Here is a 52,582-nt window from a genome sequence, read left to right on the forward strand (position 1 = left end):
GGGAAAAAAATGGAAATTTTGGGGAAAATAACCCAGAAATTTTGGGGGAAAAAGCCAGCAGTTTTGGGGTGAAAAACGGCAGTTTTGGGCAAAAATGGAAATTTGGGGGAACAATGGAAATTTTGGGGCGAAAATTGGAAATTTGGGGGGAAAATGGAAATTTGGGGTAAAAACGGCAGTTTTGGGCAAAAATGGAAATTTGGGGGAAAAAATGGAAATTTTGGCGGCAAAAAATGGAAATTTGGGATAAAATCAGACAGTTTGGGGAACAAAAATGGAAATTTGGGGGCAAAAATGGCAATTTTCGGGCAAAAAATGGGAAATTTTGGGGTGAAAACAGCAGTTTTGGGCAAAAAAATGACCAATTTTGGTGTAAAATCAGACAGTTTGGGGCGAAAAAAACGGCAATTTCGGGCAAAATGGAAATTTGGGGGAACAATGGAAATTTGGGGAAAAAAAATGGAAATTTTGGGGGAAAAATGGAAATTTTGGGGAAAATAAACCCAGAAATTTTGGGGAAAAAAACCAGCAGTTTTGGGGTGAAAAATGGCAGTTTGGGCAAAAATGGAAATTTGGGGGGAACAATGGAAATTTGGGGGAAAAAACCCAGAATTTTGGGGAAAAAAAACGGAAATTTTGGGGGAAAAAAACCCAGAAATTTTGGGGAAAAGACAGCAGTTTTGGGGTGAAAAATGGCAGTTTTGGGAAAGTGGAAATTTGGGGGAAAAATGGAAATTTTGGGGAAAAAAATGGAAATTTTGGGGGGAAAAATGGAAAATTTGGGGGGAAAAATGGAAAATTTGGGGGCAAAAATGGAAATTTGGGGGGGAAAAAGCCAGCGGTTTTGGGGTGAAAAATGGCAGTTTTGGGCAAAAATGGAAATTTCGGGAAAAATTGGAAATTTGGGGGGAAAATGGAAGTTTTGGGGGAAAAAAATGGAAATTTTGGGGAAAAAAAACCGGAAATTTTGGGGAAAACAATGGAAATTTTGGGAAAAAACCCAGAAATTTTGGGGAAAAAAACCAGCGGTTTTGGGGTGAAAAATGGCAGTTTTGGGCAAAAATGGAAATTTGGGGTAAAATCAGACAGTTTGGTGCAAAAACCAGCAATTTTGGGCAAAATGGAAATTTGGGAAAAAATGAAAATTTTGGGGAAAAACGGCAGTTTGGGGCTAAACTCGGCAGTTTGGGGAAAAAAAACCCGGAAATTTGGGGAAAAAATGGGAATTTTAGGCAAAAATGGAAATTTCGGGGAAAAAACTGGAAATTTGGGGGGGAAAATGGAAATTTTGGGGCTAAACACGACAGGTTGGGGCAAAACGCGGCATTTTGGGGCGAAAAACGGCAATTTTGGGTAAAAATGGAAATTTGGGGCGAAAAGTGGCAGTTTTGGGCAAAAAATGGAAAATTTCAGGAAAATTGGAAATTTGGGGGGGAAAATGGAATTTTGGGGAAAAAAACCCAGAATTTTGGGGAAAAAACCAGCAGTTTTGGGGTGAAAAATGGCAGTTTTGGGCAAAAATGGAAATTTGGGGGGAAAAATGGCAGTTTTGGGCAAAACATGGAAATTTGGGGCAAAACCCCCAGAAATTTGGGGGGAAAAAATGGCAATTTTGGGCAAAAATGGAAATTTGGGGAAAAAAACCGGAAATTTCGGGGGAAAAAAATGGAAATTTTGGGGAAAAAAATGGAAATTTCAGGGGGAAAAAAATGGAAATTTTGGCGGCAAAAATGGAAATGTCGGGGAAATTCCGACAGTTTGGGGCTAAACTTGGCAGTTTGGCGGGGAAAACGAAAATTTTGGGGCAAAAAATGGCAATTTTGGGCAAAAACGGAAATTTCGGGGAAAAACTGGAAATTTGGGGGAGAAAATGGAAATTTGGGGTAAGATCAGACAGTTTGGGGCTAAACTTGGCAGTTTGGGGGAAAGAAATGGAAATTTGGGGGGGAAAATGGCAATTTTGGGCAAAAAAGGAAATTGGGGGAAAAAATGGAAATTTGAGGGAAAAAATGGAAATTTTGGCGGCAAAAAATGGAAATTTGGGGGAAAACCAGTTTGGGCTAAACTCAGCAGTTTGGGGGAAAATGCGGCATTTTGGGGGAAAAAATGGCAATTTTGGGCAAAAACAGAATTTTGGGGAAAAAAACCAGAAATTTGGGGGGAAAAATGGAAATTTTGGGGAAAAAAACCGGAAATTTTGGTGGCAAAAATGGAAATTTTGGGGTAAGATCAGACAGTTTGGGTCTAAACTCGGCAGTTTGGGGGAAAAAAAACGGAAATTTTGGGGGAAAAAATGGAAATTTTGGGGAAAATCAGACAGTTTGGGGCTAAACTCGGCAGTTTGGAGAAAAATGGAAATTTGGGGAAAAATGGGGATTTTGGGCAAAAATGGAAATTTGGGGAAAAAATGGAAATTTTGGGGGGAAAAATGGAAATTTGGGGTAAAATCAGAGAGTTTGGGGCTAAAAACGGCAGTTTGGGGAAAAAAAACCCGGAAATTTGGGGGAAAAAAATGGCAATTTCGGGCAAAATTCAGCATTTTGGGGATTTTTTTGGGGGGATTTTGGGGGAATTTTTGGGTGGTTTTGGGGTGGTTTTTGGGGGTAATTTGGGGGTGATTTTGGGTGGTTTTTGAGGGTGATTTTTGGGGGGATTTTTGGGGGGATTTGGGGGATTTTTGGGGGATTTTGGGGTCCCTGATCCCGTTTCCCCTCAGGAATTCAGAGTCCATCACTGCTGGGGGAATTGGGGATTTTTGGGGGGTTTTGGGTGATTTTTGGGGGGATTTTTAGGGCATTTTGAGATTATTTTTGGGGGAGTTTTGGATGATTTTTGGGGTGATTTGGGGGGGATTTTTGGGGGATTTTTGGGCTGATTTTTGAGGTGATTTTTGAGGTGATTTTGGGGGATTTTTAGGGGATTTTGAGATGATTTTGAGGGATTTTTTGGGGAGATTTTGGGATGATTTTTTGGGGTGATTTTTAGATGATTTTTGGGGTGATTTTTGGGGTGGTTTTGGGGTGATTTTTGGGGTGATTTTGGGTGGTTTTGGGGGAATTTTGAGATTATTTTTGGGGTGATTTTGGGGTGATTTTTGTGGTGATTTTTGGGTGATTTTTGGGATGATTTTTTAGGGGATTTTGGGGTGATTTTTGGGGTGGTTTTGGGTGGTTTTGGGGTCCCTGATCCCGTTTTTCCCCTCAGGAAATCGGAGTCCATCACTGCTGGGGGGAATTGGGGATTTTGGGGGCATTTTTGGGGTGATTTTGGGGTGATTTTTGGGGTGATTTTGGGGTCCCTGATCCCCATTTTTTCCCCTCAGGAACTCCAAGTCCGTCACTGCTGGGGGAATTGGGGATTTGGGGGGGATTTTGGAGGATTTTTAGGGGATTTTGGGCTGATTTTTGGGTGATTTTTGGGGTGATTTTTTGGGGTGATTTTGGAGTGATTTTAGGGGATTTTGGGGTGATTTTTGGGGTGGTTTTTTGGGGTGATTTTGGGGTCCCTGATCCCGTTTTCCCTCAGGAACTCCGAGTCCGTCACTGCTGGGGGGAATTGGGGATTTTTGGGATGATTTTTTGGGTGATTTTGGAGTGATTTTAGGGGATTTTGGGGTGATTTTTGTGGTGATTTTTGTGGTGATTTTGGGGTGGTTTTTGGGGTGATTTTGGGTGGTTTTGGGGGGATTTTTGGGGGGGATTTTTAGGGGATTTTGAGATTATTTTGGGGGATTTTTTGGGGATTTTTTGGATGATTTTTGTGGTGATTTTTGGGGTGATTTTGGGTGGTTTTGGGGTCCCTGATCCCCGTTTTTTCCCCTCAGGAACTCCGAGTCCGTCACTGCTGGGGGAATTGGGGATTTTGGGGGTTTTGGATGATTTTTGGGGTGATTTTTGTGGTGATTTTGGGGTGATTTTGGGGGGATTTTTGAGGGGATTTTTGAGGGATTTTTGGGGGGATTTTTGGGGGGATTTTTGGGGGGATTTTGGGGGGATTTTGGGGGGATTTTAGGGGATTTTGAGATAATTTTTGTGGTGATTTTGGGGTGATTTTAGGGGATTTTGGGGGGATTTTTGGGGGCATTTTGGGGGGTGATTTTTGGGTGATTTTTGGGGTGATTTTGGGGTCCCTGATCCCGTTTTCCCCTCAGGAACTCCGAGTCCGTCACTGCTGGGGGGAATTGGGGATTTTGGGGGGGGATTTTTGGGGGCATTTTGGGGTGATTTTAGGGGATTTGGGGGGGATTTTGGGATGATTTTTGGGATGATTTTTGGGGTGTTTTTGGGGTGATTTTTGGGATGATTTTGGGTGGTTTTGGGGTCCCTAATCCCCTTTTTCCCCTCAGGAACTCCGAGTCCGTCACTGCTGGGGGGAATTGGGGATTTTGGGGTGATTTTTGGGGGGATTTTGGGCTGATTTTAGGGGATTTGGGGGGTGATTTTGGATGATTTTGGGATGATTTTTTGGATGATTTTTGGGGTGTTTTTGGGGTGATTTTGGATGATTTTTGGGGTCCCTGATCCCGTTTCCCCTCAGGAACTCAGAGTCCATCACTGCTGGGGGGAATTGGGGATTTTGGGGGGATTTTTTGGGTGATTTTGGGCTGATTTTAGGGGATTTTGGGGGGATTTTTGGGGGGATTTTTAGGGGATTTTGAGATTATTTTGGGGGATTTTTAGGGGATTTTTTGGATGATTTTTGGGGTGATTTTTGGGTGGATTTGGGGATTTTTGGGGGATTTTGGGGTCCCTGATCCCGTTTTCCCCTCAGGAACTCAGAGTCCGTCACTGCTGGGGGAATGGGGATTTTGGGGGGATTTTGGGGAATTTGGGATTTTAGGGATTTTGGGTGATTTTGGGGTAATTTTGGGGTGATTTTTGGATGATTTTTGGGGTGATTTTGGGGGATCTTTGTGGGTCTCTGAAGCCTTTTTGCCCTCAGGAATTCAGAATCTGTCACTGGTTGGGGGAATTTGGGATTTTTGGGGCATTTTTTGGGGGAACTTTTGGGGAATTTGGGATTTTAGGGGGTTTTTGGGTGATTTTGGGGTGATTTTTGGGATGATTTTTTGGGGTGATTTTCGGTGATTTTTGGGGTGATTTTGGGTGATTTTGTGGTGATTTTTGGGGGTGATTTTGAGATGATTTTGTGGTGATTTTAGGGGATTTTGGGGTGATTTTAGGGGATTTTTGGGGTGATTTTGGGGGTGATTTTAGGGGATTTTTGGGGGTGATTTTTGGGGTGATTTTGGGGTCCCTGATCCTTTTTTGCCCTCAGGATCTTGGAATCCATCACTGCCTGGGGGAATTGGGGATTTTGGGGGGATTTTGGGAGATTTGGGGGTGATTTGGGGGTGATTTTTGGGGTGATTTTTAGGGGATTTTGGGTTGATTTTAGGGGATTTTGGGGGGATTTTTGGGGGGATTTTTAGGGGATTTTGAGATTATTTTGGGGGATTTTTGGGGGGAATTTTGGATGATTTTTGGGATGATTTTTGTGGTGATTTTTGGGGGATTTTAGGGGATTTTGAGATGATTTTGGGGTAATTTTGGGGGATTTTTGGGGTGATTTGGGGGTGGTTTTTGAGGGTGATTTTGGGGGGATTTTTGGGTGGATTTGGGGGATTTTTGGGGGATTTTGGGGTCCCTGATCCCTTTTTGCCCTCAGGAACTCGGAATCCGTCACCGCTGGGGGAATTGGGGATTTTGGGGGGTTTTGGATGATTTTTGTGGTGATTTTGGGGTGATTTTGGGTTGATTTTGGGGGGATTTTTGGGGGGATTTTTGGGGGATTTTTAGGGGATTTTGAGATGATTTTGGGGGATTTTTGTGGTGATTTTTGGGGGGATTTTGGGGGGATTTTGGGGGATTTTAGGGGATTTTGCGATAATTTTTGTGGTGATTTTGGGGTGATTTTAGGGGATTTTGGGGGGATTTTTGGGGGCATTTTGGGGGGTGATTTTTGGGCTGATTTTTGGGGTGATTTTGGGGTCCCTGATCCGTTTTCCCCTCAGGAACTCCGAGTCCGTCACTGCCTGGGGGAATTGGGGATTTGGGGGGGGATTTTTGGGGTGATTTTTAGGGGATTTTGAGATTATTTTTGGGGGAGTTTTGGATGATTTTTGTGGTGATTTGGGGGGGATTTTTGGGGATTTTTGGGGGATTTTGGGTGATTTTTAGGGGATTTTTGGGGGATTTTTAGGAGATTTTGAGATGATTTTGGGGTGATTTTTGGGATGATTTTTTGGGGATTTTTTTGGGTGATTTTGGGATGATTTTTGGGGTGATTTTGGGTGGTTTTGGGGTCCCTGATCCCCGTTTTTCCCCTCAGGAACTCGGAGTCCGTCACTGCCTGGGGGGAATTGGGGATTTGGGGGGGATTTTGGGTGATTTGGGGGTGGTTTTTGGGGTGATTTTGGGGGTGATTTTGGGTGATTTTGAGATTATTTTTGGGGTGATTTTTGGGGTGATTTTTGGGGTGATTTTAGGGGATTTGGGGGTGATTTTGGGATGATTTTTGGATGATTTTTGGGTGATTTTTGGGCTGATTTTGGGCTGATTTTGGGGTGATTTTTGGGCTGATTTTGGGCTGATTTTTGGGGTCCCTGATCCCCATTTTTTCCCCTCAGGAACTCCGAGTCCGTCACTGCTGGGGGGAATTGGGGATTTTGGGGGCATTTTGGATGATTTTTGGGGGGATTTTGGGCTGATTTTGGGCTGATTTTTGGGGTGATTTGGGGATGATTTTTGGGGGGATTTTGGGTGATTTTGAGATGATTTTTGGGGTGATTTTGGGGTAATTTTGGGGTAATTTTGGGGGATTTTTGGGGTGTTTTTGGGGTGATTTTTGGGGTGATTTTGGGATGATTTTGGGTGATTTTTGGGGTGGTTTTTGGGGTGATTTTGGGTGATTTTGGGGTCCCTGATCCCCGTTTTTTCCCCTCAGGAACTCAGAGTCCGTCACCTACTTCTGGCAGAACTGGAACATCCCCGTGCACAAATGGTGCCTCAGGTGGGAATTGGGGGAAATTGGGGATTTTGGGGGAATTTGGGGTTTTTGGGTGGAATTTGGGGAAATTTGGGGGGGAATTTGGGGTTTGGGGGGAGGAATTCGGGGGAATTTGGGGGAATTTGGGGGATTTTGGGTGGAATTTGGGGGAATTTTGGGGGGAATTTGGGGGATTTTGGGTGGAATTTGGGGTTTTTGGGGTGGAATTTGGGGAGGAATTTGGGGTTTTTTGGGGTGGAATTAGGGGTTTGGGGGGAGGAATTTGGGGGAATTTTGGGTTTTTGGGGTAGAATTTGGGGGTTTTTGGGGAGGAATTTGGGGGATTTTGGGTGGAATCTGCGGTTTTTGGGGAGGAATTTGGCGTGGAATTTGGGGGAAATTGGGGTTTTGGGGGTGGAATTTGGGGGTTTTGGGGAGGAATTTTGGGGAATTTGGGGAGGAATTTTGGGGAATTTGGGGTGGATTTTGGGGAGGAATTTGGGGTTTTGGGGGAGGAATTTCGGGGTTTTGGGGAGGAATTTGGGGGAAATTGGGGTTTTAGGGAGGAATTTGGGGGTTTTGGGTGGAATTTTGGGGAGGAATTTGGGGGTTTTTGGGTGGAATTTGGGGTTTTTGGGGAGGAATTTGGGGGATTTTGGGTGGAATTGGGGGGAATTTGGGGTTTTTGGGGTGGAATTTCGGGTTTTTTGGGGAGGAATTTGGGGAAATTTGGGGAGGAATTTGGGGAGGAATTTGGGGTTTTTGGGGTGGAATTTGGGGGAATTTGGCGTGGATTTTGGGGGTTTTGGGGTGGAATTTGGGGAGGAATTTGGGGTTTTTTGGGGTGGAATTTGGGGAGGAATTTGGGGTTTTGGGGGTTTTTTGGGGAATTTGGGGTGGATTTTGGGGAGGAATTTGGGGGAATTCGGGGTTTTTTGGGTGGAATTTGGGGGTTTTGGGTGGAGTTGGGGTTTTTTGGGGAGGAATTTGGGGTTTTTAGGGGAGTTTTGGGGAGAATTTGGGGTTTTAATTGGGGATTTTGGGGGGGGGTTGCGGAGGAATTTGGGGAGATTTGGGGTCAGATTTCAGGGAATTTGGGGTTTGGGGGGATTTTTGGCGTTTTGGGGGAATTTGGGGTGTTTTGGGAGGAATTTAGGATTTTTGGGGGGAATTTGGGGTTTTGGGGGGATTTGAGGGGATTTGGGGGGTTTGAGTGGGAATTTGGGGTTTTTGGGGAGGAATTTGGGGGGAATTTGGGGCTTTTGGGTGAATTGAAGGGGGATTTTGGGAGGAATTTGAGGTTTTGGGGAGTTTTTAGGGGGATTTTTGGGTTTGAGGAGAAATTTGGGGAGGATTTTGAGGGGATTTGGGGAGGAATTTGTGCATTTTGAGGGGGATTTTTGGGGGCTGATTTGGGGTTTTTTGGGCAGGAATTTTTGGGGCTAATTTGGGGTTTTTTGGGCAGGGATTTTTGGGGATATTTTGGGTTTTTTGGGCAGGGATTTTTGGGGTTTTTTGGGCAGGGATTTTTGGGGATATTTTGGGTTTTTGGGGCAGGGATTTTTGGGGGATGATTTGGGTTTTTTGGGCAGGGATTTCTGGGGATTTTTGGGTTTTTTGGGGCTAATTTGGGGTTTTTGGGCAGGGATTTTGGGAATGATTTTGGGGTTTTTTGGGCAGGGATTTTGGGGGATAATTTGGGGTTTTTTGGGCAGGGATTTTTGGGGATGTTTGGGGTTTTTTGGGCAGGGATTTTGGGGATAATTTGGGGTTTTTGGGCAGGGATTTTTGGGTTTTTTTTGGGCAGGGATTTTTGGGGATTTTTGGGGTTTTTGGGCAGGGATTTTTGGGGATAATTTGGGTTTTTTGGGCAGGGATTTTTGGGGATAATTTGGGGGTTTTTTTGGCAGGGATTTTTGGGGATAATTTGGGGTTTTTTGGGCAGGGATTTCTGGGGATAATTTGGGTTTTTTTGGGCAGGGATTTTTGGGGTTTTTTGGGCAGGGATTTTTGGGGATAATTTGGGTTTTTTGGGGCTAATTTGGGGTTTTTGGGCAGAGATTTTTGGGGATATTTTGGGTTTTTTGGGGCTAATTTGGGGTTTTTTGGGCAGGGATTTTTGGGGTTTTTTGGGGCTAATTTGGGGTTTTTGGGCAGGGATTTTTGGGGATAATTTGGGTTTTTTGGGCAGGGATTTTTGGGGATAATTTGGGGTTTTTTTGGCAGGGATTTTTGGGGATAATTTGGCATTTTTTGGGCAGGGATTTTTGGGGATAATTTGGGGTTTTTTGGGCAGGGATTTTTGGGGATAATTTGGGGTTTTTTGGGCAGGGATTTCTGGGGATAATTTGGGTTTTTTTGGGCAGGGATTTTTGGGGTTTTTTGGGCAGGGATTTTTGGGGATAATTTGGGTTTTTTGGGGCTAATTTGGGGTTTTTGGGCAGAGATTTTTGGGGATATTTTGGGTTTTTTGGGGCTAATTTGGGGTTTTTTGGGCAGGGATTTTTGGGGTTTTTTGGGCAGGGATTTTCGGGGCTGGGGTGTTTTGGGCAGGGATTTTTGGGGCGAATTTGGGGTTTTTTGGGCAGGGATTTTTGGGGATATTTTGGGTTTTTTGGGGCTAATTTGGGTGTTTTGGGCAGGGATTTTTGGGGATATTTTGGGTTTTTTGGGCAGGGATTTTTGGGGATATTTGGGTTTTTTGGGCAGGGATTTTTGGGGATATTTGGGTTTTTTGGGCAGGGATTTTTGGGGATATTTTGGGTTTTTTGGGGATATTTTGGGTTTTTTGGGCAGGGATTTTTGGGGATTTTTGGGGTTTTTTGGGCAGGGATTTTTGGGGATAGTTTGGGTTTTTTGGGCAGGGTTTTTGGGGCTGGGCTGTTTCGGGGTCCCCCCGTTTTTGGGGCTCCCCGTGCCGATTTTGGGGCTCCCCAGGCATTTCTACAAGCCCATGCTCAGGAGGGGCGTCAGCAAGTGGGCGGCGCAGGCGGCCGTGTTCCTGGCTTCCGCCTTCTTCCACGAGGTCTGAGCCCCAAAAACCCCACGGGGACCCCAAATTCACATCGGGAACCCCAAATTCACATCGGGGACCCTGAAATTGGGGGGGAACCCCGAAATTCCCACTAAAATCCCTCAAATTCTGACTAAAAATCCTCAAAATCCCAAGAAAATCCCTCAAATTCCCACTAAAATCCCCCAAAATTCCCATCAGGAACCCCAAAATCGGGGAGGGAAACCCAAAATCGGGGGGGGGAAACCCCAAAATTTCCACTAAAAACCCTCAAATTCCCAATAAAATCACCCCAAATTCCTGGGAAAATCCCCCAAAATTCCACCAGAAACCCCAAAATTCCCATGGGGAACCCCGAAATATGAGGGGAAACCCCCAAATTTCCATCGGGGAACCCCAAAATCGGGGGGGAACCCCCAAAATTCCCACTGAAACCCCTCAAATTCCCAAGAAAATCCCCCCTAAATTCAACCAGGGACCCCAAAATTTCCAGGGGGGGACCCCAAAATTCTTGCTGGGAACCCCCAAAATCCAACTGGGGACCCCAAAATCCCGGGGGTCCCCCAAATTCCCCCTGGGACACCCCAAAATTCCCACCGGGGCCCCTCGGGAACCCCAAATTCCTGCCAGGAACCCCCAAAATCCCCACTCAAAACCCCCAAAAATCGGGACTGGGAACCCCAAAATTCCATTCAGCCCCCCCAAAATCCCTGCTGGGAACCCCAAAATCTCGGGGATCCCTTAAAAATTCCTGTAGGAACCCCCCAAAATCCTCACTCAGGGACCCCAAAATCCAACTGGGACCCCCCCAAAATCGCATTTGGGAACCCCAAAATCTGAGGGTGCCACAAAGATCCCACTGAGAACCCCAAAATCCCCACTCAGGGACCCCGAAATCCAACTGGGGACCCCAAAATCCCTGCTCAGAACCCCCAAAATTCCTTCTGGGAGACCCCAAAATCCCGGGGGAACCCCAAAATTCCACTCAGACCCCCCAAAATCTCGGGGATCCCTTAAAAATTCCAGTAGGAACCCCCCAAAATCCCCACTCATGAACCCCCAAAATTCCATCTGGGAGACCCCAAAACCCCGGGGCCCCCCAAATTCCCCCTGGGACACCCCAAAATCCCCTCAGAAACCCCAAATTCCTGCCAGGAACCCCCAAAATCCCCACTCAAAACCCCCAAAATCGGGACTGGGAACCCCAAAATTCCTCTCAGCCCCCCCAAAATCCCTGCTGGGAACCCCAAACTCTCGGGGAGCCCCCCAAAACCCCGGGGTCCCCCCCAAATTCTGTCCCTGTCCCCGCAGTACCTGGTGAGCGTCCCCCTGAGGATGTTCCGGCTCTGGGCCTTCATGGGCATGGCCGCACAGGTGAGACACCCCAAAAATGGGAACCCCAAAAATGGGAACCCCAAAAACATGGGGGGAACCCCAAAAATAAACCAGGGCATGGCCGCACAGGTGAGACACCCCAAAAATATGGGGGGACCCCAAAAATAAACCAGGGCATGGCCGCACAGGTGAGACACCCCAAAAATGGGAACCCCAAAAATAAACCAGGGCATGGCCGCACAGGTGAGACACCCCAAAAACCGGGGGGGGACCCCAAAAACCGGGGGGAACCCCAAAAATGGGAACCCCAAAACCAGGGCATGGCCGCACAGGTGAGACACCCCAAAAACCGGGGGAACCCCAAAAATGGGAACCCCAAAAATAAACCAGGGCATGGCCGCACAGGTGAGACACCCCAAAAATGGGAACCCCAAAAATGGGAACCCCAAAAATGGGAACCCCAAAATCAGGGCATGGCCGCACAGGTGAGACACCCCAAAAACAGCGGGGGGACCCCAAAAATAAACCAGGGCATGGCCGCACAGGTGAGACACCCCAAAAACCGGGGGGGGACCCCAAAAATAAACCAGGGCATGGCCGCACAGGTGAGACACCCCAAAAACCGGGGGGGGACCCCAAAAACAGCGGGGGAACCCCAAAAATGGGAACCCCAAAAATAAACCAGGGCATGGCCGCACAGGTGAGACACCCCAAAAACAGGGGGGAACCCCAAAAATGGGAACCCCAAAAACTAGGGCATGGCGGCACAGGTGAGACACCCCAAAAATGGGAACCCCAAAAATAAACCAGGGCATGGCCGCACAGGTGAGACACCCCAAAAATGGGAACCCCAAAAATGGGAACCCCAAAAACCAGGGCATGGCCGCACAGGTGAGACACCCCAAAAACGGGGGGGGAACCCCAAAAATAAACCAGGGCATGGCAGCACAGGTGAGACACCCCAAAAACAGCGGGGGGACCCCAAAAATGGGAACCCCAAAACCAGGGCATGGCCGCACAGGTGAGACACCCCAAAAATGGGAACCCCAAAAACCGAGGGGAACCCCAAAAACCCAGGGAGCCCAAAACCAAGGAAACCCAAAAACGGGAGCCCCAAAAAGCAGGGGAAGTAAAAAAGTGGGAACCCCAAAAACCACAGCACCCTAGAACTGGGGAACCCAAAACCAGGAACCCCAAAACCTGAAAAATCTTAAAAGTGGGGAACCCCGAAAATGGGAGCCCCAAAAACATGGGAATCCTGAAGGTGGGGAACATCAATAATGGGAACCCCAAAAACCAGGGGAACCCCAAAAACAGGGAATCCTCAAAGTGGGGAACCCCAAAAACCAGGGAACCCCAAAAACATGGGAGTCCTAAAAGTGGGGAACCTCAAAAACCAGGGGAAGTCAAAAAATGGGAACCCCAAAAACCACAGCACCCTAAAACTGGGGAACCCCAAAAACTGAAAATCTTAAAAGTGGGGAACCCCAAAAACCAGGACATCCTAAAAGTGGGGAACCTCAAAAACCAGGGGAAGTCAAAAAATGGGAACCCCAAAAACCACAGCACCCTAAAACCGGGGAACCCCAAAAACTGAAAATCTTAAAAGTGGGGAACCCCAAAAACCAGGGGACCCCAAAACCTGAGAATCCTAAAAGTGTGGTACCCCAAAACCAGGGGACCCCAAAACCTGGGCATCCTTAAAAGGGGAAACCCCAAATACCAGAGGAACCCCAAAATCTGAGAATCTTAAAAGTGGGGAACCCCAAAGAACAGGGAACCCTCAAAGTGGGGATCCCAAAAACCAGGGGAACACCAAAAATGGGAGCCCCAAAAACCAGGGGATCCTAAAAGTGGGGAACACCAAAAATGGGAACCCCAAAAACCAGGGGATCCTAAAACTGGGGCACCCCAGAAACGAGGAGAGGGGACAGGGGGGTCTGGGGTACCCAAAAAGGGGGGGGACAGTGTCCCCGTGTCCCTGTGTCCTCCTGTCCTTCTGTCCTTGTCCTGTCCCTGTGTCCCTGTCCTTGTCCTCATCCCTGTCCCTGTGTCCCTGTGTCCCCGTGTCCCTGTGTCCTCCTGTCCTTCTGTCTCTGTCCCCATCCCTGTCCCTCTGTCCCTGTCCCCGTGTCCCCCTGTCCCTGTGTCCCTGTGTCCTCCTGTCCTTCTGTCCGTCCCCATCCCTGTCACTGTCCCTGTCCCCCTGTCCCTGTGTCCCTGTGTCCCCGTGTCCCTGTCTCTGTCCCTGTCCCCGTCCCGGTGTCCCTGTCCTTACCTGTGTCCCCCTGTCCCCGTGTTCCTGTCCCTCTGTCCCTGTCCCTTGCCCCCGTCCCCGTGTCCCCGTGTCCCTGTGTCCTTGTCCCCGTGTCCTCCTGTCCTTCTGTCTCTGTCCCCATCCCTGTCCCTGTCATTGTCCCTGTGTCCCCATGTCCCTGTCCCTCTGTCCCTGTCCTTCTGTCCCTGCCTCTGTCCCCCTGTCCCTCTGTCCCTGTCCCTGTCCCCTGTCCTTGTCCCCGTGTCCTCCTGTCCTTCTGTCTGTCCCCATCCCTGTCCCCCTGTCCTGTGTCCCCGTGTCCCTGTGTTCTTGTCCCTGTCCCTGTCCCTGTGTCCCTGTCCGTGTGTCCCTGTCCCCTGTCCCTGTGTCTCTGTCCCCCTGTCCCCATGTCCTCATCCCTGTCCCTCTGTCCCTGTCCCCTCTGTCCCTGTCCCCGTCATTGTCACTGTCCCTGTCTGTGTCCCCCTGTCCCCCTGTCCCTGTATCCCTGTTTGTGTCCCCGTCCCTGTCCTGTCCCTGTCATTGTCCCTGTCCCTGTCATAGTCCCTGTGTCCCCGTGTCCCTGTCCCTCTGTCCCTGTCCTTGTCCCTGTGTCCCTCTGTCCCTGTGTCCCTGTCTCTGTCCCCCTGTCTCTTGTTCCTGTCCCTGTCCCCTGTCCTTCTGTCCCTGTCCCCATGTCCTCATCCCTGTCCCCTGTCCCTGTGTCTCTGTGTCCCTGTGTCCCTGTCCCTCTGTCCCCATGTCCTCATCCCTGTCCCTCTCTCCTTGTCCCTGTGTCCCTGTCCCTGTGTCCCCATGTCCTCATCCCTGTCCCTCTGTCCCTGTCCCTCTCTCCTTGTCCCCGTGTCCCTGTCCCTGTCCCCATCCTTGCCCCTATTGCCCCATCCCTGTCCCTGTCCCCCTGTCCCTGTGTCCCTGTCACTGTCACTGTCCCCTGTCCCTGTCCCTTTGTCCCCAGATCCCGCTGGCCTGGCTGGTGTCACAGGGCAGGGGGTGACAGGGAATGGCATTGAGGTGACAGGTGACACTCGGTGACACTCAGGTGACACTCGGTGACACTGCTGTCCCTGTCATTGCTGTCCCCAGATCCCGCTGGCCTGGCTGGTGTCGCGGGGCAGGGGGGTGGCAGGTGACACTCAGTGACACTCAGTGACACTCCTGTGACACTCAGGTGACACTCAGTGACACTCAGTGACACTCCTGTGACACTGCTGTCCCCTCCTGTCCCTGTCCCCAGATCCCGCTGGCCTGGCTGGTGTTGCGGGGCAGGGGGTGACAGGTGACACTCAGTGACACTCAGGTGACACTCAGTGACACTGCTGTCATTGCTGTCCCCAGATCCCGCTGGCCTGGCTGGTGTCGCGGGGCAGGGGATGGCAGGGGATGGCAGGGGATGACATTGAGGTGGCAGGTGACACTCAGTGACACTCAGGTGACACTCAGTGACACTGCTGTGACACTGCTGTCATTGTCCCCAGATCCCGCTGGCCTGGCTGGTGTCGCGGGGCAGGGGATGGCAGGGGATGGCAGGGGATGGCAGGGGATGGCAGGTGACACTCGGGTGACACTGCTGTGACACTGCTGTGACACTGCTGTCCCTGTCCCCAGATCCCGCTGGCCTGGCTGGTGTCGCGGGGCAGGGGGGTGGCGGGTGACACTCAGTGACACTCCTGTGACACTCGGTGACACTCAGTGACACTCAGTGACACTCCTGTCATTGTCCCCAGATCCCGCTGGCCTGGCTGGTGTCGCGGGGCAGGGGGTGACAGGGGATGGCAGGGGATGGCGGGTGACACTCAGGTGACACTGAGGTGACACTCAGGTGACACTGAGGTGACACTCAGGTGACACTGCTGTCATTGTCCCCAGATCCCGCTGGCCTGGCTGGTGTCGCGCTTCCTGCGCGGTCACTACGGCAACGCCGCCGTGTGGATGTCGCTGATCCTGGGCCAGCCCATGGCCGTGCTCATGTACGTGCACGACTACTACGTGCTCAACTGCGAGCCCTGACAGCGGGGACAGCGGGGACACACCTGGGGACAGGCGGGGACACGCCCGGGACACGCCCGGGACACGCCCAGATCCCATTGAGACACCCCCGCCGTCCTGGGGTCCCCAAATCCCCCCAAAATTCCCCCAAAATCCCCACCAGAATCCCCTCAGGACACGCCCGGGACACGCCCAGATCCCACCCGGGCATCCCCAGCATCTTGGGGTCCCCAAAATCCCCCCCAGGACACCCCCAAATCCCCCCTGGAATCCCCTCGGGACACGCCCGGACACGCCCAGATCCCATTGAGACACCCCCGGCATCCTGGGGTCCCCAAATCCCCCCAAAATTGTCCCAAAATCCCCCCCCGGGACACCCCCAAATCCCCCCGGAATCCCCTCAGGACACACCCGGGACACACCCAGACACCCCCGCCATCCCGGGGTCCCCAAATCCCCCCAAAATCGCCCCAAAATCCCCCCCAGGAAACCCCCAAATCCCTCCTGGAATCCCCTCAGGACAGACCCGGGATAAACCTGGGACAACCCCAGGCACCCCAAAACACCCCAGGGTCCCCAAATCCCCCCAAAATCCCCCCAGGGCACCCCCAAATCCCCCCTGGAATCCCCTCAGGACACGCCCGGGACAACCCCAGATCCCACCCAGACACCCCCGCCATCCTGGGGGACCCAAATCCTCCCAAAATCCCCCCAAAATCCCCCCGGGGCACCCCCAAATCCCCCCTGGAATCCCCTCAGGACACACCCGGGACAACCCCGGGCACCCCAAAACACCCCAGGATCCCTGGGGTCCCCAAATCTCCCCAAAATTGCCCCAAAATCCCCCCGGGACACCCCCAAATCCCCCCTGGGATCCCCTCAGGACACGCCCGGGACACGCCCAGATCCCACCCAGACACCCCCGCCATCCTGGGGGACCCAAATCTCCCCAAAATCCCCCCAAAATCCCCCCGGGACACCCCCAAATCCCCCCGGAATCCCCTCAGGACAGACCCGGGACACCCCAAAATCTCCTGGATCCCCCCCAGTTTTGGGACCACCCCAAACTCCCCCTGGGGACCCCAAAAATCCTCCCCCCCCCCCAGGATCCCCCAAACCTGCCCGGGACCCCCAAAATCCACCTGGGGACCCCCCCAAATTCCTCTGGGGACCCTTCAAACCCGTCCAATCCCACTGGGGACCCCCAAATCCCCCCCGGGATCCCCCAAACCCCCCTGGGTACCCCCCAGATCCCTCTGGGACCCCCAGATTTCCCCAGGACCCCCCAAAATCTCCCCGGGGACCCCTCGGGGAACACAAATCCCCCCCTGATGACCCCCAAAATTTCCCTGGGACCCCCAAAACCACCCGGGGACCCTCAGATCCCTCTGGGATCCCCTCGGGACCCCCAAACACTCCCCAAAATCTACCTGGGGACCCCCAAACCCCCCAGGGGATCCCCAAGACCCCCCCGGGACCCCCCAGACGCCCCCTGGGCCCCCCAAAACCCCCTGGGATCCCCTCGGGACCCCCAAATCCCTTTGGGGACCCCCCCAAAACCCCTCAGGATCCCCCCTGGGAACCCCCAAATCCACCTGGGGACCCTCAAATCCCCCATGGGGACGCCCCAGATCCCCCCAAGGGACCCCTAAACTCCCCCAGGACCCCCCCAAATCCACCTGGGGACCCCTCAGATCCCTCGGGGACCCCCGTGGGGACCCCCCCAAATCCACCTGGGGACCCCTCAGATCTCTCTGGGACCCCAAAACTCCCCCAGGACGCCCCCAAATCCCCCTGGGGACCCCTCAGATCTCTCTGGGACCCCAAAACTCCCCCAGGACCCCCCCACATCCCCCTGGGGACCCCTCAGATCTCTCTGGGACCCCAAAACTCCCCCAGGACCCCCCCAAATCCCCCTGGGGACCCCTCAGATCTCTCTGGGACCCCCCCCGTGGGGACCCCCCCAATCCCCCCGGGCCCCCCAATGCCCTGCAATGAGTGAATGTCGGATCAATGCAACTTGGGGGGCTTGGGGACCCCCCCAGGGGGGTTGGGGACCCCCCCGGCCCCGGTGGAGCCCCCGCGGCGCTTTCGGCACTTTATGGACTCACCCCGACCCTGACCCTGCCAGGACCTGGCAATGGCCCCGACCCTGACCCTGACCCTGCCAGGACCTGGGAATGGCCCCGACCCCAACCCTGACCCCGACCCTGACCCTGCCAGGACCTTGGGATGACCCTGCCAGGACCTGGCAATGGCCCCGACCCTGACCCTGACCCTGACCCTGCCAGGACCTGGGGGTGCTGCTCTCTATGGCCCTGCCAGGACCTGGGAATGGCCCTGACCCTGACCCTGACCCTGACCCTGACCCTGCCAGGACCTGTCCCTCTCCATGGCCCTGCCAGGACCTGGCCCCATCCCCATCCTTGACCCTGCCCCTGACCCTGCCAGGACCTGACCCTGCCCATGGCCCTGACCCTGCCAGGACCTGGGGGTGCTGCTCTCCATGGCCCTGTCAGGACCTGGCCCCATCCCCACCCTTGGCCCTGCCCATGGCCCTGCCAGGACCTGCGGGTGCTGCTCTGCATGGCCCTGCCAGGACCTGCGGGTGCTGCTCTCCCTGGCCCTGCCAGGACCTGTTGGGACCTGTCCCTGTCCATGGCCCTGCCAGGACCTGGCCCCGTCCCCATCCTTGGCCCTGCTCATGGCCCTGCCAGGACCTGGGGGTGCTGCTCTCTATGGCCCTGCCAGGACCTGGCCCCATTCCCGTCCTTGACCCTGCCCATGGCCCTGCCAGGACCTGCTGGGATTGGTCCCTGTTCGTGGTCCTGCCAGGACCTGGGGGGTGCTGCCCATGGCCCTACCAGGACCTGGGCGTGTTCATGGTCCTGGCAGGACCTGGCCCTGTCCCCCTGCCAGGACCTGGGAGTGTCCATGACCCTGCCAGGACCTGCTGGGACTGGTTCCTGTTCATGGCCCTGCCAGGACCTGGCCCTGGCCCTGCCCCCATCTTCCTGCCAGGACCTGGGAGTGTTCATGGCCCTGCCAGGACCTGTCCTGCCCATGGCCGTGTCAGGACCTGGCCCCGTCCCCATCCTTGGCCCTGCCCATGGCCCTGCCAGGACCTGTGGGTGCTGCTCTCCCTGGCCCTGCCAGGACCTTGCCCCATTCCCGTCCTTGACCCTGCCCATGGCCCTGCCAGGACCTGCTGGGACTGGTCCCTGTCCATGGCCCTGCCAGGACCTGGCCCTGCCCACAGCCCTGCCAGGACCTGCTGGGACCTGTCCTGCCCACGGTTCTGCCAGGACCTGGCCCTGTCCCTGCTCATGGCCCTGCCAGGACCTTCCAGGACATTTCCATGGCCCTGCCAGGACCTGGGGGTGCTGCCCATGGCCCTGCCAGGACCTGTCCCTGTCCCATGGCCCTACCAGGACCTTCCAGGTCATTGACCACGGCCCTGCCAGGACCTGGGGGTGCTGCCCTTGGTCCTGCCAGGACCTGGGGGTGCTGCTCTCTATGGCCCTGCCAGGACCTGTCCCTGTCCCATGGTCCTGCCAGAACCTTCCGGGACATTGACCACAACCCTGCCAGGACCTGGGGGTGCTGCCCATGGCCCTGCCAGGACCTGGGAGTGCTCTCTATGGCCCTGCCAGGACCTTCCAGGACATTTCCATGGCCCTGCCAGGACCTGGCCTTGCTCATGGCCCTGCCAGGACCTGTTGTGACATTGACCACGGCCCTGCCAGGACCTGGGAATGTCCCTGTCCCTGTCCCATGGTCCTGCCAGGACCTTCCAGGACATTTCCATTGCCCTGCCAGGACCTGGGGGTGCTGCTCCCTATGGCCCTGCCAGGACCTGTCCCCATCCCTGTCCCTGTCCCTGTCCCTGCCAGGCCCTTCCGGGACATTTCCATTGCCCTGCCAGGACCTGTCCCCGTCCCTGTCCCCATCCCTGTCCCTGTCCCCATCCCTGTCCCTGTCCCTGCCAGGCCCTTCCAGGACCTTTCCATGGCCCTGCCAGGACCTGTCCCTGTCCCTGTCCCCGTCCCTGTCCCTGTCCCTGTCCCAGGACCTTCCGGGACCTTTCCGTGGCCCTTCCAGGACCTGTCCCTGTCCCTGTCCCTGTCCCCGTCCCTGTCCCTGCCAGGCCCTTCCAGGACCTTTCCATGGCCCTGCCAGGACCTGGGGGTGCTGCTCTCTATGGCCCTTCCAGGACCTGTCCCTGTCCCTGTCCCTGTCCCTGCCAGGCCCTTCCAGGACCTTTCCGTGGCCCTTCCAGGACCTGTCCCAGTCCCTGTCCCCTCCCCCATGATTAAAAATCTCCAATTTTCTCTTTTTTCTCAAATTTTTCATTTTTTTCCTCAGTTTTGGTCGCTTTTTTTTTTCCGCTTCCGGCCCCCGGTCCAGGGGGAGGAAAAACCAGTTTGGGACTGGGAGGGAACTGGGAGGGACTGGGATGGACTGGGAGGGACTGGGACCAAGCTGGGACCAAACTGGGAGGGACTGGGAGCAAACTGGGAGGGACTGGGAGCAAACTGGGATGAACTGGGAGGGACTGGGACCAAACTGGGAGGGACTGGAATGGACTGGGAGCAAACTGGGAGGGACTGGGATGGAACTGGGATGAACTGGGGAGGAACTGGGGGAGAAATGGGACCAAACTGGGATAAACGGGGATTAACTGGGATGGACTGGGAGGGACTGGGATGAAACTGGGAGCAAACTGGGAGGGACTGGGAGCAAACTGGGAGGGACTGGGATGGAACTGGGACCATACTGGGAGGGACTGGGATGGGCTGGGAGGGACTGGGATAGAACTGGGACCATACTGGGATGGACTGGGAGCAAACTGGGATGGGATGGGAGAGACTGGGATCGAACTGGGACAAACTGGGAGGGACTGGGATGGACTGGGACCAAACTGGGATGAACTGGGAGGGACTGGGGGGGAAATGGGACCAAACTGGGATAAATGGGGATTAACTGGGATGGGCTGGGAGGGACTGGGACCAAACTGGGAGGGACTGGGAGCAAACTGGGAGGAACTGGGAATAGATTGGAGGCACTGGGAATGAACTGGGAGCAAACTGGGATGAACTGGGACCAAACTGGGAGGGACTGGGATGAACTGGGAGGGACTGGGATGGACTGGGACCAAATTGGAATGAACTGGGAGGGACTGGGGGGAAATGGGACCAAACTGGGATAAATGGGGATTAACTGGGACCAAACTGGGATGGACTGGGACCAAACTGGGAGGGACTGGGATGGAACTGGGATGGACTGGGAGAGACTGGGATAGGCTGGGAATGGATTGGAGGCACTGGGAATGAACTGGGAGGGACTGGGAGGGACTGGGAGCAAACTGGGATGGACTGGGAGAGACTGGGATAGACTGGGAATGGATTGGAGGCACTGGGAATGAACTGGGACCAAACTGGGAGGGACTGGGACCAAACTGGGAGGGACTGGGACCAAACTGGGAGGGACTGGGATGGAACTGGGATAGACTGGGAATGGATTGGAGGCACTGGGAATGAGCTGGGAGGGACTGGGAGGGCACTGGGAGGGACTGGGACCAAATTGGGACCAAACTGGGAGGGACTGGGAATGAACTGGGATGGACTGGGAGGGACTGGGGGGGACTGGGAGCAAACTGGAAGGGACTGGGAGCAAACTGGGATGGACTGGGAGAGACTGGGAATGAGCTGGGAGGGACTGGGAGGGACTGGGACCAAATTGGGACCAAACTGGGAGGGACTGGGAGCAAACTGGGAGGGACTGGGAGGGACTGGGGGGGACTTGGAGCAAACTGGGAGGGAGTGGGAATGAACTGGGATGGACTGGGATGGACTGGGAGCAAACTGGGATGGACTGGGAGGGAACTGGGATGGAACTGGGATAAACTGGGACCAAACTGGGATGGACTGGGACCAAGCTGGGACCAAACTGGGAGGGACTGGGACCAAACTGGAAGGGACTGGGAGCAAACTGGGATGGACTGGGAGAGACTGGGAATGAGCTGGGAGGGACTGGGAGGGACTGGGACCAAATTGGGACCAAACTGGGAGGGACTGGGAATGAACTGGGATGGACTGGGAGGGACTGGGGGGGACTTGGAGCAAACTGGGAGGGACTGGGATGGAACTGGGACCATACTGGGATGGACTGGGAGGGACTGGGAGCAAACTGGGTTGAACTGGGATGGACTGGGAGGGACTGGGGGGGAAATGGGACCAAACTGGGAATGGATTGGAGGCACTGGGAATAAACTGGGAGGGACTGGGAGGGAGTGGGAGCAAACTGGGATGGGATGGAAGAGACTGGGATCGAACTGGGACAAACTGGGATGAACTGGGAGGGACTGGGACCATACTGGGAGGGACTGGGGGGGAAATGGGACCAAACTGGGATAAACGGGGATTAACTGGGATGAACTGGGAGGGACTGGGAGCAAACTGGGATGAACTGGGAAGAACTGGGGGGGAAATGGGACCAAACTGGGAATGGATTGGAGGCACTGGGAATAAACTGGGAGCAAACTGGGATGGACTGGGAGCAAACTGGGATGGACTGGGGAGGGACTGGGAGAGAACTGGGACCAAATTGGGATGGACTGGGATGGACTGGGAGGGACTGGGGAGGGACTGGGATGGAACTGGGACCAAACTGGGATGAACTGGGAGGGACTGGGACCAAACTGGAAGGGACTGGGAGCAAACTGGGATGAACTGGGAGGGACTGGGAGCAAACTGGGAGGGACTGGGATGGGATGGGAGCAAACTGGGATGGGATGGGAGAGACTGGGATCAAACTGGGACCATACTGGGATGAACTGGGAGGGACTGGGGGGGAAATGGGACCAAACTGGGATAAACGGGGATTAACTGGGATGGACTGGGAGGGAACTGGGATGAACTGGGATGGACTGGGAGCAAACTGGGATGGACTGGGACAGACTAGGAGCAAACTGGGATGGACTGGGAGCGAACTGGGATGGACTGGGAGGGACTGGGATGGACTGGGACAAACTGGGACGGACTGGGGGGAACTGGGAGGAACTGGGACCAAATTGGGACCAAACTGGGAGGGACTGGGAATGAACTGGGAGGGACTGGGATCTTTGTGGGATTTAATGGGATTTTAGGGGTTTTTAATGGGATTTTTATGGGATTTTAATGAGAATTTAATGGGATTTTTGTTGGGATTTTTGGGGGATTTTTATGGGATTTTTATGGAGTTTTTATGGGATTTTTATTGGGATTTTAATGGGATTTTTGTGGGATTTTTGTGGGACTTTAATGGAATTTTTATTAAATTTTATGGGATTTTAATGGATTTCTTACTGGGATTTTGATGGGATTTTTATGGGACTTTATGGGATAATATTGGGATTTTGGTGGGATTTTTATGGGGTTTTAATTGGATTTAATGGGATTTTAAAGGCATTTTTAATGGGATTTCTGTGGGATTTTTATGGGATTTTAATGGGATTTTTACGCAATTTTCATGGGATTTTTAATGGGATTTTACCAGGATATTTTGTGGGATTTTAATGGGGTTTTAATGGGATTCGTATGGGATTTTAATTGCATTTTTATGGGATTTTTATGGAGTTTTTGTGGGATTTTTATGGGGTTTTAATGAGAATTTAATGGGATTTTTATGGGATTTTTGTTGGGATTTTTATGGGATTTTAATAAAAATTTTCAGGATTTTAATGGAATATTTTGGGGATTTTCATGGGATTCTTATGGGAATTTTCATGGGATTTTTGTGGGATTTTCATAGGATTTTAATGGGATTTTTACGCAATTTTCATGGGATTTTTAATGGGATTTTATGGGATTTTACCAGGATATTTTATGGAATTTTAATGGGGTTTTATTGGGATTCGTATGGGATTTTGATTGCATTTTTATGGGATTTTTTATGGAGTTTTTGTGCGATTTTTATGGGATTTTTATGGGGTTTTTGTGGGATTTTTATGGGGTTTTAATGAGAATTTAATGGATTTTTTTGGGGATTTTTGTTGGAATTTTTATGGGATTTTAATAAAATTTTTCCAGGATTTTAATGGAATATTTTGGGGATTTTATGGGATTCTTATGGGATTTTTAATGAGATTTTGGTGGGATTTTAATAGGATTTTTGTGGGAATTTTGTTGGGATTTTTATTGGGATTTTAATGGAGTTTTTAAGGCATTTTTATGGGATTTTTGTGGGATTTTAATTGAATTTTTATTAAATTTATATGGGATTTTAATGAGAATTTAATGGTATTTTTATGGTATTTTTGTTGGGATTTTTATGGGATTTTAATACAATTTTTCCAGGATTTTAATGAAATATTTTGGGGATTTTCATGGGATTCTTATGGGAATTTTCATGGGATTTTTGTGGGATTTTCATAGGACTTTAATGGGATTTTTATGCAATTTTCATGGGATTTTTAATGGGATTTTATGGGATTTTACCAGGATATTTTATGGAATTTTAATGGGGTTTTATTGGGATTCGTATGGGATTTTAATTGCATTTTTATGGGATTTTTATGGGATTTTAATGGATTTTAATGGGATTTTTATGGAGTTTTTATGGGGTTTTTGTGGGATTTTTATGGGGTTTTAATGAGAATTTAATGGATTTTTTGGGGGATTTTTGTTGGGATTTTTATGGGATTTTAATAAAATTTTTCCAGGATTTTAATGGAATATTTTGGGGATTTTATGGGATTCTTATGGGATTTTTAATGAGATTTTGGTGGGATTTTAATAGGATTTTTGTGGGAATTTTGTTGGGATTTTTATTGGGATTTTAAAGGGATTTTTATGGGGTTTTAATGAGAATTTTATGGGATTTTTATTGGGATTTTAATGGAGTTTTTAAGGCATTTTTGTGGGATTTTTGTGGGATTTTAATTGAATTTTTATTAAATTTGTATGGGATTTTTATGGGGTTTTTATGAGAATTTAATGGGATTTTCAGGGGATTTTTAGGGGATTTTAATGTGATTTTTAATGGGTTTTTTTAATGGGATGTTTAATGGGATTTTATGGGATTTTACCAGGATATTTTATGGAATTTTAATGGGATTTGTATGGGATTTTAATTGCATTTTTATGGGATATTTTATGGGAATTTTACAGGATTTTTAATGGAATTTTTATGGGATTTTTAATGGCATTTTTATAGGATTTTTATGGGACATTTATGGGATTTTTATGCATTTTCATGGAATTTGAATGAATTTTTATGGGATTTTTAACGGAATTTTATGGGGTTTTAATGGGATTTTTATGGGATTTTTAATGGCATTTTATGGGGTTTAAAGGGGATTTTTATGGAGTTTTTATAGGATTTTTATGGGACTTTCATGGAATTTTTATGGGAATCAAAATGATTTTTTATGGGATTTCATGGGATTTTATGGGATTTTAATGGGATTTTAAGGTTTTTTTGTAGTGTTTGTTCTGTTGGGTTTGTAGGGTTTTGTTTGTAGGGTTGGGGTCATGGGGTTGGAGTTGTAGGGTTTGGGCTTGTGGGGTTTGGGTTTGTAGGGTTTGGGCTTGTGGGGTTTGGGTTTGTAGGGTTTGGGTTTGAGGGTTTGGTTTTATAGGGTTGGGTTTGTAGGGTTTGTGTGTATAGGGTTTGAGTTTTTAGGATTGGTTTTATGGAGTTGGGTTTGTAGGGTTTGGGTTTATAGGGTTTGGGTTTGTAGGGTTTGGGTTTGAGGGTTTGGTTTTATAGGGTTGCTCCTGTAGGGTTTGGGTTTATGGGGTTGGGTTTGTCGGGTTTGGGTTTGTGGGGTTTGGGTTTGTAAGGTTTGGGTTTGTAGGGCTTGGGTTTGTAGGGTTTGGGTTTGTAGGATTTGGTTGTACAGGGTTTGGGTTTATGGGGTTGGGTTTGTAGGGTTTGGCTTTGTAGGGTTTGGCTTTGTAGGGTTTGGGTTTATTGGGTTGGGTTTGTAGGACAGTTTTTATGGGGTTTGGGTTTGTAGGGTTCCTTTTGTAGGATGTGGGTTTTGTAGGGTTTGGGTTTATGGGGTTTGGTTTTATAGGGTTTGGGTTTGTAGGGTTTGGGTTTATAGGGTTGCTCCTGTAGGGTTGGGTTTGTAGGGTTTGGGTTTGTAGAGGGCTTGGGTTTGTCAGGTTGGGATTTGTGGGGTTGTGTTTGTAGTGTTTGGTTTTATTGGGTTGGGTTTATAAGACAGGTTTTATAGGGTTTGGGTTTGTAAGATTTGGGTTTGTAGGGTTTGGGTTTGTAGGGTTTGGGTCTATAGAGTTCCTTTGGTAGGATATGGGATTGTAGGGTTTGGGTTTGTAGGGTTTGGGTTTATAGGGTTTAAGTTTTTAGGATTGGTTTTATGGAGTTTGGTTTGTAGGGTTTGGGTTTATGGGATTGTTTTTATAGGGTTGGGTTTGTAGGGATTGGGTGTGTAGGATCGGCTTTTATGGGGTTGGGTTTAAAGGGTTTGGATTTGTCGGGTTGGGATTTCTAGGGTTGGGTTTGTAGGGTTTGGGTTTGTAGGGTTGGGTTTGTAGGACAGTTTTTATGGGGTTTGGGTTTGTAGGGTTCCTTTTTTAGGATATGGCTTTTGTAGGGTTTGGGTTTGTAGGGTTTGGGTTTGTGGGGTTGAGTTTGTAGGGTTTGGGTTTGTAGGGTTTGGGTTTCTTTGGCTTCAGTTCATAGGGTTTGGTTTGTAGGGTTTGGGTTTTATGGGAATGGTTTTATAGCATTGGGTTTGTAGGGTTTGGGTTTGTAGGGTTGGGTTTTATTGGGTTGGGTTTATAGGACAGTTTTTATAGGGTTTGGGTTTATGGGGTTTGGGTTTGTGGGGTGCCTTTTGTAGGATGTGGGTTTTGTAGGGTTTGGGTTTATGGGGTTGGGTTTGTAGCATTTGGGTTTGTTGGATTGGATTTGTAGGGTTTGGGTTTGTAGGGTTGGGTTTTATCGGGTTGGGTTTGTAGGACAGTTTTTATAGGGTCTGGGTTTGTAGGGTTCCTTTTGTAGGATATGGGTTTTGTAGGGTTTGGCTTTGTAGGGCTGGGTTTGTAGGGTTGGGTTCATAAGGTTGGGTTAGTAGGATTTGAGTTTGTAGGGTTTGGGTTTGTAGGGTTTGGCTTTATAGGGTTGGGTTTGTAGGGTTTGGTTTTATGGGGTTTGGGTTTGTAGGGTTGGGATTTATAGGAGTGAGTTTGTAGGGTTGGGGTTGTAGGGTTTGGGTTTGTAGGATTTGGGTTTGTAGGGTTTGGGTTTGTAGGGTTTGGGTTTATAGGGTTGGGTTTGTAGGGTTTGGGTTTGTAGGGTTTGGGTTTGTAGGATTTGGTTGTACAGGGTTTGGGTTTATGGGGTTTGTTTATAGGGTTTGGGTTTGTCGGGTTGGGATTTGTGGGGTTTGGGTTTGTAGTGTTTGGTTTTATTGGGTTGGGTTTATAGGACAGTTTTTATAGGGTTTGGGTTTGTAGGGTTTGGGTTTGTAGGGTTGGGGATTATAGGGTTGGGTTTGTAGGGTTTGGTTTTAGAGGTTTGCTCCTCTAGGGTTGGGTTTGTAGGGTTCCTTTTGTAGGATGTGGGTTTTGTAGAGTTTGGGTTTATAGGGTTGGGTTTGTAGGGTTGGGTTTGTAGGGTTTGGGGTTGTAGGATTTGGGTTTATAGGGTTGGGTTTGTAGGGCTTGGCTTTGTAGACTTTGGTTTTATGGGGTTTGGTTTTATGGGATTGTTTTTATAGGGTTGGGTTTGTAGGGATTGGGTGTGTAGGATTGGCTTTTATGGGGTTGTGTTTAAAGGGTTTGGGTTTGTCAGGTTGGGATTTGTAGGGTTTGCATTTATAGGGTTTGGTTTTTTGGGTTGGGTTTATAGGACAGTTTTTACAGGGTTTGGGTTTGTAGGGTCTGGGTTTGTAGGGTTGGGTTTATAGGGTTGGGTTTGTAGGGTTTGGGTTTTTAGGGTTGTCACTTTAGGGTTGTTTCTGTAGTATTTGGGTCTGTAGGGTTTGCCTTTATAGGGTTTGGGTTTTTAGGAGCGTTTTTATAGGGTTGGGTTTGCAGAGTTTGGTTTATAGGGTTGTTTCAGTAGGGTTGGGTTTGTAGGGTTGGGTTTGTAGGGTTTGGTTGTACAGGGTTTGGGTTTGTCAGGTTGGGATTTGTGGGGTTGGGTTTGTAGGGTTTGGGTTTGTTTGGTTTGGGTTTATGGGGTTGGGTTTGTAGGGTTGCGTTTGTAGGGTTTGGTTTTTAAGGTTTTGATTTGTAGGGTTTGGCTTTGTAGGGTTTGCATTTGTAGGGCTGTTTTTGTAGGGCTGTTTTTGTAGGGTTGTTTTATGGGGTTGCTTCTTTAGGGTTGCTTCTGTAGGGTTTGGGGTTTGTAGGGTCATTTTTGTAGGGTTGTATTTTTTGGTTGTTTCTGTAGGGTTGTTTTTATGGGGTCAGTTTTTATAGGGCTGTTTCTGTAGGGTTGTTTCTGTAGGGTTGTTTTTATAGGGTTGTTTTAATAGGGTCTTTTTTGGGGTTTTTTTTAGGGTTATTTTTATAAGTCGTTTTTGTAGTAGAATTTTTTAGGGTTTTTTCTGTAGGGTTGTTTTTATAGGGTTTATTTTTATAGGGCCGTTTTATGGAGTTGATTTTTATGGGGTTGATTTTTGTGGGGTTGACTTTTGTAGGGCTGTTTCTATGGGGTTGTTTTTGTAGGGTTGTTTTATAGGGTTGTCTTTGTAGGGTTGTTTTTTATAGGGTTTCTTTTTATGGGGTCCTTCCTGTAGGGTTGTTTTATGGGGTTGATTTTTATGGGGTTGGTTTCTATAGGGTTTGGTTTTTATGGGGTTTTGTAGGGTTGTTTTATGGGGTTGATTTCTATAGGGTTGATTTCTATAGGGTTGATTTCTGTAGGGTTGTTTTTATAGGGTTGATTTTTGTAGGGTTAATTTTTATAGGGTTTGTTTTTATGGGGCTGGTTTTGATTTTTATAGGATTGTTTTTGTAGGGTTGTTTCTGTGGGGCTGTTTTATGGGGTTGATTTTTACAGGGTGATTTTGTAGGGTTGGTTTCTATAGGGTTTGGTTTTTATGGGGTTTTGTGGCCTTGTTTTATGGAGTTGATTTTTATAGGGTTGATTTTTTTAGGGTTGATTTTTATAGGGTTTGTTTTTATGGGGTCATTTTTATGGGGTTGATTTTTATAGGGTTTGTTTTTATGGGGTTATTTTTATGGGGTTGATTTTAGTAGGGATGTTTTTATGGGGTTGGTTTATATAGGGTTGGTTTTTATAGGGTTGGTTTTTAGGGTTGATTTTTATAGGGTTTGTTTTTATAAGGTGGATTTTATAGGATTGTATTATAGGATTGGTTTTGTAGTGTTATGGGGTTGATTTTTGTAGGGTTGATTTTTGTAGGATTGATTTTTATGGGGTTGGTTTCTATAGGGTTTGGTTTTTATAGGGTTTTGTGGGGTTGTTTTATGGGGTTGATTTCTATAGGGTTGATTTCTATAGGGTTGATTTTTATGGGGTTGTTTCTATAGGGTTGTTTCATAGGATTGATTTTTATAGGGTTGATTTTTATGGGGTCATTTTAATAGAGTTGATTTTTGTAGGGTTGTTTTATGGGGTTGATTTTTGTAGGGTTGATTTTTATGGGGTTGATTTTTATGGGGTTCTTTTATAGAGTTGATTTCTTAGGGCTATTGTATAGGGTTGATTTTTATGGGGTCGTTTTTATAGGGTTGTTTTATAGGGTTTTTACGGGGTTGATTTTATAGGGTTTGTTTTTATGGGGTTGTTTTTGTAGGGTTTTTTTATGGGGTTGATTTTTTTGGGGTTGATTTTTATAGGGTTTGTTTTTATGGGGTTTGTTTTTATGGGGTCGATTCTATGGGGTTGTATTATAGGGTTGTTTTTGTGGGGTTATTTTATGGGGTTCATTTTTGTAGGGTTCATTTTTGTAGGGTTGATTTTTGTAGGGTTCATTTTTATGGGGTCGTTTCTATAGGGTTTATTACAGGGTTGTTTCTGTAGGGTTGTTTTATGGGGTTGATTTTTATAGGGTTGATTTCTATGGGGTTGATTTTTATAGGGTTGATTTTTATGGGGTTGTTTCTATAGGGTTGTTTTTATAGGATGGATTTTTGTAGGGTTGATTTTTATAGGGTTTGTTTTTATGGGGTTGATTTCTGTAGGGTTGTTTTTATGGGATTTGTTTCTCAAAGGTTTGCTTTTGTAGGGCTGTTTGTATAGGGCTGTTTTATAGGGTTCATTTCTATAGGGTTGGTTTTTATAGGGTTGGTTTTATAGGGTTGATTTTTAGGGTTGATTTCTATAGGGTTTGTTTTTATGGGGTCGATTCTATAGGATTGTATTATAGGGTTGGTTTTGTAGTGTTGTTTTATGGGGTTGATTTTGTACGGTCGATTTTTTTGTAGGGTTGATATTTATGGGGTTGGTTTCCATAGGGTTTGGTTTTTATAGGGTTTTGTGGGGTTGTTTTATGGGGTTGATTTTCATAGGGTTCGTTTCTATTGGGTTGGTTTTTATGGGGTCGTTTTTGTAGGGTTGATTTTTATAGGGTTTGTTTTTATGGGGTCATTTCTATGGGGTTGATTTTTGTAGGGTTGTTTTTATGGGATTTGTTCCTTAAAGGTTTGCTTTTGTAGGGCTGTTTGTATAGGGATGTTTTATGGGGTTGGTTTCTATAGGGTTGGTTTTTATAGGATTGATTTTTAGGGTTGATTTTTACGGTTGATTTTTATAGGGTTTGTTTTTATGGGGTCGATTCTATAGGATTGTATTATAGGGTTGTTTTTGTAGTGTTGTTTTATGGGGTTGATTTTTGTAGGGTTGATTTTTTTGTAGGGTTGATATTTATGGGGTTGGTTTTATAGGGTTTGGTTTTTATGGGGTTTTGTAGGGTTGTTTTATGGGGTTGATTTCTATAAGGTTGATTTCTATAGGGTTGATTTCTGTAGGGTTGTTTTTATAGGGTTGATTTTTGTAGGGTTAATTTTTATAGGGTTTGTTTTTATGGGGTCATTTTTATGGGGTTGATTTTTATAGGGTGAATTTTTATGGGGTTGTTTTATTAGGTTGATTTTTTTGGGGTTTTGGGGTTGATTTTTTGGGGTCATTTTAATAGAGTTGATTTTTGTGGGGTTGTTGTATAGGGTTGATTTGTGTTGGGTTGATTTTTATGGGGTTCTTTTATAGAGTTGATTTTTTAGGGCTGTTGTATAGGATTGATTTTTATGGGGTCGTTTTTATAGGGTTGTTTTATAGGGTTTTTATGGGGTTGATTTTATAGAGTTGATTTTTAGAGGGTTGTTTTATAGGGTTTGTTTTTATGGGGTTGTTTTTGTAGGGTTTTTTTATAGGGTTGATTTTTATAGGGTTGATTTTTATAGGGTTGAATTTTATTAGGTTGTTTTATGGGGTTGATTTTTATAGGGTTTGTTTTTATGGGGTCGATTCTATGGGGTTGTATTATAGGGTTGTTTTTGTGGGGTTATTTTATGGGGTTGATTTTTGTAGGGTTGATTTTTTTAGGGTTGATTTCTATAGGGTTGATTTCTATAGGGTTTGTTTCTATGGGGTCGATTCTATAGGATTGTATTATAGGGTTGTTTCTGTAGGGTTATTTTATGGGGTTGATTTGTGTAGGGTTGATTTTTATGGGTTTGGTTTCTATAGGGTTTGGTTTTTATGGGGTTTTGTGGGGTTGTTTTATGGGGTTGATTTTCATAGGGTTCGTTTCTATTGGGTTGATTTTTATGGGGTCGTTTTTGTAGGGTTGATTTTTATAGGATTTGTTTTTATGGGGTTGATTCTATAGGATTGTATTATAGGGTTGTTTTTGTGGGGTTATTTTATGGGGCTGATTTTTGTAGGGTTGATTTTTGTAGGGTTCATTTTCATGGGGTCATTTCTATAGGGTTTATTACAGGGTTGTTTCTGCAGGGCTGTTTTATGGGGTTAATTTTTACAGGGTGTTTTTGTAGGGTTGGTTTCTATAGGGTTTGGTATTTATGGGGTTTTGTGGGGTCATTTTATGGGGTTGATTTTTATAGGGTTGATTTTTTTAGGGTTGATTTCTGTAGGGTTGATTTTTATGGGGTTGTTTCTGTAGGGTTGTGTTTATGGGGTTGATTTTTGTAAGGTTGATTTCTATTGGGTTGGTTTTTATGGGGTTGATATTTATAGGGTTGATTTTTATGGGGTTGTTTCTATAGGGTTTTTGTAGGGTTGATTTTTATAGGGTTTATTTTTATGGGGTCATTTCTATGGGGTTGATTTTTGTAGGGTTGTTTTTATGGGATTTGTTTCTCAACGGTTTGCTTTTGTAGGGCTGTTTGTATAGGGCTGTTTTATGGGGTTGGTTTTATAGGGTTGGTTTTTATAGGGTTGGGCTGATGGGGTTGATTTTTAGGGTTGTTTCTATAGGGTTTGTTTTTATGGGGTTGATTCTATAGGATTGTATTATAGGATTGTTTTTGTAGGGTTGTTTTATGGGGTTGATTTGTGTAGGGTTGATTTTTGTAGGATTGATTTTTATGGGGTTGGTTTCTATAGGGTTTGGTTTTTCTGGGGTTTTATGGGGTTGTTTTATGGGGTTGATTTTAATAGGGTTCGTTTCTATTGGGTTGATTTTTATGGGGTCGTTTTTGTAGGGTTGATTTTTATAGGGTTTGTTTTTATGGGGTCATTTCTATGGGGTTGATTTTTGTAGGGTTGTTTTTATGGGATTTGTTCCTTAAAGGTTTTTGTAGGGCTGTTTCTGTAGGGCTGTTTTATGGGGTTGATTTTTATGGGGTTGATTTTTATGGGGTCGTTTCTGTAGGGTTGATTTTTATAGGATTTGTTATAATGGGGTCATTTCTATGGGGTTGATTTTTGTAGGGTTGTTTTTATAGGATTTGTTCCTTAAAGGTTTTTGTAGGGCTGTTTCTGTAGGGCTGTTTTATGGGGTTGATTTTTATAGGGATGTTTTATAGGGATGTTTTTGTAGGGTTGTTTTATGGTTTTTGTTTCTATAGGGTTTGTTTTTATGGGGTCGATTCTATAGGATTGTATTATAGGGTTGTTTTTGTAGTGTTGTTTTATGGGGTTGATTTTTGTAGGGTTGATTTTTGTAGGGTTGATTTTTATGGGGTTGGTTTCTATAGGGTTTGTATAGGGTTTGGTTTTTATGGGGTTTTGTGGGGTTGTTTTTGGGGTTGATTTTTATAGGGTTTGTTTTAATGGGGTCATTTCTATGGGGTTGATTTTTGTAGGGTTGTTTTTATGGGATTTGTTTCTCAAAGGTTTGTTTTTGTAGGGCTGTTTTATGGGGTTGATTTTTATAGGGTTGGTTTTTATACGGTCGATTCTATAGGATTGTATTATAGGGTTGTTTCTGTAGGGTTGTTTTATGGGGGTGATTTTTGTAGGGTTGATTTTTGTAGGGTTGATTTTTGTAGGATTGATTTTTATGGGGTTGGTTTCTATAGGGTTTGGTTTTTATGGGGTTTTGTGGGGTTGTTTTATGGGGTTGATTTTAATAGGGTTCGTTTCTATTGGGTTGATTTTTATGGGGTCGTTTTTGTAGGGTTGATTTTTATAGGATTTGTTTTAATGGGGTCATTTTTATGGGGTTGATTTTTGTAGGGTTGTTTTTATGGGATTTGTTCCTTAAAGGTTGTTGTAGGGCTGTTTGTATAGGGCTGTTTTATGGGGTTGGTTTTTATAGGGATGTTTTATGGGGTTTGTTTTTATGGGGTCATTTTTATAGGGCTGTTTTTGTAGGGCTGTTTCTGTAGGGCTGTTTTATGGGGTTGATTTTTATAGGGATGTTTTATGGGGATGTTTTTGTAGGGTTGTTTTATGGTTTTTGTTTCTATAGGGTTTGTTTTTATGGGGTCGATTCTATAGGATTGTATTATAGGGTTGTTTTTGTAGTGTTGTTTTATGGGGGTGATTTTTGTAGGGTTGATTTTTTTTTATAGGGTTGATTTTTATGGGGTTGGTTTTATAGGGTTGATTTCTACAGGGTTGTTTTATAGGGTTTGTTTTTATGGGGTTGTTTTTGTAGGGTTGTTTTATGGGGTTGATTTCCATGGGTTCGTTTCTGCAGGAACGGTGCTGGGACAACAAACTGGGACTGGGGACACCAAACTGGGAATGGGGACACCAAACTGGGATTGGGGACACCAAACTGGGAATGGGGGACACCAAACTGGGAATGGGGACACCAAACTGGGAATGGGGGACACCAAACTGGGAATGGGGACACCAAACTGGGATTGGGGACACCAAACTGGGGACACCAAACTGGGGACACCAAACTGGGGACACCAAACTGGGAATGGGGACACCAAACTGGGATTGGGGACACCAAACTGGGGACACCAAACTGGGACTGGGGACACCAAACTGGGACTGGGGACACCAAACTGGGGACACCAAACTGGGACTGGGGACACCAAACTGGGGACCCCAAACTGGGATTGGGGACACCAAACTGGGACTGGGGACACCAAACTGGGGACCCCAAACTGGGATTGGGGGACACCAAACTGGGACTGGGGACACCAAACTGGGGACACCAAACTGGGGACACCAAACTGGGACTGGGGACACCAAACTGGGATTGGGGACACCAAACTGGGGACACCAAACCGGGAATGGGGGACACCAAACTGGGATTGGGGACACCAAACTGGGGACACCAAACTGGGACTGGGGACACCAAACTGGGGACACCAAACTGGGGACACCAAACTGGGAATGGGGACACCAAACTGGGATTGGGGGACACCAAACTGGGGACACCAAACTGGGATTGGGGGACATCAAACTGGGACTGGGGACACCAAACTGGGATTGGGGACACCAAACTGGGGACACCAAACTGGGGATTGGGGACACCAAACTGGGACTGGGGACACCAAACTGGGGACACCAAACTGGGATTGGGGACACCAAACTGGGACTGGGGACACCAAACTGGGATTGGGGACACCAAACTGGGATTGGGGACACCAAACTGGGGACACCAAACTGGGACTGGGGGACACCAAACTGGGGACACCAAACTGGGATTGGGGACACCAAACTGGGATTGGGGGCACCAAACTGGGGACACCAAACTGGGATTGGGGACACCAAACTGGGACTGGGGACACCAAACTGGGGACACCAAACTGGGACTGGGGACACCAAACTGGGGATTGGGGACACCAAACTGGGACTGGGGGACACCAAACTGGGGACACCAAACTGGGGACACCAAACTGGGGACACCAAACTGGGGATTGGGGACACCAAACTGGGAATGGGGGACACCAAACTGGGGACACCAAACTGGGATTGGGGACACCAAACTGGGAATGGGGGACACCAAACTGGGGACACCAAACTGGGATTGGGGACACCAAACTGGGGACACCAAACTGGGGACACCAAACTGGGACTGGGGACACCAAACTGGGGACACCAAACTGGGGACACCAAACTGGGACTGGGGACACCAAACTGGGATTGGGGACACCAAACTGGGGACACCAAACTGGGGATTGGGGACACCAAACTGGGATTGGGGACACCAAACTGGGATTGGGGACACCAAACTGGGGACACCAAACTGGGACTGGGGACACCAAACTGGGGACACCAAACTGGGATTGGGGACACCAAACTGGGATTGGGGACACCAAACTGGGGACACCAAACTGGGACTGGGGACACCAAACTGGGGACACCAAACTGGGAATGGGGACACCAAACTGGGACTGGGGACACCAAACTGGGATTGGGGGACACCAAACTGGGGACACCAAACTGGGAATGGGGACACCAAACTGGGACTGGGGACACCAAACTGGGGACACCAAACTGGGACTGGGGACACCAAACTGGGGACACCAAACTGGGACTGGGGACACCAAACTGGGGACACCAAACTGGGATTGGGGACACCAAACTGGGATTGGGGACACCAAACTGGGAATGGGGACACCAAACTGGGGACACCAAACTGGGACTGGGGACACCAAACTGGGACTGGGGACACCAAACTGGGAATGGGGACACCAAACTGGGATTGGGGGACACCAAACTGGGGACACCAAACTGGGATTGGGGACACCAAACTGGGAATGGGGACACCAAACTGGGACTGGGGACACCAAACTGGGGACACCAAACTGGGATTGGGGGACACCAAACTGGGGACACCAAACTGGGACTGGGGACACCAAACTGGGACTGGGGACACCAAACTGGGATTGGGGGACACCAAACTGGGACTGGGGACACCAAACTGGGGACACCAAACTGGGATTGGGGACACCAAACTGGGATTGGGGACACCAAACTGGGGACACCAAACTGGGAATGGGGACACCAAACTGGGAATGGGGGACACCAAACTGGGATTGGGGGACACCAAACTGGGACTGGGGACACCAAACTGGGGACACCAAACTGGGAATGGGGACACCAAACTGGGACTGGGGACACCAAACTGGGACTGGGGACACCAAACTGGGAATGGGGGACACCAAACTGGGACTGGGGACACCAAACTGGGAATGGGGACACCAAACTGGGATTGGGGACACCAAACTGGGACTGGGGACACCAAACTGGGACTGGGGACACCAAACTGGGATTGGGGGACACCAAACTGGGGACACCAAACTGGGGACACCAAACTGGGATTGGGGACACCAAACTGGGAATGGGGACACCAAACTGGGACTGGGGGACACCAAACTGGGGACACCAAACTGGGATTGGGGGAAACCAAACTGGGATTGGGGACACCAAACTGGGACTGGGGACACCAAACTGGGATTGGGGGACACCAAACTGGGGACACCAAACTGGGGACACCAAACTGGGATTGGGGACACCAAACTGGGACTGGGGACACCAAACTGGGGACACCAAACTGGGACTGGGGACACCAAACTGGGACTGGGGACACCAAACTGGGGACACCAAACTGGGACTGGGGACACCAAACTGGGACTGGGGACACCAAACTGGGAATGGGGGACACCAAACTGGGACTGGGGACACCAAACTGGGATTGGGGGACACCAAACTGGGACTGGGGACACCAAACTGGGGTTGGGGACACCAAACTGGGAATGGGGACACCAAACTGGGACTGGGGGACACCAAACTGGGGACACCAAACTGGGATTGGGGGAAACCAAACTGGGATTGGGGACACCAAACTGGGACTGGGGACACCAAACTGGGGACACCAAACTGGGATTGGGGACACCAAACTGGGACTGGGGACACCAAACTGGGACTGGGGACACCAAACTGGGATTGGGGGACACCAAACTGGGGACACCAAACTGGGATTGGGGGAAACCAAACTGGGAATGGGGACACCAAACTGGGACTGGGGACACCAAACTGGGACTGGGGACACCAAACTGGGAATGGGGACACCAAACTGGGGACACCAAACTGGGATTGGGGACACCAAACTGGGAATGGGGACACCAAACTGGGAATGGGGGACACCAAACTGGGGACACCAAACTGGGGACACCAAACTGGGACTGGGGACACCAAACTGGGACTGGGGACACCAAACTGGGGACACCAAACTGGGGACACCAAACTGGGACTGGGGACACCAAACTGGGACTGGGGACACCAAACTGGGGACACCAAACTGGGGACACCAAACTGGGACTGGGGACACCAAACTGGGATTGGGGACACCAAACTGGGAATGGGGACACCAAACTGGGATTGGGGACACCAAACTGGGACTGGGGACACCAAACTGGGATTGGGGACACCAAACTGGGGACACCAAACTGGGAATGGGGACACCAAACTGGGACTGGGGACACCAAACTGGGGACACCAAACTGGGATTGGGGACACCAAACTGGGACTGGGGACACCAAACTGGGACTGGGGACACCAAACTGGGATTGGGGGACACCAAACTGGGGACACCAAACTGGGAATGGGGACACCAAACTGGGAATGGGGGACACCAAACTGGGGACACCAAACTGGGATTGGGGGAAACCAAACTGGGAATGGGGACACCAAACTGGGACTGGGGACACCAAACTGGGACTGGGGACACCAAACTGGGATTGGGGACACCAAACTGGGAATGGGGACACCAAACTGGGGACACCAAACTGGGATTGGGGACACCAAACTGGGAATGGGGACACCAAACTGGGAATGGGGGACACCAAACTGGGGACACCAAACTGGGGACACCAAACTGGGACTGGGGACACCAAACTGGGGACACCAAACTGGGGACACCAAACTGGGACTGGGGACACCAAACTGGGACTGGGGACACCAAACTGGGGACACCAAACTGGGGACACCAAACTGGGGACACCAAACTGGGACTGGGGACACCAAACTGGGATTGGGGACACCAAACTGGGAATGGGGACACCAAACTGGGACTGGGGACACCAAACTGGGGACACCAAACTGGGGACACCAAACTGGGACTGGGGACACCAAACTGGGATTGGGGACACCAAACTGGGGACACCAAACTGGGACTGGGGACACCAAACTGGGATTGGGGACACCAAACTGGGAATGGGGACACCAAACTGGGACTGGGGACACCAAACTGGGGACACCAAACTGGGAATGGGGACACCAAACTGGGATTGGGGACACCAAACTGGGACTGGGGACACCAAACTGGGATTGGGGACACCAAACTGGGGACACCAAACTGGGGACACCAAACTGGGGACACCAAACTGGGACTGGGGACACCAAACTGGGGACACCAAACTGGGATTGGGGACACCAAACTGGGACTGGGGACACCAAACTGGGACTGGGGACACCAAACTGGGATTGGGGACACCAAACTGGGAATGGGGACACCAAACTGGGATTGGGGACACCAAACTGGGAATGGGGACACCAAACTGGGGACACCAAACTGGGGACACCAAACTGGGAATGGGGACACCAAACTGGGGACACCAAACTGGGATTTGGGGTCTCCCGTGACCTCGGGATTGGGATTTTGGGGTCTCCCCCTGGCCCCGGTTGGGATTTGGGGTCTCCCCTTAACTCTGGGCTCAGATTTGGGGTCTCCAGGTGATCCTGGGTTGGGATTTGGGGTCTCCCCCTGAGCCTGTGCTCAGATTTGGGGTCCCCTCCTGGCCTGGTTGGGATTTGGGGTCTCCTCTGTCTCCCCTGGGCTGGGATTTGGGGTCTCCCTGTTGAGCTCAGGTTTGGGGCACCCTTCACCCGTTCCTACACCAACCCCGCCCCCAGACCCAAAAACTGACCCCAAACTGACCCCAAACTGACCCTGACCCCAAACCAACCCTAAACCAACCCCAAACTGACCCAAACTGACCCTGACCCCAAACCAACACTAAACCAGCCCCAAACTGACCCCAAACCTCAAACCGACCCCATAGTGACCCCAAAGTGACCCCAAACCAATCCCAAACCGAGCCCAAACTGACCTCAAACCAACATCAAATCAACCCCAAACTGACCCGAAACTGACCCCAAACCAGCCCCAAATCGACCCCAAACTGATCCTGCCCCCAAACCAACCCCAAATTGACCCAACCCAACCCCAAACTGTCCCCAACCCCAAACTGACCCAAACCGACCCCAAAGCGGCCCCAAAGTGGCCCCAACCCCAAACCGACCCCAACCCCAAAGCAGCCCCAAACCAACCCCAAACCGACCCCAACTGAGCCCAAAACAACCCAAACCAACCTCAAAGCGACCCCAAACCCGACCCCAACCCAACCCCAACCCCAAACCGACCCCAAACTGACCCCAACCCCAAAGCGGCCCCAAACTGACCCCAAACCAGCCCCAAACTGACCCCAAACTGACCCCGACCCGATCCCAACCCCAAAGTGGCCCCAACCCCAAACCGACCCTGACCCCAAAGTGACCCCAAACCAACCCCAACCCGACCCTGACCCAACCCCAAACTGACCCCAATCCCAGACCCAAAACTGACCCCAAACCAGCCCCAACCCCAAACCGACCCCAACCGACCCCAAACTGACCCCAAACTGGCCCCAACCAACCCCAAAGTGACCCAAACCAACCCCAACCGAGCCCAAACCGACCCAAACCCCAAACCGACCCCAAACCGACCCCAAACTGATCCCAAACTGACCCCAAACCAACCCTGACCCCAAACCAACCCCAAACTGACCCAAACTGACCCAAACTGACCTGAAACCCGACCCCAAACTGACCCTAAACCCAACCCCAAACCGACCCCAAACTGACCCAAACCCGACCCCAAACTGACCGAAACTGACCCCAAATTGACTCCAAACTGACCCAAACCAATCCCAAGCTGACCCCAAACCAACCCCAAACCCGACCCCAACCGAGCCCAAACTGACCCAAACCCCAAAGTGACCCCAACCCAACCTCAAACCAACCCCAAACTGACCCCAAACAAGCCCAAACCAACCCAAACCTGACCCCAAACCGACCCCAAACCAACCCAAACTGAGCCCAACCCCAAACTGACCCCAACCTGACCCAAACCCGACCCCAAACTGACCCCAACCCCAAACCGACCCAAACCGACCCCAACTGAGCCCAAAACAACCCAAACCAACCTCAAAGCGACCCCAAACCAACCCCAACCCCAAACTGATCCCAGACTGACCCCAAACCGATCCCAACCCCAAAGCGGCGCCAACCCGACCCAAACCGACCCCAAACCGGCCCCAAACTGACCCCAACTGAGCCCAAACTGACCCCAACCCCAAACCGGCCCCAAACCGACCCAAAACTGCCCCCAAACCCAACCCCAATCCCCAAACCGACCCCAACCCCAAAGTGACCCCAACACCAAATTGACCCCAAACCGAGCCCAACCGAGCCCAAACCCGACCCCAACCCCAAAGCGGCGCCAAACCGACCCAAACCCAACCCCAAACTCGACCACAAAGTGACCCCGACCCGACCCCGACCCCAAATCTACCCCAACCCCAAAGCGGCCCCAAACTGACCCCAAACTGACCCCAAACTGGCCCCAAACTGACCCCAAAATGACCCCGACCCCAAAGCGGCGCCAAACTGACCCAAACCGGCCCCAAACCGACCCCAACCCCAAACTGACCCCAAACCAACCCAAACTGACCCAAACCGGCCCCAAACCGGCCCCAAACCGACCCCAACCCCAAACTGACCCCAAACCAACCCAAACTGACCCCAAACCAACCCAAACTGACCCAAACCGGCCCCAAACTGGCCCCAAACCGACCCCAACCCCAAACTGACCCCAAACCAACCCAAACTGACCCCAACCCGACCCAAACCCGACCCAAACCCGACCCCGACCCCAAACTGACCCCAAACCGACCCAAAACCGCCCCCAAACCCAACCCCAATCCCCGAACCGACCCCAACCCCAAATCGACCCCAACCCCAAACTGACCCAAACCCGACCCAAACCCGACCCCAAACCCAACCCCAATCCCCAAACCGACCCCAACCCCAAAGCGGCCCCAACACCAAAGTGACCCCAAACCGAGCCCAAACTGACCCAAACCCGACCCCAAAGTGACCCCGACCCCAAACCCACCCTGACCCCAAAGTGGCCCCAAACCGACCCCAACCCTAAAGTGGCCCCAAACTGACCCCAACCCCAACCCGGCCCCAAAGTGACCCCAAGCCGACCCCAACCCGACCCCAAAGTGGCCCCAAGGCGGCCCCGGCCGCGGCCCCGCCCCCCCGGACAAAGGGGCCTTGGTGGCCTCAAAGGGGCCCTTGTGCGACAGCGCCACCGCCGCCCCTCCCCCACCCGGCACCGCCCCTCCCCCACCCCGCACCGCCACCCCGCCCCTCCCCCACCCCGCACCGCCCCTCCCCCACCCGGCACCGGCGGGGACGGGACCGGGACGGGAACCCCGGAGGGAGCCCCAAAAACCCCAAATTCACACCCCAAAAACCCCAAATCCGCACCCAAAAACCCCAAATCCGCACCCAAAAAAACCCAAATTCACACCCCAAAAACCCCAAATTCGCCCCCGAAAACCCCAAATTCACACCCCAAAAACCCCAAATCCGCACCCAAAAACCCCAAATCTGCACCCAAAACCCCCAAATTCACACCCCAAAAACCCCAAATTCACACCCAAAAACCCCGGGTGGAACCCCAAAAACCCCAAATCTGCACCCGAAACCCCACATCCGCACCCAAAACCCCGGATTGAACCCCAAAAACCCCAAATCCGCACCCCAAAAACCCCAAATCCGCACCCAAAAACCCCAAATTCACACCCCAAAAACCCCAAATCCGCACCCAAAAACCCCAAATTCACACCCCAAAAACCCCAAATTCACACCCCAAAAACCCCAAATCCGCACCCCAAAAACCCCAAATCCGCACCCAAAAACCCCAAATTCACACCCCAAAAACCCCAAATCCGCACCCAAAAACCCCAAATTCACACCCCAAAAACCCCAAATCCGCACCCAAAAACCCCAAATTCACACCCCAAAAACCCCAAATTCACACCCCCAAAACCCCAAATTCACACCCCAAAAACCCCAAATCCGCACCCAAAAACCCCAAATCCGCACCCCAAAAACCCCAAATCCGCACCCAAAAACCCCAAATTCACACCCCAAAAACCCCAAATCCGCACCCAAAACCCCAAATCTGCACCCAAAAACCCCAAATCTGCACCCAAAAACCCCAAATCCGCACCCCAAAAACCCCAAATCCGCACCCAAAAACCCCAAATTCACACCCCAAAAACCCCAAATCCGCACCCAAAAACCCCAAATTCACACCCCAAAAACCCCAAATTCACACCCCCAAAACCCCAAATTCACACCCCAAAAACCCCAAATCCGCACCCCAAAAACCCCAAATCCGCACCCAAAAACCCCAAATTCACACCCCAAAAACCCCAAATCCCCATTTGGGAACCCGAAATCCGCACCCCAAAACCCCAAATCCGCACCTGGAAACCCCAAATCCGCACCCAATTAGCGCAAATCTGCACCCAAAAACCCCAAATCCGCACCCAAAACCACCAAATCTACTATTGGAAACCCCAAAATCGCACCTGGAAACCCCAAATCTGCACCCAATTAGCGCAAATCCGCACCCAAAACCCCCAAATCTGCACCCAAAACCCCCAAATCTGCACCCAAAAACCCCAAATCCGCACCTGGGAAGCAGAAATTCTCACCTGAAACCCCAAATCCACCCATGGAAACCCCAAATCCGCACCCGGAAACCCCAGAACCGCACCTGAAACCCGAAATCCGCACCCAAAAACCCCAAATCTGCACCTGGGAACCCCAAATCTACAACTGGAAACCCCAAAATCTGCACCTGGGAACCCCAAATCCGGACCCATAACCCCCAAATCCGCACCCAGAAACCCCAAATCCCCATTTGGGAACCCGAAATCCGCACCTGGAAACCCCAAATCCGCACCCAAAACCCCCAAATCTGCACCCAAAAACCCCAAATCCCCATTTGGGAACCCGAAATCCGCACCCAAAAACCCCAAATCCGCACCTGGAAACCCCAAATCCGCACCCAATTAGCGCAAATCTGCACCCAAAAACCCCAAATCCGCACCCAAAAACCCCAAATCCACCCATGGAAACCCCAAATCCGCACCCAAAAACCCCAAATCCCCATTTGGGAACCCGAAATCCGCACCCAAAAACCCCAAATCCGCACCCAAAACCCCCAAATCTGCACCCAAAAACCCCAAATCCCCATTTGGGAACCCGAAATCCGCACCTGGAAACCCCAAATCCGCACCCAATTAGCGCAAATCTGCACCCAAAAACCCCAAATCCGCACCCAAAACCACCAAATCTACTATTGGAAACCCCAAAATCGCACCTGGAAACCCCAAATCTGCACCCAATTAGCGCAAATCCGCACCCAAAAACCCCAAATCTGCACCCAAAAACCCCAAATCCGCACCTGGGAAGCAGAAATTCTCACCTGAAACCCCAAATCCACCCATGGAAACCCCAAATCCGCACCCGGAAACCCAAAATCCGCACCTGAAACCCCAAAATCCGCACCCAAAAACCCCAAAATCTGCACCTGGGAACCCCAAATCTACAACTGGAAACCCCAAACCCCCATTTGGGAACCCCAAATCCGCACCTGGAAACCCCAAATCCGCACCCAAAACCCCCAAATCTGCACCCAAAAACCCCAAATCCCCATTTGAGAACCCCAAATCCGCACCCAAAAACCCCAAATCCGCACCCAAAAACCCCAAATCCGCACCCAAAAACCCCAAAATCGCACCTGGAAACCCCAAATCCGCACCCAATTAGCGCAAATCTGCACCCAAAAACCCCAAATCCGCACCCAAAAACCCCAAATCCGCACCCGGGAACCCCAAATCTGCGCCCAAAAACCCCAGAACCGCACCTGGGAACCCCAAATCTACAACTGGAAACCCCAAAATCTGCACCTGGGAACCCCAAATCCGCACCCATAACCCCCAAATCCGCACCCAAAAACCCCAAATCTGCACCCAAAAACCCCAAATCCCCATTTGGGAACCCGAAATCCGCACCTGGAAACCCCAAATCTGCACCCGGGAACCCCAAATCCACACCTGGAAACCCCAAATCCGCACCCAAAACCCCCAAATCTGCACCCAAAAACCCCAAATCTGCACCCAAAAACCCCAAATCCGGACCTGGAGACCCCAAAATCGCACCCAAAAACCCCAAATCTGCACCTGGAAACCCCAAATCCGCACCCAAAACCCCCAAATCTGCACCCAAAAACCCCAAATCTGCACCCAAAAACCCCAAATCTGCACCTGGAGACCCCAAATCTCTGCCCAGGGTCCCAATGGGGGCTGCGGCTTTTGGGGTCCCCCCTAAATGGGGCTGGGGTCCCCCCTAAATGGGGCTGGGTTTGGTTTTGGGGTGTCCAGGGAGCATCTGGGGGGGTCCCAGGAATGGAGCTGGAAATGGGGGACCCCAAAATGGGGCTGGGGACTTGCAGGACCCCAAAATGGGGCTGGGGGTTTGGGGGACCCCAAAATGGGGTTGGGGTCCCCCAAAATGGGGCTGGGGGGGGTTGGCAGGACCCCAAAATGGGGCTGGGGTCCCCAAAATGGGGCTGGGGGGTCCCATTTGTGTCTCTGGGTTTGGGGGTCCCCCCAAATTGGGGCTGGGGTGTCCCAACCATGATTCTGGGTCTGGGGTCCCCCCAAATTTGGTCTGGGGTCCCCCCAGATTGGGGCTGGGGGGTCCCATTTGTGTCTCTGACTTGGGGGGTCCCCCCAAAATGGGTCTGGGGGGTCCCGGACATGATTCTGCGTTGGGGTCCCCCCAAAATGGGTCTGGGGTCCCTCCTAAGTGGGACTGGGGGTCCTGGTCAGAGCTTTGGGGACCCCAAAGTGGTTTTGGGGTTTCTGGGTCTGGGGTCCCCCCAAAATGGGGTTGGGGGGTCCCGGTCAGGACTTTGGGGTCCCCCAAATGGGGCTGGGGTCCCCCAGAATGGGTTTGGGGGTCCCCGGTTTGGGTCTCTGGGTTTGGGGGTCCCCCAAAATGGGGCTGGGGGGTCCCGGTTGTGTCTCTGGGTTTGGGGGTCCCCCAGCCGTGTTGGGGGTCCCGGTCAGGACTTTGGGGTCCCCAAAATGGGTCTGGGGTCCCCCAAATGGGGCTGGGGGTCCCCGGTTTGGGTCTCTGGGTTTTGGGGTCCCTCCAAATTGGGTCTGGGGTCCCCCCAAAATGGGGCTGGGGGTCCCGGACAGGATTTTGGGTCTGGAGTCCCCCCCAAAGTGGGCTTGGGGTCCCGGTTATGATTCTGGGGTCCCCAAAATGGGTCTGGGGTCCCCCCAAAGTGGTCTGGGGGTCCCATTTGTGTCTCTGGGTCTGGGGTCCCCCCAAAATGGGGCTGGGGGGTCCCGTTTGCGTCTCTGACTTTGGGGGACAGAACCGGGACGGAACCGGAACAGAACCGGGACGGAACCGGGACGGAACCGGGACAGAACCGAGACGGAACCGGGATAGAACCGGGACAGAACCGGGATGGGACCGGGAATGGAACCGGGACAGAACCGGGACAGAACCGGGACAGAACCGGGATGGAACCGGGACGGAACCGGGATAGAACCGGGACAGAACCGGGACAGAACCGGGATAGAACCGGGACAGAACCGGGATGGGACCGGGACAGAACCGGGATAGAACTGGGATAGAACCGGAACGGAACCGGGACGGAACCGGGACAGAACCGGCCCCGGCAGTTGGGGGGTCCCGGTGTGAGGGTCCCGGTTTGGGTGGGGCAATCCCGGTGCCGGTGCCGCAGTCCCGGTGCTTGGCCCGGTCCCGGTCCCGGTTCTCTCCCGGTTCTGTCTCGGTGCGGGGCCAATGCCCACAGTCCCGGTTCTATCCCGGTTCTGTCCCACTGCAGTTCCCGGTTCTGTCCCGGTTCTGTCCCGGTTCGGGGCCAATGCCCGCAGTGCCAGTTTCCCGCTGTTGGCACCGTCCCAGTGCCGCAGTCGGTCCCGGTGCGGTCCCGGTTCTGTCCCGGTGCGGTCCCGGTGCGGTCCCGGTGCGGTTTCAGTGCAGTCCCGGTGCCGTGCGGTGCCCGCAGCGCCGCTGCACTCTCGGTTCCGTCCCGGTGCAGCTCCGGTTCTATCCCGGTTCTATCCCGGTGCAGTTCCGGTTCTGTCTCGGTGCAGTCCCATTGCGATCCTGCCATTCCCGGTTCTGTCCCGGTCCGGTTCGGGTTCCCGCAGTGCCGGTGCCGCTGTTGGCGCCGTTCCCGGTGCCTCAGCTGACCCCGCTGCTGCGGGCCCGGTGCGGGCCCGGTGCCAGTTCCGGTACCCGCAGTCCCGGTGCGGTTCCGGTGCGGTTTCAATGCAGTCCCGGTGCGGTCCCGGCTCCATCCCGGTCCTGTTCCGGTTCCCTCCCGCTCCAGTGCGGTTCCGCTGCCGGCCCGGTGCGATTTTAATGCAGTCCCGCTGCGGTCCTGGTGCGGTCCCGGTTCCATCCCGCTTCCATCCCAGTCCCGGGCCAGTCCGGTGCGGTCCCGGTGCGGTTTTAATGCGGTCCCGGTGCGGTTCCGCTCCGGGCCCGGTGCGGTTCCGGTGCGGTTTTAATGCGGTCCCGCTGCGGTCCCAGTTCCATCCCGGTCCTGCTGCGGTCCCGGTGCGGTCCCGGTTCCGTTGCAGTCCCGGGCCGGTTCCGGTGTGGTTTTAATGCGGTCCCGGTGCGGTTCCGATCCCGGTCCCGGCGCGGTTCCGATCCCGGTCCCGGTGCGGTCCCGGTTCCGTTGCAGACCCGGTGCGGTTCCGGTGCGGTTTTAACGCAGTCCCGGTTCCATCCCGGCCCTGTCCCAGTTTTATTCCGGTCCCGTTGCGGTCCCGGTCCCGGTCCGGTTCCGGTGCGGTGGTAACGCAGTCCCGGTTCTATCCCGGTCCCGGTTCTATCCCGGTTCTATCCCGGTTCTATCCCGGTCCCGGTTCTATCCCGGTCCCGGTTCTATCCCGGTTCTATCCCGGTCCCGGTTCTATCCCGGTTTATCGCGGTCCCGGTTCCGGTCCCGGTCCCGGTGCCGGTGCCGGTTCCGGTTCCGGTGCCGGTTCGGGGCGGGCCGGGATTGGTTGGCCCCGCGCCACCGGCCCCGCGCCACCGGCCCCTCCCCGTCCCCGCCGCTAAAACGGCCCCGGGCGGGCCGGCCCGCAGCGACAGCGGCGACAGCGGGGACGGGAGGGACAGAGCGACAGAAGGGACAGAGCGACAGGAGGGACAGAGCGACAGGAGGGACAGAGCGACAGCGGCGACAGCCATGGGACCCACGGCGCCGTGAGACACCGGGGGGACACCGGGGACAGCACCGGGGGGACAGCGGGGACAGCGGGGATGGAAGGGAAAATGGGGACAGAGGGGGGACAGAGGCGATGCGAGGGGACAGAGGGGATGGAGGGGACAGAGGGGATGGAGAGGATGGAGGGGACACAGGGGGGGACATGGGGGACAGAGCAGGAAAGGGGGGGACAGAGGGACAGCGGAGGGGACAGAGGGGACAGCGGGGGGAACAGAGGGGATGGAGGGGATGGAGTGGGGGACACAGGGGACAGCAGAGGGGGACAGGACAGAGGGGACAGAGGGGACAGCGGGGACAGGACAGAGAGGACACGGGGGGACACGGGGGGACAGAGGGGACACGGAGGGAACACAGGAGACAGCACCGGGACAGGGGACAGAGGGCGGGACAGCAGAGGGGGGACAGCACGGGGACAGGGGGGACAGCAGAGGGGACAGCGGGGGGACACTGGGGACAGAGGGGACAGCAGGGACAGAGAGGGGGACACAGAGGATGGAGGGGATGGGGGGACGGAGGGGACAGCACAGGGGACAGTGGGGAAAGCGGAGGGGACAACAGTGGGGACAGGAGGGACGGAGGGGACGGAGGGGACAGCACAGGGGACAGCAGAGGGGCGGGGGGGGGACAGTGGGGACAGCGGGGGATAGCGGGGACCGTGGCGGGGGGACAGAGGGGACAGAGGGGACAGAGGCGACAGCGGAGGGGACAGGGGGACACGGGGGGCATGGAGGGGACAGCGGGGAGACGGGGGGGACAGCAGGGGGACAGGGGGGGACAGCAGGGGGACAGGGGGACAGTGGGGCCAGGAGGGAAGAGGGGGAGACAGAGGGGACAGCACCGGGGGGACAGGGGGGACACGGAGGGAGGGAGGGGGGGGACAGCACAGGGGACAGCGGGGGGGACAGGGGGACAGCACGGGAGATGGAGGGGACAGAGGGGACAGCACCGGGGACAGCGGGGACAGAACCGGGACACTGGAATGGAGGGGACAGTGGGGGGGGACACCGGGGGGACAGAGGGGATGGAGGGGGGACAGGGGGACAGAGGGGGACAGCACAGGTGGCGGAGGGGACACCAGGGGATGGAGGGGACAGGGGACAGCAGAGGGGACAGTGAGGGGCAGAGGGGATGGAGGGGACAGAGCGGGGACAGGGGGGACATCGGGGACAGCAGAGGGGACAACAGGGGGGGACAGATGGGGACAGGAGGGACAGGGCGGATGGAGAGGACGGAGGGGTCAGGGGGGACACGGAGGGGACAGGGGGGACAAAGAGGGGACACAGGGGGGACACGGGGGGGACAGGGGGGACACCCGGGGGTCTCAGCACGGGGTCCTGGGGGTGTCCGAGTGTCCCGGGAGCCGCGAGTGGCACCTGGGACCCGGGGGTGGCACAGGGGGGTGACAATGGCAGCAAGTGGCACTCGGGGGTGGCACAGGGGGGGTGACACAGGGGGGTGACAATGGCAGCTGTGGTGGCACGGGGGGGTGACAGTCCCCACGGGTGGCACAGGGGGGGTGACAATGGCAGCTGTGGTGGCACGGGGGGGTGACAGTCCCCACGGGTGGCGCTGTGGTGGCTCTGGGGGGGTGACAATGGCAGCTGTGGTGGCTCTAGGGGGTGACAGTCCCTGCGGGTGGCACAGGGGGGGTGACAGTCCCCGCGGGTGGCGCTGTGGTGGCTCTGGGAGGGTGACAGTCCCCACGGGTGGCACAGGGGTGTGACAATCCCCACGGGTGGCTCTGGGAGGTGACAATGGCAGCTGTGGTGGCTCTGGGGTGTGACAGTCCCCACGGGTGGCGCTGTGGTGGCACAGGGGGGGTGACAGTCCCCACGGGTGGCTCTGGGGTGTGACAGTCCCCGCGGGTGGCACAGGGAGGGTGACAGTCCCCGCGGGTGGCGCTGTGGTGGCACAGGGGGGGTGACACAGGGAGGGTGACAGTCCCCGCGGGTGGCGCTGTGAGTGTGACAGTCCCCACGGGTGGCGCTGTGGTGGCTCTGGGGGGGGGGGGAGGTGACAATGCCACCGCTGTCCCCGAGGCCGCTCTGTCCCCGCAGGCTCCCGGCGCTCGCCGTTGTCACCGCTCTGCTGGCGGCCACCGCCATGGCCCAAGGTGAGGGAGGGTCGGTGTCACCTCAGCGTCCCCTCAGTGTCCCCTCAGTGTCCCCTCGGTGTCCCCTTGATGTCACCCTTGATGTCCCCTCCATGTCCCCTCAGTGTCACCCTTGGTGTTATCCTGGTGTCACCTCCGTGTCCCCTCGGTGTCCCCTCAGTGTCCCCTCGGTGTCACCCTTGGTGTTATCCTGGTGTCACCTCAGTGTCCCCTCAGTGTCACCCTGGTGTTACCCTGGTGTCACCCTGGTGTCACTCTCGGTGTCCCCTCAATGTCCCCTCAGTGTCACCTCAGTGTCCCCTCGGTGTCACTCTCGGTGTCCCCTCGATGTCCACTCGGTGTCACCCTCAATGTCCCCTCAGTGTCCCCTCGGTGTCACCCTTGGTGTTATCCTGGTGTCACCTCAGTGTCCCCTTGATGTCCCCTCAGTGTCCCCTCGGTGTCACCCTGGTGTTACCCTGGTGTCACCCTGGTGTCACTCTCAGTGTCCCCTCAGTGTTACCCTGGTGTCACTCTCGATGTCCCCTCAATGTCCCCTCAGTGTCACCCTCGATGTCCCCTCAATGTCCCCTCAATGTCCCCTCAGTGTCACCCTTGGTGTCACCTCAGTGTCCCCTCAGTGTCCCCTCAGTGTCCCCTCAGTGTCACCCTCAGTGTCACCCTCGATGTCACCCTGGTGTCCCCCTCGGTGTCACCCTTGGTGTCACCCTGGTGTCACTCTCGGTGTCCCCTCGATGTCCCCTTGGTCTCACCCTGGTGTCACCCTCGATGTCCCCTTGGTGTCCCCTCAGTGTTACCCTGGTGTCACTCTCGGTGTCCCCTCGATGTCCCCTCAGTGTCCCCAGGGTGTGGCCACCATGGGGCCGATGGTGGGGGGGGGATTTGGGGAGGGGGGGCGGGGGTCACACGGGTGCCACCCTCGGTGTCACCTCAATGTCACCCTTGGTGTCACCCTTGGTGTCCCATCGGTGTCACCCTGATGCCACCCCCAATGTCACCCTTGGTGTCACCCTGGATGTCATCCCCGGTGTCACCTCGATGTCACTTTGGTGTCACCCTCGGTGTCACCTCGATGTCACCCTCGGTGTCACTTTGGTGTCACCTGTGATGTCACTTTGGTGTCACCCTGGTGTCACCCTTGATGTCACCCTCGATGTCACCCTGGTGTCCCCTCAATGTCACCTCGATGTCACTTTGGTGTCACCCTCGATGTCACCTTGGTGTCACCCTGGTGCCACCCCAATGTCACCTCGATGTCACCCTGGTGTCACCCTCAGTGTCACCTCAATGTCACCCTGGTGTCACTTTGGTGTCACCCTTGGTGCCACCCCGATGTCACCGCGGTGTCCCCGCAGGTCCCTCGGGTGCCCTGGAGGTGGCGCTGTCGGGGGAGGGACAGACCCCAGGTAAGGGGGGGGGGGATTTGGGGACCCCGGCCCCGATTCCGGGGGGCTCGGGGGGGATTTGGGGACCCCGGCCCCGATTTTGGGGGGCTCGGGGGGGATTTGGGGGCACCGTGGGGTGACGCCCCCCCCCCCGTGTCCCCTCCGTGTCCCCACCCAGAGCCCCCCGGGCCCGCCAAGATGGAGGCGTCGGGAGAGAGTGAGTGGGGGGGGGGGAACCCCAAAAAATCCCCGAGGACCCCAAAAAATCCCCCCGGGACCCCAAAAAAGCCCCGGGACCCCAAAAATCCCCTGGGACCCCAAAACAGCCCCGGGACCCCAAAAAATCCCCGGGACCCCAAAAAATCCCCGCGAACCCCAAAATCCCCCCGGGACCCCAACCCCCCCCCCCGAAACCCCAAAAAATCCCCGCGAACCCCAAAACCCCCCCGGGACCCCAAATCCTCTTGACCCCACCCGGGACCCCCAATTTTCCCCGGGGACCCCCAAAAATGGACACGGGAACCCCCAAAAATGGGGACACAGGGACCCCAAAAATGGGGACAGAGGAACCCCAAAAATGGGGACAGGAGGACCCCAAAAATGGACACGGGGACCCCAAAAATGGACACGGGAAACCCCCAAAACTGCCCAGGGACCCCCAGAACCCCACGGGGACCCCAAGAATGGACACGGGAACCCCCAAAAGCCCAAAAAATGGGACAGTGACCCCAAAAATGACACGGGAAACCCCAAAACTGCCCAGGGGACCCCAAAAACGGACACAGGAACCCCAAAAAATGGGGAGAGTGGGGGACAGTGATCCCAAAAATGGGGACACAAGGACCCCAAAAATGGACAAAAGCCCAAAAAATGGGGACAGTGACCCCAAAAATGACACGGGAAACCCCAAAACTGCCCAGGGGACCCCAAAAACGGACACAGGAACCCCCAAAAAATGGGGAGAGTGGGGGACAGTGATCCCAAAAATGGGGACACAAGGACCCCAAAAATGGACATGGGAACCCCCCAAAACCTCCCAAAAATGGGGACACGGGGACCCCAAAAAATGGGGACAGGACCCCCCAAAACCTCCCAAAAATGGGGACAGGGACCCCAAAAATGGACACGGGAACCCCAAAACCTCCCAAAAATTGGGACCACCCCCAAGAATGGACACGGGAACCCCCCAAAAGCCCAAAAAATGGGGACACGGGGACCCCAAAAATGGGGACAGTGACCCCAAAAATGGGGACAGGAACCCCCAAAAAACGTCCCAAAAATGGGGACACGGGGACCCCAAAAATGGACACGGGAACCCCCAAAACCTCCCAAAAATGGGGACACAGGGACCCCAAAAATGGGGACACGGGGACCCTAAAAATGGACACGGGAACCCCCAAAACTCCCCAGGGACCCCCAGAACCCCATGGGGACCCCAAGAATGGACACGGGAACCCCCAAAAGCCCAAAAAATGGGGGACAGGGACCACCAAAAATGGGGACACAGGGACCCCAAAAAATGGACACGGGAACCCCAAAAATGGACACGGGAACCCCAAAATCCCCCCGGGGTCCCCAAAACCCCCTCAGGACCCCCCCAATCCCATAAATGCTCCCAGGGTACCCCCAAAACCCCCCAGGGACTCCCCCA

At 52.4% G+C, this 52,582-nt stretch overlaps 4 protein-coding genes and 1 long non-coding RNA gene across 5 annotated transcripts; 3 read left to right on the forward strand and 2 right to left on the reverse strand.

Moving 5' to 3' along the window:
- Positions 1-6,945: 6,945 nt before the first annotated feature.
- Positions 6,946-16,847, forward strand: LOC129134520 (diacylglycerol O-acyltransferase 1-like; the record flags this gene model as incomplete). The annotated part of the gene is made up of 4 exons (XM_077173252.1): positions 6,946-7,011; positions 9,925-10,012; positions 11,312-11,374; positions 15,483-16,847. Coding segments are annotated over 4 exons (358 nt in total), but the record flags the coding sequence as incomplete, so codon positions are not given.
- Positions 11,400-13,150, forward strand: LOC143693249 (uncharacterized). The gene is made up of 3 exons (XR_013180760.1): positions 11,400-11,740; positions 11,821-12,286; positions 12,357-13,150. It is a non-coding gene; the product is annotated as an uncharacterized LOC143693249 (long non-coding RNA).
- A 1,434-nt stretch (positions 16,848-18,281) lies between the features above and the next one.
- LOC143693250 (uncharacterized) lies at positions 18,282-33,677 on the reverse strand. Its single transcript, XM_077173253.1, has 8 exons — positions 33,608-33,677; positions 19,819-21,164; positions 19,675-19,724; positions 19,425-19,498; positions 19,259-19,351; positions 19,070-19,227; positions 18,874-18,976; positions 18,282-18,356 (listed from the first exon to the last, which is right to left on the reverse strand). Exons 1-2 carry the CDS (start codon positions 33,675-33,677, stop codon positions 19,915-19,917), a joined length of 1,320 nt encoding a protein of 439 aa, XP_077029368.1. The 3' UTR covers positions 18,282-18,356; positions 18,874-18,976; positions 19,070-19,227; positions 19,259-19,351; positions 19,425-19,498; positions 19,675-19,724; positions 19,819-19,914.
- A 5,405-nt stretch (positions 33,678-39,082) lies between these two features.
- Positions 39,083-40,254, reverse strand: LOC143693248 (uncharacterized; the record flags this gene model as incomplete). The annotated part of the gene is made up of 3 exons (XM_077173251.1): positions 39,083-39,148; positions 39,610-39,933; positions 40,018-40,254. Coding segments are annotated over 3 exons (627 nt in total), but the record flags the coding sequence as incomplete, so codon positions are not given.
- A 5,508-nt stretch (positions 40,255-45,762) lies between these two features.
- Positions 45,763-51,218, forward strand: LOC129134519 (uncharacterized; the record flags this gene model as incomplete). The annotated part of the gene is made up of 7 exons (XM_077173254.1): positions 45,763-45,862; positions 46,343-46,426; positions 46,885-46,900; positions 47,007-47,411; positions 49,491-49,546; positions 50,902-50,952; positions 51,110-51,218. Coding segments are annotated over exons 1-7 (821 nt in total), but the record flags the coding sequence as incomplete, so codon positions are not given.
- Positions 51,219-52,582: the final 1,364 nt, after the last annotated feature.

Source organism: Agelaius phoeniceus, unplaced genomic scaffold (assembly GCF_051311805.1).
Source record: "Agelaius phoeniceus isolate bAgePho1 unplaced genomic scaffold, bAgePho1.hap1 Scaffold_471, whole genome shotgun sequence".
Lineage (NCBI taxonomy): Eukaryota > Metazoa > Chordata > Aves > Passeriformes > Icteridae > Agelaius > Agelaius phoeniceus.

Excerpts from the sequence above, each read along its gene's own strand:
- LOC143693250 (XM_077173253.1), bottom strand. The coding sequence starts at position 33,677 with ATGGAAATCAACCCCATAAAACAACCCTACAAAAACAACCCCATAAAA. Across the intron at positions 21,165-33,607 it reads AAACCCTATAAAACAACCCT|TGCCCTCCCAGTCCCTCCCA; the intron begins GTAGAAATCAAC and ends AGTCCCTCCCAG.